The sequence below is a fragment of the Aegilops tauschii genome, chromosome 2 (genome assembly GCF_002575655.3).
Source record: "Aegilops tauschii subsp. strangulata cultivar AL8/78 chromosome 2, Aet v6.0, whole genome shotgun sequence".
Lineage (NCBI taxonomy): Eukaryota > Viridiplantae > Streptophyta > Magnoliopsida > Poales > Poaceae > Aegilops > Aegilops tauschii.
The window spans coordinates 603,999,823-604,071,911 of record NC_053036.3 but is presented as its reverse complement, the minus strand read 5'-3'; the positions used below and the strand labels follow the sequence as shown (position 1 = coordinate 604,071,911).

Below are 72,089 nucleotides of genomic sequence, written 5' to 3'. Positions count from 1 at the left end.
GTAAGCATAACATGATCAAACCCTAGAACTCATTGAGTGTTAATCACATGGTGATGTGAACTAGATTATTGACTGTTGTAAACTCTTGGGTATTAGTCACATGGCGATGTGAACTTTGAGTGTTAATCACATGGTGATGTGAACTAGATTATTGACTCTAGTGCAAGTGGGAGACTGTTGGAAATATGCCCTAGAGGCAATAATAAAATGGTTAGTATTGTATTTCCTTGTTCATGATAATTGTCTATTGTTCATGCTATAATTGTATTAACTGGAAACAGTTATACATGTGTGAATACATAGACCACAACATGTCCCTAGTAAGCCTCTAGTTGACTAGCTCGTCGATCAATAGATGGTTATGGTTTCCTGACCATGGACATTGGATGTCATTGATAACGGGATCACATCATTAGGAGAATGATGTGATGGACAAGACCCAATCCTAAGCATAGCACAAGATTGTGTAGTTCGTTTGCTAGAGCTTTTCTAATGTCAAGTATCATTTCCTTAGACCATGAGATTGTGCAACTCCCGGATACCGTAGGAATGCTTTGGGTGTACCAAACGTCACAACGTAACTGTGTGGCTATAAAGGTGCACTACAGGTATCTCCGAAAGTGTCTGTTGGGTTGGCACGAATCGAGACTAGGATTTGTCACTCCGTATGACGGAGAGGTATCTCTGGGGCCACTCGGTAATGCATCATCATAATGAGCTCAATGTGACTAAGGAGTTAGCCATGGGATCATGCGTTACGGTACGAGTAAAGTGACTTGCCGGTAACGAGATTGAACAAGGTATTGGGATACCGACGATCGAATCTCGGGCAAGTAACGTACCGATTGACAAAGGGAATTGTATACGGGATTGATTGAATCCTCGACATCATGGTTCATCCGATGAGATCATTGTGGAACATGTGGGAGCCAACATGGGTATCCAGATCCCGCTGTTGGTTATTGACCGGAGAGTCGTCTCGGTCATGTCTGCATGTCTCCCGAACCCGTAGGGTCTGCACACTTAAGGTTTGGTGATGCTAGGGTTGTAGAGATATTAGTATGCGGAAATCCGAAAGTCATTCGGAGTCCCGGATGAGATCCCGGACGTCACGAGGAGTTCTGGAATGGTCCGGAGGTAAAGATTTATATATGGGAAGTCCTATTTTGGCCACCGGAAAATGTTCGGGATTTTTCGGTATTGTACCGAGAAGGTTCTAGAAGGTTCCGAAGTGGGGCCCACCTGCATGGGGGGACCCACATGAACGTGGGTAGTGGGGGAAAGGCCCCACACCCTTGGTCAAGGCGCACCAAGATCCCACCTTAGAAGGAATAAGATCATATCCCGAAGGGATAAGATCAAGATCCCTAAAAAAGGGGGATAACAATCGGTGGGGAAGGGAAATGATGGGATTTCTTTCCCCCACCTTTGCCAACGCCCCAATGGACTTGGAGGGCAAGAAACCAGCCCCCTCCACCCCTATATATAGTGGGGAGGCACATGGGAGCAGCACCCCAAGCCCTGGCGCCTCCCTCCCTCCCGTGACACCTCTTCCTCCCCGCTTGCGCTTGGCGAAGCCCTGCCGGAATCCCGCTACTTCCACCACCACGCCGTCGTGCTGCTGGATCTCCATCAACTTCTCCTCCCCCCTTGCTGTATCAAGAAGGAGGAGACGTCCCCGCTCCGTACGTGTGTTGAACGCGGAGGTGCCGTCCGTTCGGCGCTAGGATCATCGGTGATTTGGATCACGACGAGTACGACTCCATCAACCCCGTTCTCTTGAACGCTTCCGCGCGCGATCTACAAGGGTATGTAGCTACACTCGCCTCTCTCTCGTTGCTAGATGACTCCATAGATTGATCTTGGTGATACGTAGAAAATTTTAAATTTCTGCTACGTTCCCCAACAGTGGCATCATGAGCCAGGTCTATGCGTAGATGCTATGCACGAGTAGAACACAAAGTAGTTGTGGGCGATGATTTTTTCAATTTGCTTGCCGTTACTAGTCTTATCTTGATTCGGCGGCATTGTGGGATGAAGCGGCCCGGACCGACCTTACACGTACTCTTACGTGAGACAGGTTCCACCGACTGACATGCACTTGATGCATAAGGTGGCTAGCGGGTGTCTGTCTCTCCCACTTTAGTTGGATCAGATTCGATGAAAAGGGTCCTTATGAAGGGTAAATAGCAATTGGCATATCACCGTTGTGGCTTTTGCGTAGGTAAGAAACGTTCTTGCTAGAAACCCATAGCAGCCACGTAAAACATGCAACAACAATTAGAAGACGTCTAACTTGTTTTTGCAGGGTATGCTATGTGATGTGATATGGCCAAATGGATGCGATGAATTATATATGTGATGTATGAGATTGATCATGTTCTTGTAATAGGAATCAGGACTTGCATGTCGATGAGTATGACAACCGGCAGGAGCCATAGGAGTTGTCTTAATTTATTGTATGACCTGCGTGTCAATGAAAATGCCATGTAATTACTTTACTTTATTGCTAACCGTTAGCCATAGTAGTAGAAGTAAAGTTGGCGAGACAACTTCATGAAGACACGATGATGGAGATCATGGTGTCATGCCGGTGACGAAGGTGATCATGCCGCGCCTCAAAGATGGAGGTCAAAGGCGCAAGATGATATTGGCCATATCATGTCACTTTATGATTTGCATGTGATGTTTGTCATGTTTACATCTTATTTGCTTAGAACGACGGTAGCATAAATAAGATGATCCCTCACTAAAATTTCAAGAGATGTGTTCCCCCTAACTGTGCACCGTTGCGAAGGTTCGTTGTTTCGAAGCACCACGTGATGATCGGGTGTGATAGATTCTAACATTCGCATACAACGGGTGTTGACGAGCCTAGCATGTACAGACATGGCCTCGGAACACAAGCAAAACACTTAGGTTGACTTGACGAGCCTAGCATGTACAGACATGGCCTCGGAACACAAGAGACCGAAAGGTCGAACATGAGTCGTATAGTAGATACGATCAACATGGAGATGTTCACCGATGATGACTAGTCCATCTCACGTGATGATCGGACACGGCCTAGTCGATTCGGATCATGTATCACTTAGATGACTAGAGGGATGTCTATCTAAGTGGGAGTTCATTAAATAATCAGATGAACTTAATTATCATGAACATAGTCAAAAGGTCTTTGCAAATAATGTCGTAGCTTACGCTTTAGTTCTATTAAGATATGTTCCTAGAGAAAATTTAGTTGAAAGTTGATAGTAGCAATTATGCGGACCGGGTCCGTAAACTGAGGATTGTCCTCATTGCTGCACAGAAGGCTTATGTCCTTAATGCACCGCTCGGTGTGCTGAACCTCGAGCGTCGTTTGTGGATGTTGCGAACATCTGACATACACGTTTTGATGACTACGTGATAGTTCAGTGCGTAATGTTGAACGGTTTAAAATTGTGGCACCAAAGACGGTTTTGAAACGTCGCAGAACATATGAGATGTTCCAAAGACTGAAATTGGGATTTCAGACTAGTGCCCACGTCAAGAGGTATGAGACCTCTGACAAGTTTCTTAAGCCTGCAAACTAAGGGAGAAAAGCTCAATCGTTGAGCATGTGCTCAGATTGTCTGAGTACTACAATCACTTGAATCGAGTGGGAGTTAATCTTCCAGATGAGATAGTGATGGTTCTCCATAGTCACTGCCACCAAGCTACTAGAGCTTCGTGATGAACTATAACATATCAGGGATAGACATGATGATCCTTGAGCAACTCGCGATGTTTGACACCGCGAAAGTAGAACTCAAGTAGGAGCATCAATTGTTGATGGTTAGTAAAACCACTAGTTTCTAGAAGGGCAAGGGCAAGAAGGGATACTTCATGAAACGGCAAATCAGTTGCTGCTCTAGTGAAGAAACCCAAGGTTGAACCCAAACCCGAGACTAAGTGCTTCTGAAATGAGGGGAACGGTCACTGAAGCAGAACTACCCTAGATACTTCGTAGATGAGAAGGCTGGCAAGGTCGACAGAAGTATATTGGATATACATTATATTAATGTGTACTTTACTAGTACTCCTAGTAGCACCAGGGTATTAGATACCGGTTCGGTTGCTAAGTTTTAGTAACTCGAAATAAAAGCTGCGGAATAAACGGAGACTAGCTAAAGGTGAGATGACGATATGTGTTTCCAAGGTTGATGTGATCAAGCATCGCATGCTCCCTCTACCATCGAGATTGGGGTTAAACCTGAATAATTGTTATTTGGTGTTTGCGTTAAGCATAGACATGATTGGATTATGTTTATCGCAATATGATTATTCATTAAAGGAGAATAATGGTTACTCTGTCTATTTGAATAATACCTTCAATGGTCTTGCACCTAAAATGAATGGTTTATTGAATCTCGATCGTACTGATACACATGTTCATGCCAAAAGATATAAGATAGTAATGATAGTACCACATACTTGTGGCACTGCCACTTGAGTCATATTGGTATAAAACGCATGAAGAAGCTCCATGTTGATGGATCTTTGGACTCACTCGTTTTTGAAAAGATTGAGACATGCGAACCATGTCTTTTAGTATATATGCATGAAGAAAGTCCATACAGATGGATCATTTGGACTCACTTGATTTTGAATCACTTGAGACATGCAAATCATACCACATGGGCAAGATGACTGAAAGGCCTCGTTTTCAGTGAGATGGAACAAGAGAGCAACTTGTTGGAAGTAATACATTTGATGTGTGCAGTCCAATGAGTGCTGAGGCACGCAGTGGATATCTTTATGTTCTTACTTCATAGATGATTTGAGTAGATGCTGAGAATATTTACTTGATGAAACACAAGTCTGAATTATTGAAAGGTTCAAGTAATTTCAGAGTGAAGTTGAAGATCGTCGTGACAAGAGGATAAAATGTCTGCGATATGATCATAGAGATGAATATCTGAGTTACGAGTTTGGCACACAATTAAGAAATTGTGGAAATTGTTTCACGACTAATACCGCCTGGAACACCATATTGTGATGGTGTGTCCGAACATCATAACTGCACCCTATTGGATATGGTGCATACCATGATGTCTCTTATCGAATTACAACTATCGTTTATGGGTTAGGCATTAAAGACAACCGCAGTCACTTTAAATAGGGCACCACGCAATTCCGTTGAGACGACACCGTATGAACTATGGTTTAGAGAAACCTAAGCTGTCGTCTCTTAAAAGTTTGGGGCTGCGACGCTTATGTGAAAAAGTTTCAGGCTGATAAGCTCGAACCCAAAGCGGATAAATGCATCTTCATAGAATACCCAAAACAGTTGGGTATACCTCCTATTTCAGATCTGGAAGCAAAAGTGATTGTTTCTAGAAACGGGTCCTTTCTCGAGGAAAAGTTTCTCTCGAAATAATTGAGTGGGAGGATGGTGGAGACTTGATGAGGTCATTGAACCGTCACTTCAACTAATGTGTAGCAGGGCACAGGAAGTTGTTCCTGTGGCACCTAGACCAATTGAAGTGGAAGCTTATGATAGTGATCATGAAACTTCAGATCAAGTCACTACCAAACCTCATAGGACGACAAGGATGCGCACTACTTCAGAGTGGTACGTAATCCTGTCTTGGAAGTCATGTTGCTAGACAACAATGAACCTACGAGCTATGGAGAAGCGATGGTGGGCCCGGATTCCGACGAATGGCTTGAGGCCATAAAATCCGAGAGGAGCCATGTATGAAAACAAAGTATAGACTTTGAAAGAACTATTTGATGGTCGTAAGGCTGTTGGGTACAGATGGATTTTAAAGGGAAGACAGACAATGATGGTAAGTGTCACCATTAAGAAAGCTCGACTTGTCGTTAAGATGTTTTCCGGCAAGTTCAAGGAGTTGACTGCGATGAGACTTTCTCACTCGTAGCGATGCTAAGAGTCTGTTAGAATTATATTAGCAGTTACTGCATTATTTATGAAATCTTGCAGATAGGATGTCAAAACATTGTTTCCTTGATGATTTTCTTGAGGAAAGGTTGTATGTGATATAACCAGAAGGTTTTGTCAATCCTGAAAGATGCTAACAAGTATGCAAAGCTCCAGCAATCCTTCTAAGGATTGGCGTAAGCATCTCGGAGTTGGAATGAACACTTTGATGAGATGATCAAAGATTTTGGGTTTATACAAGGTTCATGAGAAACTTGTATTTCCAAAGAAGTGAGTGGGAGCACTATAGAATTTTTGATGAGTATATGTTGTTAACATATTGTTGATCAGAAATGATGTAGAATTTCTGGAAAGCATCCAGGGTTATTTGAAAAGTGTTTTTTAATGGAAAACCTGGATTAAGCTACTTGAACATTGAGCATCAAGATCTATAAGGATAGATCAAAAACGCTTAATAGTACTTTCAAATGAATACATACCTTGACAAGATTTTGAAGGAGTTCAAAATAGATCAGCAAAGAAGGAGTTCTGGCTGTGTTACAAGGTGTGAGTATTGAGTAAGACTCAAGACCTGACCACGGCAGAAGAGAGAGAAAGGACGAAGGTCGTCCCCTATGCTTTAGACGTAGGCTCTACAGTATGCTATGCTATGTACCGCACCTGAAGTGTGCCTTGCCATGAGTTAGTCAAGGGGTACAATAGTGATCCGGGAATGGATCACATGACAGCGGTCGAACTTATCCTTAGTATCTAGTAAACTAAGGAATTTTCTCAATTATGGAGGTGGTAAAACAGTTTGTCGTAAAGGGTTACGTCGATGCAAACTTTGGCACTAATGCGGATGACTCTGAGTAGTAAGCCGGATTCGTATAGTAGAGCAGTTATTTGGAATAGCTCCAAGTAGCGCGTGGTAGCTACATCTACAAGATGACATAGAGATTTGTAAAGCACACACGGATCTGAATGTTGCAGACCCGTTGACTAAAACCTCTCTCGTAAGCATAACATGATCAAACCCTAGAACTCATTGAGTGTTAATCACATGGTGATGTGAACTAGATTATTGACTCTAGTAAACTCTTGGGTATTAGTCACATGGCGATGTGAACTTTGAGTGTTAATCACATGGTGATGTGAACTAGATTATTGACTCTAGTGCAAGTGGGAGACTGTTGGAAATATGCCCTAGAGGCAATAATAAAATGGTTATTATTGTATTTCCTTGTTCATGATAATTGTCTATTGTTCATGCTATAATTGTATTAACTGGAAACCGTAATACATGTGTGAATACATAGACCACAACATGTCCCTAGTAAGCCTCTAGTTAACTAGCTCGTTGATCAATAGATGGTTATGGTTTCCTGACCATGGACATTGGATGTCATTGATAACGGGATCACATCATTAGGAGAATGATGTGATGGACAAGACCCAATCCTAAGCATAGCACAAGATTGTGTAGTTCGTTTGCTAGAGCTTTTCTAATGTCAAGTATCATTTCCTTAGACCATGAGATTGTGCAACTCCCGGAAACCGTAGGAATGCTTTGGGTGTACCAAACGTCACAACATAACTGGGTGGCTATAAAGGTGCACTACAGGTATCTCCGAAAGTGTCTGTTGGGTTGGCACGAATCGAGACTGGGATTTGTCACTCCGTATGACGGAGAGGTATCTCTGGGCCCACTCGGTAATGCATCATCATAATGAGCTCAATGTGACTAAGGAGTTAGCCACGGGATCATGCGTTACGGTACGAGTAAAGTGACTTGCCGGTAACGAGATTGAACAAGGTATTGGGATACCGACGATCGAATCTCGGGCAAGTAACGTACCGATTGACAAAGGGAGTTGTATACGGGATTGATTGAATCCTCGACATCATGGTTCATCCGATGAGATCATTGTGGAACATGTGGTAGCCAACATGGGTATCCAGATCCCGCTGTTGGTTATTGACCGGAGAGTCTTCTCGGTCATGTCTGCATGTCTCCCGAACCCGTAGGGTCTACACACTTAAGGTTCGGTGACGCTAGGGTTGTAGAGATATTAGTATGCAGAAATCCGAAAGTCATTCGGAGTCCTGGATGAGATCCCGGACATCACGAGGAGTTCTGGAATGGTCCGGAGGTAAAGATTTATATATGGGAAGTCCTATTTTGGCCACCGGAAAATGTTCGGGATTTTTCGGTAATGTACCGGGAAGGTTCTAGAAGGTTCCGAAGTGGGGCCCACCTGCATGGGGGGACCCACATGAACGTGGGTTGTGGGGGCAAGGCCCCACACCCTTGGTCAAGGCGCACCAAGATCCCACCTTAGAAGGAATAAGATCATATCCCGAAGGGATAAGATCAAGATCCCTAAAAAAGGGGATAACAATCGGTGGGGAAGGGAAATGATGGGATTTCTTTCCCCCGCCTTTGCCAACGCCCCAATGGACTTGGAGGGCAAGAAACCAGCCCCCTCCACCCCTATATATAGTGGGGAGGCACATGGGAGCAGCACCCCAAGCCCTGGTGCCTCCCTCCCTCTCGTGACACCTCTTCCTCCCCGCTTGCGCTTGGCGAAGCCCTGCCGGAATCCCGCTACTTCCACCACCACGCCGTCGTGCTGCTGGATCTCCATCAACTTCTCCTCCCCCCTTGCTGGATCAAGAAGGAGGAGACGTCCCCGCTCCGTACGTGTGTTGAACACGGAGGTGCCGTTCGTTCGGCGCTACGATCATCGGTGATTTGGATCACGACGAGTACGACTCCATCAACCCCGTTCTCTTGAACGCTTCCGCGCGCGATCTACAAGGGTATGTAGATGCACTCCCCTCTCTCTCATTGCTAGATGACTCCATAGATTGATCTTGGTGATACGTAGAAAATTTTAAATTTCTGCTACGTTCCCCAACAATCCTGTTTAGTTAGCCATCATATATGTGAAATCGTGTCATGCTATCCTGTTTGGTTAGACAACATAAATGTGAATAATTTCTTGCCCTCTTTTATTCCCCACTATCCATTACACCTATCTTATCATACAATGTATGTACATTCAATTACTTTTCTTGTTTATCAGCATTTGAATTGGAGAGGGTGATGGTAGTATCTAAGGGAGTAAGAACACGGTCTTCAGAAAAGATAGTGCTACCAGTTGATGCAGATAGAACCATGGTTGTACTTGCCCAAGAACCAGCCCCACCACACATAACCCAGACTCTCGCAGATTGTACCCCTACCCAGTTGGACAGAGAACCAGCTACACCCCTTCTAACCCCAACCCAAGCAGATAGTAACCCAGTTCCAGTTGACACAACACCGTCTCCACCACAGAGCACCCAAACACGATCAGTTAGTAAGGGAACTACAGTGCCCAAAGCACGAGGACCACCACTCCGAATCCCAACTCAACGCTTAAAGGAGAAGAAGAATTGTTCTCAGGTCAGGTTCTGTAGCTATGGTTCATACTCCTTTGCTCTTGCATCATTGTACTTACTCATACCAACTATTTTCTAATTTGAAGGATGGAATTGAAACTCCAATGGCGCAACAGGTATGTTTTAAACCTGTTTCTTTAACTGGTTTGCTGTTGTAACTTGCTCTATGTTGATTTCAGTTTCAATAGAATAAACAGTTATGTTCTCATGTGGCATGCACATTACAAGTGTTGTTATTGCTCTATAGTTTCCCACACTTATATTCTGTCTATTTTGCTTTGTCTTGAACAAATATTATTTGAACTGTGTCTCTATCTTGATTTGGCAACAAAAACTAGAATGATATAGACCATAAAGTGACCATGGTACATAGATATATGTTTGTTTCATGCTGTTATCCTATCCACTTTACTACTGAACTGATTTACCAAAATGAGTTTCATATACAACATGGTAAACATGTGATGTGTGTGCTCGTTTCTCTTTTAGAATGCGGACAGAATATTGGAGAACAGTACCCCGTTATGCAATGGTAAAGGAAGTAATGCAGATAAGGTTCAAGATAGTGAGACATCCCTGTTGGTCTCCAAGAAAGCTAATAAAAACTATCTTGACGACAGTGAGAGAACCCAAAAGTCATGTCTTGATGTAGTGTTCGAGTTACTGGCCACTACTGCTGGCACAAGTTCTTTGAACTCGCTGCCTGAATCAGTTCGTCTTCTTGAGTCTCAACTTCAAGTTGAAAGACATCGATCAGATGTGCTGCGACAGGAAGCTGAAGGACTGAGGAAGTCCCTGCAGAATTCCGATGCATACTTTCTGGTGCAACAGCAAGCGCTGGAGGATTTAAGCGCCAAACAAGACAAAGTTAATAAGTTTGCTAAGTATCTTGCCAGCATTATGGGTACCCAGGATATTGTTTCTTGAGATCTTGTGAAGTGGTTTCAGTTCTGGACTTGTTTTGCTGCGGCGTTTATTTGCACTGGTCGCCAACTTTGACAACCAGTGTATATGATATGCTGCTGTGTTCCCTATATTTGCGCTGGTCGCGAACTTTCATGCCCAGTGGATGTAATATGTGTAATAGCCGTGATAGCCTAGCGTAAGTTGCTTGCTTATTTATTTCCTTGTTGTCTTGTTTATTTGTTTGCTTGTAGTCAGTGCAGTTCTTTTTCCGCGGTTTGGCCGCAATAACCTATTTTTTAAAACTAGGCCACAATAACCATGGGCTACATATTTACTGTAGTTACCATGGGCCTCCTACGGGCCGTAGAAACAATGGGCCTTGTAAGGGCCGTAGAAACAATGGGCCTTGTAAGGGTCGTAGAAAGAATGGGCCTTCTATGGGCTGTAGCATCAATGGGCCTTCTACGGGCCGTATGATCGATCGGCCAAACATGGGCCAATAACAGACCGCATTATGGGCCATAAACGGGCTAGATTTGGAATCGTCCGTTCATGGGCCGACAATAACGGTCCGTCGTTAATTGCCCGTATTTGATGACGCTATGAAAACGGCCCAATGGATTATCGGGCCGCAAACGGGCCGATTGTTACCACGGGCTGAATTTGGCCCACAAGCAGAAAAGGCCAGTAACGGGCCATAAGTAACCGAATGATAGAAATAAGCCCAAGAATAAATCGGCCCCGAGAAGGCCGAAAGATAACGCGGGTTGGAAACGGCCCAATGAAATAATGGGCCGTTAGTGGGTATGAAGCGATACACTGTTCATAGCGGGCCAGATTCACTATGGGCCGTTAATGGGCCAAGAGTTACAAATGGCCTCGTATGGGCCAAAATTTACAATGGGCTGGAATCATATTGGACAGCCCAGATGAAGCTACTAGGCTTAATTCTGATAGGCCGTAACGGGCCGTGAGTTAGCAGGCCGTAAATGGGCTATATAGGAACATGCTTTCCGTGGGCCGACCCGTTACCTTTTAACCAAGTCAAACAGGCCGGCCTTTTTAGCGGAATGGGCCTCTGTTGGGCCGTGCCACGTGACGACCTATCATAGGCGCCTCCTGTCCAATGAATGGACGACATCTGTCCCAACGGTGAGCCAACACGTGTTTCCTCCGGCCAATGACAATTTTACACGTGGAAAATCCTCATTGGTCCGGGCTGTTAACGGGTTATTGGATCCAAAACCGGACTCGATAGCTTAACGGCGACCCGTTATGGTGGATGCCACGTGTCGGTCACCCTTGACGAAAGCACTTCCATGACGCGTGATTTATCGTCATGGAAGTGGACACTTTCGTGATGATAATTTTGGTAATGTCATGGAACACATCTACGACAGCACAGGTATGACTATCTTGATTCTGTCATAAAATTGTCATGGATGTACATGCATGACAGAAAACGTGACCTACAGTGACAAACACGTATCATCGCGGAAGTGTCTTTTTTGTAGTGTACATAGTTCTCGAACCCGAAGGGTCCGCACGCTTAACGTTCGATGACGATTTGTATTATGAGTTTTTGTGATTTGATGACCTAAGGTTGTTCGGAGTCCCGGATGAGATCACGGACGTGACGAGGAGTCTCGAAATGGTCGAGACATAAAGATTGATATATTGGACCATGTTATTCGGACACTGAAGTGTTCGGGTTGGTTTCGGATAAAACTGGAGTGCCGGAGGGGTTACCGGAACCCCCCGGGGAAATAATGGGCCTTAGTGGGCCTTAGGGGAGAGAGAGGGCAGCAGCCAGGAGGTGGCGCCCCCCCCAACGGGAGTCCAAATAGGACTAGGGGAGGGGGTGCGGCCCCTCTTTCCCTCTCCCTCTCCCTCTCCTTCCTTCTTCTCCTACTTGGACTAGGAAAGGGGGAAACCTACTCCTACCAGGAGTAGGAATCCCCCCTTGGGCGCGCCCCTTGTGGCCGGCCTCCTCCTCCTCTCCTTTATATACGGGGGAGGGGGCACCCCATAGACACACAAGTTGATCTTTAGCCGAGTGCGGTGCCCCCTCCACGGTTTTCCACCTCGGTCATATTCTCGTAGTGCTTAGGCGAAGCCCTGCGCAGGTAACTTCATCATCACCGTCACCATGCTGCCGTGCTGACGGAACTCTCCCTCAGCCTCAGCTGGATCAAGAGTTCGAGGGATGTCACGAAGCTGAAGTGTGCAGATCGAAGAGGTGCCATGCGTTCGGTACTTGATCGGTTGGATCACGAAGACGTTCAACTACATCAACCGCGTTACAAAACGCTTCCACTTTTGGTCTACGAGGGTACGTGGACACACTCTCGCCGCTCATTGCTATGCTTCTCCTAGATAGATCTTGCATGATCGTAGGAATGTTTTTGAAATACTACGTTCCCCAACAGTGGCATCCGAGCCAGGTCTATGCGTAGATGTTATATGCACAAGTAGAACACAAAGAATTGTGGGCGATAATAGTCATGCTGCTTACCAGCATGTCATACTTCAATTCGGCGGTATTGTTGGATGAAGCGGCCCAGACCGACATTACATGACCGCGTTCATGAGAATGGTTCTACCACCGTGCTTCGCACACAGGTGGCTAGTGGGTATCTGTTTGTCCAACTTTAGTTGAATCGAGTGTGACTACGCCCGGTCCTTGTTGAAGGTTAAAACAGCACACTTGACGAAAAGTCATTGTGGTTTTGATGCGTAGGTAAGAACGGTTCTTGCTAGAAGCCCGTAGCAGCCACGTAAAACTTGCAACAACAAAGTAGAGGACGTCTAACTTGTTTTTGCAGGGATTGCTGTGATGTGATATGGTCAAGACATGATGATATATAAATTGTTGTATGAGATGATCATGTTTTGTAACAGTTATCGGCAACTGGCAGGAGCCATATGGTTGTCTCTTTATTGTATGAAATGCAATCGCCATGTAATTGCTTTACTTTATCACTAAGCCGTAGCGATAGTCGTAGAAGCAATATTTGGCGAGATGACAACGATGCTTCGATGGAGATCAAGGTGTCAAGCCGGTGACGATGGTGATCAGGACGGTGCTTTGGAGATGGAGATCAAAGGCACAAGATGATGATGGCCATATCATATCACTTATTTGATTGCATGTGATGTTTATCTTTTATGCATCTTATTTTTCTTAGTACGGCGGTAGCATTATAAGATGATCTCTCACTAAATTTCAAGGTACAAGTGTTCTCCCTGAGCATGCACCGTTGCGATAGTTCGTCGTGCCGAGACACCACGTGATGATCGGTGTGATAAGCTCTACGTTCACAAACAATGGGTGCAAGCCAGTTTTGCACACGCAGAATACTCGGGTTAAACTTGACGAGCCTAGCATATGCAGATATGGCCTCGGAACACTGAGACCGAAAGGTCGAGCGAGAATCATACAGTAGATATTATCAACATAGTGATGTTCACCATTGAAGACTACTCCATCTCACGTGATGATCGGACATGGTTTAGTTGATATGGATCACGTGATCACTTAGATGATTAGAGGGATGTCTATCTAAGTGGGAGTTCTTAAGTAATATGATTAATTGAACTTTAATTTATCATGAATTAGTACCTGATAGTATTTTGCATGTCTATGTTGTTGTAGATAAATGGCCCGTGCTACTGTTCCGTTGAATTTTAATGCGTTCCTAGAGAAAGCTAAGTTGAAAGATGATGATAGCAACTACATGGACTGGGCCTGTAACTTGAGGATTATCCTCATTGCTGCAAAGAAAAATTACGTCCTGGAAGCACCGCTAGGTGCAAGACCCGCTGCAGGAGCAACGTCGGACGTTGTAAACGCCTCGCAGAGCAAAGCGGGTGACTACTCGATAGTTCAGTGTGCCATGCTTTACGTCTTAGAACCGGGACTTCAACGGTGTTTTGAACGTCATGGAGCATATGAGATGTTCCAGGAGTTGAAGTTAATATTTCAAGCAAATGCCCGGATTGAGAGATATGAAGTCTCCAATAAGTTCTACAACTGTAAAATGGAGGAGAATAGTTCTGTCAGTGAACATATACTCATAATGTCTGGGTACCACAATCACTTGACTCAGCTGGGAGTTAATCTTCCGGTTGCTAGTGTCATTGGCAGAGTTCTTCAATCACTGCCACCAAGCTACAAAAGCTTCGTTTTGAACTATAATATGCAAGGGATGGATAAGACAATTCCCGAGCTCTTCGCGATGCTAAAAGCTGCGGAGGTAGAAATCAAAAAGGAGCATCAAGTGTTGATGGTTAACAAGACCACTAGTTTCAAGAAAAAGGGCAAAGGGAAGAAGGGGAACTTCAAGAAGAACGGCAAGCAAGTTGCTGCTCAAGTGAAGAAGCCCAAGTATGGACCTAAGCCTGAACCTGAGTGCTTATACTACAAAGGGACTGGTCACTGGAAGCGGAACTGCCCCAAGTATTTGGCGGATAAGAAGGATGGCAAAGTGAAAGGTATATTTGATATACATGTTATTGATGTGTACCTTACTAATGCTCGTAGTAGCGCCTAGGTACTTATATTGGTTCTGTTGCTCATATTTGCAACTCGAAACGGGGGCTACGGATTAAGCGAAGATTGACTAAGGACGAGGTGACGATGCGCGTGGGAAATGGTTCCAAAGTCGATGTGATCGCCGTCGGCACGATACCTCTACATCTACCATCGGGATTAGTTTTAGACCTGAATAATTGTTATTTGGTGCCAGCGTTAAGCATGAACATTATATCTGGATCTTGTTTGAAGTGAGACGGTTATTCATTTAAATCAGAGAATAATGGTTGTTCTATTTATATGAGTAATATCTTTTATGGTCACGCACCCTTGATGAGTGGTCTATTTTTGTTGAATCTCGATAGTAGTGATACACATATTCATAGTATTGAAGCCAAAAGATATAAGTTTAATAATGATAGTGCAACTTATTTGTGGCACTGCTGTTTAGGTCATATTGGTGTAAAGCGCATGAAGAAATTCCATGCTGGTGGACTTTTGGAATCACTTGATGCTTGCGAACCATGCCTCATGGGCAAGATGACTAAGACTCTGTTCTCTGGAACAATCGAGCGAGCAACAAACTTGCTTGGAATAATACATACTGCTGTATGCGGTCCGATGAGTGTTGATGCTCGCGGCGGGTATCGTTATTTTCTGACCTTCGCAGATGATTTGAGCAGATATGGGTATATCTACTTGATGAAACATAAGTCTGAAACATTTGAAAAGTTCAAAGAATTTCAGAGTGGAGTGGAAAATCATCGTAACAAGAAAATAAAGTTTCTACGATCTGATCGTGGAGGAGAATATTTGAGTTACGAGTTATCATTTGAAACACTGCAGAATAGTTTCGCAGCTCATGCCACCCGGAACACCACAGCGTAATGGTGTGTCCGAACGTCGTAATCGTACTTTATTAGATATGGTGCGATCTATGATGTCTCTTACTGACTTACCGCTATCATTTTGGGGCTATGCTTTAGAGACGGCTGCATTCATGTTAAATAGGGCACCATCTAAAACCGTTGAGACGACACCATATGAACTGTGGTTTGGCAAGAAACCTAAGTTGTCGTTTCTTAAAGTTTGGGGCTGCGATGCTTATGTGAAAAATCTTCAACCTGATAAGCTTGAACCCAAATCCGAGAAATGTGTCTTCATAGGATACCCAAGAGAAACTGTTGGGTACTGAGGGAGTCCCGGATAAAGGGGTACTCGGGCATCCGGCCTGTTATCCATGGGCCGGACTGATGGGCTTTGAAGACATGAAGACCGAAGACCATACTCGTGTCCGGATTGGACTCTCCTTGGCGTGGAAGGCAAGCTTGGCGACCAATTATGAAGATTCCTTCATATGTAACCGACTTCATGTAAACCCTAGATCTCCCAGGTGTCTATATAAACCGGAGGGGTTAGTCCGGAAAGGACACATATACTCATTACCATATTCACATAGACTAGACTTCTAGGGTTTAGCCATTACGATCTCGTGGTAGATCCACTCTTGTAATACTCATATTCATCAAGATCAATCAAGCAGGAAGTAGGGTATTACCTCCATAGAGAGGGCCCGAACCTGGGTAAACATCGTGTCCCCCGTCTCCTGTTACCATCGATCCTAGACGCACAGTTCGGGACCCCCTACCCGAGATCCGCTGGTTTTGACACCGACATTGGTGCTTTCATTGAGAGTTCCACTGTGCTGCGGCAAAGGGCTCGATGGCCCCTTCGATCATCAGTAATGACGTTGTCCAGGGAGAAACCTTCCTCCCCGGGCAGATCTTCGTATTTGGCGGCTTCGTACTACGGGCCAACTCGTTTGGCCATCTGGAGCAGATCGACAGCTACACCCCTGGCCATCAGGTCAGATTCGGAAGCTTGAATTACGTTGCGGACATCAGTGGAGACTTGATCTTCGACGGATTAGAGACCGCGGCAACCGCTCCCCGTCGCCCCGATGAACATGGCTTAAACCTGTCATCGGGCCGCATCCAGGAGATAGCTCCTGTAGCAGCTCTGGCCTTAAATCCGGAGCAGATCAAGTCGTCCGAAGATGGGAAGCTCGACCCCATCACAGGGGCTACCGATTCCACGGCGCTGGAGCCGCACGCAGATTCCACCTCATACGGTATTTGCATCAACGGAACCTCGGACTCGCCTCCGATGTCGAACTCCGAACCCTGCGAGCCCGTGTATACCAAACTCGATCGGTTATCGATCTTCAAGTTCAGCGCCGCAGATGTCTTCCAACACTCGCCCATGGGCGACATACTAAACTCGCTAAAAAACCTATCCCTGGCAGACGGCCCGTTGCCGAACTATGTTCAGTTCAAACTTACGGCGGATGATGGAGAATTTTGCTTCCCACCCACCACCCACTTCATAGCCACTGTTGAAGACCTATCCAACACGCCCGACCCCTGCTCCGAAGCCATCGACGGTGTGGACGACGATGAGGGGCAAGGCCAGAGCTTACTACCCGCTAGACACGGGACGACCACTTCCTGGTATGACGTGTGTATGATAGACACACCTTACGACGCTCTCGACGACGACAAGGAGGATCCGGTCGAGGACAAACCTCCTGGTACACAGCCCAAACACCGGCACACACGGCGCCGCTCTAGGTCACATCGCTCAGGAAAAAACACTGCTAGCACCAGAGAAGATAATACTCCGAACAATGAAGACCCTGCTGAGGAAGCATCCGAGCAGGAGGAATAGGAAAGCGGGCAAGACAGCCCCGATGAACAGGCCACATATGGAGACTCGGAGGACATCAATTATCTCCCACTCTCCGAGGAAGAGGAGATCCTTGGCAACGAGGATTTTATCGTGCCTAAGGAACCTCTCGAGCAGGAGCGCTTTAAACGCCGGCTTATAGCCACTGCAAGGAGCCTAAGGAAGAAGCAGCTGCAGCTTCAAGAATGCCAAGATTTGCTCAATGGTAGATGGACCGAGGTCTTGGCCGCCGAAGAATACGGCCTTAGCAGCCCAGACAAAAGCCACCCCAAGAGTAGGTGGCCCCCTCAATACGATGCCAGGGCGATGGAGCCCATACCACCATCGAACAATGCGGTGGGCGGACCACAGTTCGGTCCAGACGAAGCAGCAGCCCAAGCAGAGCACCATACCAACCCATCCGGCCGTCAAAACAAAAACAAAACAGCTCGGGGGAACACTCGCGACATCAACAAAGACCCGGAGGGTAAAGCAGGATGCACAAGATCGATGTACAGATCACGGAGATATACCCTGACCGACGATGATGGTCACCTATTCGGACATTACAGAACCGACCATGCCCGGCCCGAGCACCGTAAACGGAGCCCGCTGGAAGTGCTTCATAGTGTGGCCCAACAGAGAGGAGCCACACACCCTCTCTGCTTTACTAACAAAGTAATGGAGCATGAATTTCCAGACGGGTTTAAACCCATTAACATCGAATCATACGATGGAACAACAGATCCCGTGGTGTGGATCGAGGATTACCTCCTCCATATTCACATGGCCCGCGGAGACGACCTCCACACCATTAAATACCTAGCTCTCAAGCTTAAAGGGCCAACTCAGTACTGGCTAAACAGTTTGCCAGAAAATTCTATTGGCAACTGGGAAGATTTGGAAGACGCCTTTCGAGACAACTTCCATGGAACATATGTCCGGCCACTATACGCCGATGATTTAAGTCACATTGTCCAGGAGCCCAGCGAGTCAGCCAGGGAGCTCTGGACCAGGTTCTTAGTCAAAAAGAACCAAATTGTCGACTGTCCAGATGCAGAAGCCCTCGCGGCCTTCAAACATAGCATCCAGGATGAATGGCTAGTGCGTCACCTCGGCCAGGAAGGACCCAAATCCATGACAGCCCTTACCGCTCTAATGACCCGCTTTTGCACGGGAGAAGACAACTGGCTTGCTCGTAAAAGCAACGACGCCAGCGGCCCGGGCACTTCCAAAACCCGAGATGGCAACGGCAAGCCACGACGAACCGAACACAACAGTCGCAGTAATATACGTGACACAGTGGTGAATGCCGGATTTCACAATCCGAAGCCCGGTCAACGGAAGAAGCCACTAAAGGCAAACCAGGATGGACCATCCACCCTTGACAGGATATTGGACTGACCTTCTCAGATTCACGGTCACCCTGATAGGCCAGCTAATCATACCAACCGAAACTATTGGGTCTTCAAGCAGGCAGGGAAGCTTAACACTGATCACAAGGGGAGGAGGCCACCAGGCGATAAAGACGACGGATCGGCTCGCCAGCCGAACACCAGGGGCCAGAAACAGTTTCCCTCCGAAGTTCGACCACTCCCGGAACGCAAATAGTAGTTCAGCTTCCGCCACCCACCTACTGTACTGGAAAAATTTGCACCACGCGCACATCACTACGCACTCAAGATACCATGGGCATCGGCGGAAGCACAATACGGACAACCCTACAAGCATTCCAGTAACGTTTTTTACATGTTTTCCTTATTTTTCTGTATCATCTCTAAAGAACATGTGACCAACTGGACAGCATCTACAACGGACTCTATCGGAGTTCGGATCCGTACACTCACCTAAGGGGCTACTTCTGTTAAGGATTCCCCTCCCCAAGGACGGGCGACGTAGACGTGCGACAGGAGGTCCAAAATAACTTTTTGTAGACCACACTCTTTATTCCGAGCATGTACTATGCCCTTTTTTCCTCTGATCCCGACACCGAGCATGTCAAATAGCCGGGTCCGTGGTTTCCTTATATATATATATACATAAATTTATCATTGGCACATCGCTCCGCTTTCAGCAAGCCTCATCCGAACGGATCTTTCATACTCTTTCAACAATAAGTATGGCCTCAACGGCTGCTTTGCAGAAGCACCTCGGCATATCCTGCCAGGGGCTCGGCACGGGAACGAATGAGTTGCCAGTAAAAGTCCGAACAACTCTATAGCGTACTTCGGCGTCGCAAGTTTGGCCTTATATGCATCAGCTCCGAATCATTGTCTTGGGTCAATAGTTGGGTTGCCCGGCTCCTGTGCTTGCTACCCTACGTTCCGCTCTATCGGCTAGGGTAGTAAAGGGAGAACTACTGCGATTGTGCCCTGGCCTAAACCGGATGAGCACCTCAGTAGAGAAAGCCGAAAACTGACTGTCATGATGCGGCGAGAGCTGGTCAACCACTTGACGACTTATTGGAATCTTTAGCGATTCTCCGTGTAACACGAGGGATATTTTTCAGATCAGATATGTAAGGCACCACACGCCGCATACATACCAGGGGCTATGTCGTAGCCCCACCATAAAACTCCTATGGTTAAGTGAAAGTGTTAACGCCTTATAGTCCGATTGCCTGGTTCGCCGCATTATCACCTCCTTCATGGACCAAGACGTTGGATAAAGAGTGATTAAATGCTTTTCCGGACACCCCCGTACTTCCTACGAGGGGGCTCAAGCCGACGACTGGAAAACTTTCAGATTATATTAAAATGGCCGCACAGGAGGAATTCAAGCTTTCAAGCAAAACATAAATAGATTAACTATAAAATTGTCTTTTACAATCATCATACACCTCACTCGAACATTATGTTTTTCGAGCATTGACCCTCTATCAAGCGGGCGGCCTCCAGGACGTCTTCAAAATAGCGCTCCGGTTCCAGACGGTCCTTGCCTTCGGGCAGACCCTTAGTCGCGACGTCGATGGCCTTCATCTTTCCCCAGAATGTCTTGACTCGGGCAAAGGCCATCCGTGCACCTTCAATGCACGCCGATCGCTTCGCAGCATCGATTCGCGGCACCACATCGACAAGCTTCTGCACCAAACCAAAATAGCTATTCGGCACAGGCTCGGTTGGCCACAGCTGGATTATGACATCCTTCATGGCAGCGCCAGATACCCTATGAAGTTCAACCCATTGGGACATCTGTTCATTGAGCAGCAGAGGGCGCTTTGACGCGCCAAACTGTGACCAAAAAAGCTTCTCCGTTGCATATCCAGCTCGCGCTTGGTAATACCGCGCTGCATCGGAAGAACTCTTTGGCAAGTCCAAATACTCGTCCGGAGAACTCCACACTTGGTTCAGCTGATTATAGTCCGGGTCGCCGAACTTAGTCTGCAGCAGAAAAGGCTTTCCAGCCACTATCTCCTTCGCCTGCCGAACCTCCTCACGGAGTGCTCTAGATTCTGATCGCGCTTCTCTCGCCTCCTGTCGGGCCTTGTCCAGTTCAGCCGTTAAGGCTTTATTCTCCTTCTCAAGAAATTCGCAACAGCCAGTAGCACTCTCCAACGCGAGTGTCATCGTGGATATCTTCTCCTTGCCCTGGCATCGCGCAGCTTGTTCGGCCTTCAATTCAGCCGATGCCCTTTTAGCAGCAGCCTCACTAAACTGGGCCCGCTCCTTGGCCCGGACTAGCTCCGCCCGAACAGCCTCCACGGCGGCAGCACCATCTGCATTTCATGCACATTTCATATAAAGCTCTTTTCCGCGTCAAACACACTGGTGTAAGGAATGCTCGAAATATATACCTTGCGAGTCGTCAAGACGCCTGTTGATCAATGCAATGTCATCCTCCGCAATATCCAGCTTTCGCTGTAGTTCGGCTACTTCCGTATTTCTGGCAGCCACAGGAGGGGAGGCAGCCTGTATTTCAAATTAAATCAAGGTTAATACCTGAGCATATCTCTTTGATCCTCCGATCGCTTCCTTCGGAAGACAATCCGAGCCTCAGGGGCTACTGCATATACAACAGGTGCATTCTGTCAATAAAATTCAATTGACAAAACTACATCACAAACCTCAAAACCTCTTAGAAGGCTCGTGAAGGCCTCGTTCAATCCACTATTCGCGGATAGAACCCATTTGACCACCGTAACCATCAAGGCACGGTGCTCTTCTGAAATGGACGCTCGTCGTAGCATGTCCGTCAGCATTTCCGGCGCTCCTGGGTCTTCGGAAACCGCTGCCGGAGTACGGCATTCCTGTGAAGGAACCCGCTTACTTGCCTCCAGAATCGTCTCCGGCTGTAAACCGGACGGTTCGGGGACGCCATTCTTGATCCCGGAACCCCGAGTGACAGAGGCACCACCTTCGGGTAACGCCTTCTTCGTTTCTTATACTACTTGGCATTCGGGAGGAGTCCTTCGGGACGATACCTCGGTATCATCCCCCCTGTTGGGTGATGAGGCCGGAGAAGGCGTGTCACTCTCCATCATCTCTAGGAGAAGATCTCTCGAGGAGGAGGACGATTGAGAAACACCAGGTGTTAACCTGCGTGGATGAACATATGTCGAATGATTACTTCACTAGGAGGAAAGGAATGAGGTACGTTAAAATGCCCCAGCCTCACTTATGGTTTGCCCCGAGGTTCGTCCTCGTCATCAAGCCCTACGGCAGCATCGCTCGCCCGGCCCAGGCCGCCCGGCGATGGCATTTTTTCCCTCTTGGAAGGCTTCCCCTCCTGATCTTCGGAAGCGGCCCTCTTCTTGCCATGGAGGGCTCGCTCGGCACCCTTACCCTTGGGCAAAAGGGTTTCGGTTTCCCCGAACGTAGCGTTTAATTCATCCTCAGGGTGGGTATCACCTCTGGGCTCCCTGCTCTCGCCCCCTCTGCAGACGCCTGGTACGGTGTCGGAATCAGCATTCTCGTCAGCAGGGCGGTCGCAGGGTCTTCGGGAAGGGGCGCCGGACACCAGATTAGCACCGCTTTCTTTATCCAGTCCTGTATAGGGACGGATTGTTCAGTATCTTGTTAAGAGATGCTTGAATGGAAGGTGCTCGGACATCGAGTACTTACCGAAGTGTCCAGATGATTGCAGTCAAGGCCAACGTCTTCGGTGGTGTCCGGCCATTGCTCTCGTTCCCCGAAATATAATTTCCACATTCCTTCGTGCGTAGTGCCGAAGAAGTGCTGTAGGGTCCGCCGCCCTTTTGGGTTAAACTCCCACATACGGAGAGGCCGCCGCTGACATGGCAGGATCCGGCGGACTAGCATTACTTGAACGACGTTCACAAGATCGATGCCCTTCTTGGTAAGGCTTCGGATGCGACTTTGCAGAGTCTGCACTTCATTGACGGATCCCCAGTCCAATCCCTTATTGATCCATGAAGCGAGCTGAATTGGAGGGCCGGGTCGGAACGCAGGTGTAGCCGCCCACCTGGAGCCCCGTGGCTCGTTGATATAAAACCATCCCTGCCGCCATAGGTCAGACGATTTGGCGAAATATCCTTCGGGCCAAACCGCGCTGGCCAGCTTGCCTATTATGACGCTGCCGCACTCTGCCTGCTCCTCCTCTGTCACCTGCGGCCTCACATCAAAGGTTTTGAGCCACAAACCAAAGTGCGGAGGAGTCCGGAGGAAGGCCTCACACGTGACGATAAATGCCGAGATGAGGAGAATAGAGTCCGAGGCTAGATCGTGAAAATCTAGCCCATAGTAGAACATGAGCCCCCAGACGAAGGGGTTAAGCGCGAAACCTAGCCCGTGAAGGAGGTGGGATACAAATACTACTCTCTCGCCAGATCTGGGGGTCGGTATAACTTGCCCTTGTGCCGGAAGCTGATGAAGGATTCCCGGGGTCAGATACCTCGCTACGCGGAGTGTCACGACCGGATTTTTGGGATATAAATTCCCAGAAAAACGGCCTGTGTGCTCACCAGCCCCAGGATTACTGTTAGCTGATGAGGTACCAACTTGATACAAGAATTCCAAGCAAGGAACAAAAATGTGTAGTACAAGACCATTTAGGCCAGGGAGTACAACACTTGGTTTCTAATGGTTGAGGGCGGAAGCGGTTGGAAACATCTGCGTCTATGGGACTCCATTTCCCACAAGAACAGCTGACCAGGATAACTCCTATCTTCGCGAGGCTGCACACGTCAACAGCGTAGGTTCCGAGGGTGTCACCGCGATGCATACCTCCACGCAAGGCATTCTGGCCAAGACAATAGCCAGGGACAAGCCAGTGAGTACGTTTGAATGTACTCGCAAACATTAAGAACACGGGTATAATAAATGTCAAACATGCTCCAGAATATCATGTGATCACATGTCTGTCACGAAAAGATGCCAAAAACCATAACGCACACGTGTGGTTAAAATGATTCAAAGTAAAATACTGGGTGCCAAGCGAGGGTCTGAATGACGCCTCGAGCGGAAACTGCAGAATAGTAATACTGGTACCAAACGAGTGTCTGAAAGACTCCTCGAGCGGAAAATGCGGAATAGTAATACAGGTGCCAAACGAGTGTCTGAAAGACTCCTCGAGCGGAAAATGCGGAATAGTAATACGGGTGCCAAACGAGTGTCTGAAAGACTCCTCGAGCGGAAAATGCAGAATATAATAATGCCGCAGTCGGGCGTCGGGGCGACACCACATAAAGGGCTTACAAAAGATAGAAGAACAACAGGCATGCCGCAGTCGGGCGTCTGAGCGACACCACAGAAAGGGCTTATAAGAGAATAATCACAGTGAATATCCAGGAGGTAGAACCGTCCCAGGGATACTCAATAAAAATGCATGATATAAATGGTTAGTCCAAAACAATAAAGATCACAATACATATGTGCCATAATCATAAACAATATTTAGTACAGTCATTTCTCCATCCGAAAACCGATGATTCAGTCAAGTCGTATCTCCATCCGAATACCGTTACTGTGCTCTAGTTAAATCGTTCTCCATCCGAATACCGTTACAGAGTTCTAGTTAAATCGTTCTCCATCCGAATACCGTTACAGAGTTCTGGTTAAATCGTTCTCCATCCGAATACCGTTATCAAGATTTTACCCAGACTGTGGTCCTATACTCAAGAACATGACTATCCAACAGGATATATCCTCTGCAGAGGGAGTACCATTTTTCCACGAGTAACGGGATTACTCAGTCCCTCAGGACTAATTCCGTCTACGGTCTTTTGATTGAAAACACGCCTGACCTGCACACACCAGCTTAACTCACCAGTGCCTGGAATCACCCACGACACCTGCCAAGCAAAACTCTAAGTGGGGAGGCTACAACCTCGAGTAGCATGGGATCACAATATTTATACCGCGCGCAAACTGGGGAAGCTATCCCCTTCGGCTACAACCGAAAACACCCATGCCCCCGGACCGAATGACAGGCTTTAATCCGTGGCCACGGGACCTTCATCACGGCCTCTCTGTACGGTGTGTGCTTTGGAAAGGGGTTGACAACCTACTGAACCATACCCTGTCCCCTGCAGGGACAAGTGGTGGTACCGACAAAGGAAGCTACTGAACAAGACTCGGTCTACAACCGACTCAGGTGATCCAAGTATCCACCAACAATATTACCACTAGTGAAATAAATCACCACTCCTCGAGCCTCACCATGCTATGCCGGGCATACTCGTCACAACGAGGGATTAGGGACAAGCTCGTGTCTACCCAAGACCACGACTTTCCCGCTTCCTACCGGTGTGCAAGAGAAGCTCACGAGGGTGATCCAAATCCTTAGGGTATCCATTGCTGGCCACAAACAACTCCAAAGTGCACTCATGCACGAGACTACATTGATACATAAACTGTCACATATACTCCAAGTCAAAAGGTGCTGTGATCGCATCAAAACACCACAACAAATATTATGCTAGAGTTCAGAAATGCTTGCCTTCAAGAGTATGCAAAGGATGCACTTATTGGAAGCTTTCTTCTTCCTCCAAAATCCTATTTTGTAAAATACAACACAAATACAAATATTTCAAACACAGTACCAAAACCTGTCAAAATAAACTAGATGAAATTTGAGAGAGGTAGGAAAAAGAATCAACTCATTTGGAGTTTTATTTTAAAAGTTATAGCCAGTCAAAGTTTGGTCAACTCTGTTTTTAAATAAAACCAGAAAAAGGAAAACGCTTCAGCAGAAATACGCTTTCGCAGCAGAGAGACGTACGCGGGGGTTTGCGCCTCCACTTAAACAGAGAGAGGGCGCTGCGCTGGTCGCTGACAGTGGGTCCAGAGGGCCCACTAGTCAGGTTTGACTGGTCTCCCTCTCCCTCCCTTTTCTGTGCCCGAACGGTGGCGAGGCTCCGGCGATCGCCGGCGACAGACGGCGGCCCCTCGAGGGCACCCAAGTGCGGGAATGGGATGGCAAGACCGAGGCGGTCCTTTGGGTGGTTGAAGGGTCGGAGGAGGTGGCAGGAATCGCCGGCGGCGAGCTTCGTGGCGGAGGGAGGCTACGGTGGTGAAGTGACTTAGGTGCTCCGGTGGTCTCCGACCGAAGCTGGGTAGCTGGGCAGCTCCGCAAGACTACGGGGAAGCTCTTGGTGGCGCTGGATGGGCGAGAGGGTGGCCGGTTGCGACGAATCGCACCGGGGCTTGGCGGCGGCCGAGCTGGCCGGAGTTGAGGGAGACGGCCACCACAGGTCGATTCACTACGCGGGAAGCTCTACGAGGAGTGCCTGAAGTCGCGTGAGTGCTCGGAGGGGCTCGGGGACCCTTTATATAGCGCGACGAGGCGGGCTCCGTGGCGGCAGAAGATAAGCTCGTCGGCGATAGCTTTCCTGTAGTTGCAGGGCATCGTGGCGGCGACGAACGCGTTCCGACGAGCGGGAGGATAAGCACGGCCTGTGCTCCGGGGCAGCTGGCGCGCTGGCGCGGTCTGGGCGGTGCCGAACATGGCAGAGGCCGCTGCCGACGCCGGCGTGCCGCCAAGGGCGCGGCCAGCGGCGCAGCCGGGCACCAGAGGAATCGTGGAGCAGGGGGCGGCTAGTGCGTGGCTCAGCGGTGCAGAAGGAGCCAGGGTCGGGTTGCGTCGCGTGCGGCAGTGCGGCGTGTCGGCGTAGTGCGCGCGCGTGCAAAACGTGCGCTCTGGGCGCGCCCAGAGCACGCACGGCACCTGTTCGACGCAATGCCAGCGCGCTCTAGAGCTCGAGGGTGGAGCTGGCAAAGCACAGATCGAGGGTAGGGGTGGCTAGGCACTCTGTGGACAAGGTTGACAGGCCAGGGGTTCAAGTCTACAATGCAAACCAGAGAGCTTGCCAAAACTGACTGTGCACACCAGGTGTTCGACAGAATGCCAAGTGCACTTAGGCAACTCTTGGAGTGGCCAAAATCTCCAGATCAGTGTCTCTTTAGATGCAGGAGATGATGGTGAGATTAGTTTGGCAAAAACAGAAAGTTGATAGTGCAAGTTTTGGAAAACTCCAGTTTTGGGCAGAAAGAAAAGTGGTTTAGAACATGCACTTCAAAACCTCCAATGAGCCCAATCTCCTGGACTTAAGAGTTTGGTAGGGAGGGCTACAAGTAGGAAAAAGCTCAGGGTCATTAGAGCAAGGAAAAATATGGTTGCAGTACAAATCACCAAATTGGACCAGAATGCAAAAGAGGTTGATCCACTCAAATTTTCCAAAGAACATCATTGGGTTTTTGCTTGAAGATGAATTGTATGCATCCACTGTCATCTCCAAATACTTGGAAGAATTTTTGAAGAAATATTTAAATGGGTTGCAGTGCAAAAGTGCCTACTGGACCAGATTGGAAAAATTGGTGGAGAGCTCAAAATCTCCAATGGCCAGAAGGTATCTTTGCATAAAAGTGATGTAGAAACATCACATGACATCCCCCAAATTTTGGTGGAATTTTTAAAAGCATTTATCAAATAGTTGTAGTGCAAATAGGCCCCAAATGCAGAAGGAAATCATTTTAAAGAAAGAAAGCTTTTTGAATAAATAAATCTTGCAACATTTAAATCCACTGATAAATAATGGTTTTATTATAGAGGGAAATCAAGTCCAACAATACCTTTGAAGGTTTTCCCGCTTTGAAGTAAAAATTCAACATAACAAAAGGTTAAATCTTGACAAATGGAAAAGTTTTATTTCCTGGCAATATTTTAATAAACAAAACAAGGCCAAAAATTTTGGGTGTCACACGGAGCGTCGCAATATCCTCCTCTATGACAGAAGAAGCCACCCACCGGCCCTGACGGTTGGATCCGGACATGATTAAGGCTGGTGGCGATTGGAACCCGAGGGTTGGAACTTGGGGTGGCTGGGGTTGAGGAAGGAGCAAATGCAAGGGAAGAAGACGAGACTGGGTCTCTATATAAAGGCCCCGAATACTGGGCGTCTCCCCCTGGGTCTCTAAACTTACCTATCACCAAGGAGTTGTACCCAGGGGTCGGTTGGGTTACCCACGCCTGCATTAATGAAAATCCCGTAAATAAAGGGACACGATCTCTGCCTTGACGAGACGTGCCAATAAAACCGCGCCCCGAGACGTGGGGCGGCTCGCTAGCCGACGGTTGGAAATAGTAACCAGGCAGGCATGATACGATGTCATGAACAGTTTTCAACAAGTTGGGCTCGTGGGATATTGTATTCTCTGCAATTATATACACAGGTCCGGATATACTTACTTCATCCGAAGACTATTCTGGAGTTCGGAAGGAGGGAACCCGCCTTGCAATGCCGAAGACAAATCTGCGCGCCGGACTCCTCGTCATTGAAGCCAGGTTCAGGGGCTACTGAGGGAGTCCTGGATTAAGGGGTACTCAGGCGTCCGGCCTGTTATCCATGGGCCGGACTGATGGGCTGTGAAGACATGAAGACCGAAGACCATACTCGTGTCCGGATTGGACTCTCCTTGGCGTGGAAGACAAGCTTGGCGACCAATTATGAAGATTCCTTCTTATGTAACCGACTCCATGTAAACCTTAGATCCCCCCTGTGTCTATATAAACCGGAGGGGTTAGTCCGGAAAGGACATATATACTCATTACCATATTCACATAGACTAGACTTCTAGGGTTTAGCCATTACGATCTCATGGTAGATCCACTCTTGTAATACTCATATTCATCAAGATCAATCAAGCAGGAAGTAGGTTATTACCTCCATAGAGAGGGCCCGAACCTGGGTAAACATCGTGTCCCCCGTCTCCTGTTACCATCGATCGTAGACGCACAGTTCGGGACCCCCTACCCGAGATCCGCCGGTTTTGACACCGACAGGTACACCTTCTATCACAGATCCGAAGGCAAGATATTCGTTGCTAAGAATGGATCCTTTCTAGAGAAGGAGTTTCTCTCGAAAGACGTGAGTGGGAGGAAAGTAGAACTTGATGAGGTAATTGTACCTTCTCTCGAATTGAAAATTAGTTCATCACAGAAATCAGTTCCATTGATTCCTACACCAATTAGTGAGGAAGCTAATGATGATGATCATGTAACTTCTGATCAAGTTACTACCAAACCTCGTAGGTCAACCAGAGTAAGATTCGCACCAGAGTGGTACGGTAATCCTGTTTTGGAGGTCATGTTACTTGACCATGACGAACCTACGAACTATGAGGAAGCGATGATGAGCCCAGATTCCACAAAATTGCTTGAGGCCATGAAATCTGAGATGGGATCCATGTATGAGAACAAAGTGTGGACTTTGGTTGACTTGCCCGATGATCGGCAGGCCATAGAGAATAAATGGATCTTCAAGAAGAAGACTGACGCTGACGGTAATGTTACTGTCTACAAAGCTCGACTTGTTGCAAAAGGTTTTTGACAAGTTCAAGGAGTTGACTACGATGAGACCTTCTCACCCGTAGCGATGCTTAAGTCCGTCCGAATCATGTTAGCAATTGCCACATTTTATGATTATGAAATTTGGCAAATGGATGTCAAAACTGCATTCCTTAATGGATATCTTAAAGAAAAGTTGTATATGATGCAACCAGAAGGTTTTGTCGATCCAAAAGGTGCTAACAAAGTGTGCAAGCTCCAGCGATCTATTTATGGACTGGTGCAAGCATCTCAGAGTTGGAATATACGCTTTGATAGTGTGATCAAAGCATATGGTTTTATACAGACTTTTGGAGAAGCCTGTATTTACAAGAAAGTGAGTGGGAGCTCTATAGCATTTCTGATATTATATGTGGATGACATATTATTGATCGGAAATGATACTTGAATAAGAATTTTTCAATGAAAGACATCGGTGAAGCTGCTTATATATTGGGCATCAAGATCTATAGAGATAGATCAAGACGCTTAATTGGACTTTCACAAAGCACATACCTTGATAAAGTTTTGAAGAAGTTCAAAATGGATCAAGCAAAGAAAGGGTTCTTGCCTGTGTTACAAGGTGTGAAGTTGATTTAGACTCAATGCCCGACCACTACAGAAGATAGAGAAAAAATGAAATTCATTCCCTATGCTTCAGCCATATGTTATATCATGTATGCAATGCTGTGTACCAGACCTGATGTGTGCCTTGCTATTAGTTTAGCAGGGAGGTACCAAAGTAATCCAGGAGTGGATCACTGGACAGCGGTCAAGAACATCCTGAAATACCTGAAAAGGACTAAGGATATGTTTCTCGTTTATGCAGGTGAAAAAGAGCTCGTCGTAAATGGTTACGTCGATGCAAGCTTTGACACTGATCCGGATGACTCTAAGTCACAAACCAAATACGTATTCATATTGAATGGAGGAATTGTAAGTTGGTGCAGTTCCAAGCAGAGCGTCGTGGCGGGATCTACGTGTGAAGCGGAGTACATAGCTGCTTCGGAAGCAGCAAATGAAGGAGTTCATATCCGATCTAGGTGTCATACCTAGTACATCGGGTCCAATGAAAATCTTTTGTGACAATACTGGTGCAATTGCCTTGGCAAAGGAATCCAGATTTCACAAGAGAACCAAGCACATCAAGAGACGTTTCAATTCCATCCATGATCAAGTCAAGGAGGGAGACATAGAGATTTGCAAGATACATATGGATCCGAATGTTACAGACCCGTTGACTAAGCCTCTCTCACGAGCAAAACATTATCAGCACCAAGACTCCATGGGTGTTAGAATCATTACTATGTAATCTAGATTATTGACTCTATTGCAAGTGGGAGACTGAAGGAAATATGCCCTAGAGGCAATAATAAAGTTGTTATTTATATTTCCTTATATCATGATAAATGTTTATTATTCATGCTAGAATTGTATTAACTTTAAACTTAGTACATGTGTGAATACATAGACAAACACAGTGTCCCTAGTATGCCTCTACTAGACTAGCTCGTTAATCAAAGATGATTAAGTTTCCTAGCCATAGACATGTGTGGTCATTTGATGAACGGGATCACATCATTAGAGAATGATGTGATGGAAAAGACCCATCCGTTAGCTTAGCACTATGATCGTTTAGTTTATTGCTATTGCTTTCTTCATGACTTATACATGTTCCTATGACTATGAGATTATGCAACTCCTGAATACCGGAGGAACACTTTGTGCTATCAAATGTCACAACGTAACTGGGTGATTATAAAGATGCACTACAGGTGTCTCCGATGGTGTTTGTTGAGTTGGCATAGATCGAGATTAGGATTTGTCACTCCGATTGTCGGAGAGGTATCTCTGGGCCCTCTCGGTAATGCACATCACTATAAGCCTTGCAAGCAATGTGACTAATTAGTTAGCTGTGGGATGACGCATTACGGAACGAGTAAAGAGACTTGCCGGTAACGAGATTGAACTAGGTATGATGATACCGACAATCGAATCTCGGGCAAGTAACATACCGATGACAAAGGGAACAAGGTATGTTGTTATGCGGTTTGACCGATAAAGATCTTCGTAGAATATGTAGGAACCAATATGAGCATCTAGGTTCCACTATTGGTTATTGACCGGAGATGTGTCTCGGTCATGTCTACATAGTTTTTGAACCCGTAGGGTCCGCACGCTTAACGTTCGATGACGATTTGTATTATGAGTTTTTGTGATTTGATGACCGAAGTTTGTTCGGAGTCCCGGATGATATCACGGACGTGATGAGGAGTCTCGAAATGGTTGAGACATAAAGATTGATATATTGGACCATGTTATTCGGACACCGGAAGTGTTCGGGTTGGTTTCGGATAAAATCGGAGTGCCGGAGGGGTTACCGGAACCTCCCGAGGAAGTAATGGGCCTTAGTGGGCCTTAGGGGAGAGAGAGGGCAGCGGCCAGGAGGTGGCGCCCCCCCAAGGGGAGTCCGAATAGGACTAGGGGAGGGGGCGCGGCCCCTCTTTCCCTCTCCCTCTACTTCCTTCTTCTCCTACTTGGACTAGGAAAGGGGGAAACCTACTCCTACTAGGAGTAGGAATCCCCCCTTGGGCGCGCCACTTGTGGCCGGCCCTCCTACTCCTCCCCTCCTTTATATACGGGGGAGGGGGCACCCTGTAGACACACAAGTTGATCTTTAGCCGTGTGCGGTGCCCCCCTCCATAGTTTTCCACCTCGGCCATATTGTCATAGTGCTTAGGCGAAGCCCTGCGCCGGTAACTTCATCATCACCGTCACCACGCCGTCGTGCTGACGGAACTCTCCCTCGGCCTCAGCTGGATCAAGAGTTCGAGGGACGTCACCGAGCTGAACGTGTGCAGATCGCGAAGGTGCCGTGCGTTCGGTACTTGATCGGTTGGATCAAGAAGACGTTCGACTACATCAACCGCGTTACTAAACGCTTCCGCTTTTGGTCTACGAGGGTACGTGGACACACTCTCCCCGCTCGTTGCTACGCTTCTCCTAGATAGATCTTGCGTGATCGTAGGAATTTTTTTGAAATACTACGTTCCCCAACAACTAACACTTACTGGAGCCGGCATTGAAGCGGCGCGCCGACTGAGAGCGCCATCCGCTGCGTGCTCGCTACGCACGCCTTCTCTCTGCATTGAAATGACATCCCACCTACCTCTATTAAACTAGGGCGTGTGCCAAGGAGCCTACTCCAGCAGGCACCGGGCAAAAACCACACCACACCTCCGCTCTCCATATCCTCCTTGCACTACACCCGACATGACCTCCGGCTCCAAAGCCTTATGGGACGGCCTCTCCAGCGAGCAGAAGAAGGAGCTTCCGGCATTGCAGCCGACTGGGTGTCCCGATGAGCCAGCCAGATACAGGTTGGCTTGCCGACAAGCTCTTCGGAGCCGGCCCCACCGCCATTACCCGACTGTCCTCGCCCGTCCAGGCTGGCCAACGTCGCTTCTCGGCCATTGCCCGACTGTCCTCGCCCGTCCAGGCTGGCCAACGTCGCTTCTCAGCAAATCCTCCGTGGGAGATGGCGGCAACCCATCCAACAGGCGGAGAAAGAAGCCATGTTTGCAGAGGTTAAAGTGGTGGCGAAGGAATTTGACTGGGGCACCGACGACGACGTCGCCAACTTCGCGTCGACCACACCCGTTGCCAACGCCGCCAATAGCGAGGAATAGTAGACCATGGGAGGTCGCTGCTGCTTGAGTCCCATCACCACCATCGTCTTGCCAGCCTACATAGCCGGTTGCTTTCCCGCTTCGCGGGGGCGTAGGCCACGGGCCCATGGTGACCTTCTTCCCCTGCCCCAAAAACCAACATTTATCGATGCTTCACGAAAGCGGAGGCTACTCTTCCCCTTCCGCTGAAGCATATCCCTTCATGGCTCACGACCGTCCGATGAGCTTGTTGTCTGACATGGGGAAGACATGTCGTGGGAATAGGGCTCCTCCGCGGCTGGCGATAGACTATGTTAGAATAGCCTAGCCTAGTTCATTATAGCTTAGCTAATATGTTCGAAATGTAAATGTTCATCTGGTTTATATGAAAATCATCTAGTTTGCATGTGATTCGCCCGGTTTGTTGAGACGTGGTTTGAATTGTATGCGGCTATGGTTGGATGTCCAGATCCCTCGTTGTTCGCGGACGGATGCGGTGTCCGATTTGGGGGTTAGCGTTGAAGATGCCCTAACTTGCTAACAATTGCGGCTATAGTGCTACTGTACAACAATAGGATTTTAACCATTTCATTAATTTGCATCACAAAAAATTTAGAACATGCAGGAGAATTGCATGTGAATATATTAGAAGTAGAAGAAAGGGGGGAACTGTTCCTGCCAAGCGTGCAGTCAAACAAAACCACAAGAAAAAGGGTGAGCAAAGGGCATTGCTAGCCAGCCGCCGCCTACCCAAAAAGCTAGGGTTCCTCTGCCTCCCGCCGGCGCCGGCATCGGTTCGCCTCGTCTCCCGTGGCCTTAGGGCCATGAGGGCGGAGTGGATCTCGGCCCTTACCGGTGCAGGGCTCCGTTTTTAGATCTTTCTTCGAGATTTGTTAGGGTTTGTGTCCTACTCAGGAAGGCGAGACGGCGGCCGCTCTCTGAAAATGAAATAAAGGTCTGCCCGTCTAACCCTTGTTCCGGTGACGTGTCTAGCATCGTCGGTGGGTCTGTGGAGGTGTGTCTCCGATGGATTTGCTCGGATATGTTCGTCGTTCGACTTTGTTCGTGTGTCTTCAGGTTGGATCCTTCTTATCTACACTCTTCATCCGCGGCGGTTGCTGTTCTGGTGCGTTGGTTCTATGGGGCCTTAGCACGATGACTTGCCGACTATCTACTACAACAATGTTTACCCGGCTCCGGCGAGGGAGGGGCGATGACAGCGGCGCGCCTTCGGCTCGTTTCAGTGCTTGTAGTCGTCGCTACGTGGTCTATGAATCTGGATGTAATTTTCATTATTTCTAGTGTTCATTGTACTAACAAAATTGAAGATGAATAAATCAGAAGTTTAGCCAGAAAAAAGAGGGAAACTCAGTACAGAATTCGAAAGAGCAACAACCAACGACCAGACATAAAGTATAAAAAACTGCTGCATCAGCACAAGGAGAGAAAGATCAAGGAATAAAAATAAAAAACATCTTTTTTAGGGACTAGCCTATCTATTTCGGTCTCTGTCTATAAAAAAATACGAAAATACTAACGCCCACACGTGTGGGCGTTTGCATCTCGCCCACATGCATGGATCAACGTCTGTTTATTTTGGCATGAATCTTGGCATGTTTTGCCAGATTTTTTATGCCACGTAGGATTGGGCTGGTGTGCGGGCATTCATCCGGTCGCCCACACGTCCGTTTCACCACGTGGAGGGGCTGGTGTGTGGGCGTTTAGCAGTTCGCCCACACGCGAGTTTTCACGCACGCAGAGGGGCTGGTGTGTGGGCGTTTATCAGTTCGCCCACACGTCCGTCTCCTCTCCCACACCTAAAGCTATCAGTTGTCATGTGTTTTTGCAGGGTACATGGCAACTGCCCTAGCGTGGTTGTAAGGAGATGGCAACTCTCTCTTTACCCGCGTTGTCATGTGTTTTGCAGGGTACATGGCAACTGCCCTAGCGTGTTTGTAAGCAGATGGCAACTCTCTCTTTACTCGAACATGTTTCTTTGCCATGCCTTTTTTGTAGTGCTACATGGCAACTATCTAGTGTTACTAGGTGGCAACTCCTAAAGTTTTCAAATCATGGCAACCGTAGTAGACCAGACCACAGATGACAACAGCTGCAGTTGTCCAAAAGTGGCATCTGGCACTTGACGTGAGATGACAACTGCAGTTGAGCAACCATGGCAATTGTAGTTCACCAACATGGAAATTGCAGTTAAACGAACATGGAAGAGGGTCCGGACCATGGCAAATGCGGGACGCGTGGTGACTGTCACGCAGAGCGTGCGGGACCGTGAGTACATGCGTGTGGGCGTTATCTATTTTGCCCACACGTAGGCATGTGGGAGGGACCGCGAGGCAAAAGACCAGACGTGTGGGCATTACTTGTTTTGCTCACACACAAACGTGTGGACTGGTTCTTTAGATACCACACAAGACGTGTGGCCAGATCCCTTAACGGCCACACGTGTGGGCGTTATCGGGACCCAAAAAATAAATAATCTATTTCGGTCCGGTCCGTCCGGTCCAGGAGGCACGAGTCTGCCCGCTCGATTCGTCGGACGCAGCTTCAGTGACTTTGTGGAGTGAAGTCACGCAGCGCCTTAGCCCTCAACATCGACCACTCATTCTACATCCAACGCTCAGGATTCACGCAAGGCAAAAAAAACTTGATAGTTTTCAGCTTGCAAGGATGCACTAGACACTCCGACCTGAATATTTTCACACGAGAAAATTTTGATCACCGGACATAATATGAAACTAAAAAACTAATCCCATTAGACCAGGGAAAAAACGAACGACATAAAACTGAAATTCGCAAGCATTTAACATTCAGTGCACAGTCCGTAGAGCAGCGCTGAAATTTTTTAAAGCATAAAACACTAAAAGTCTCAAGGGAAGGAAAAGAAAATGAACAACGTAAGATTGAAATTTACAAACATTCAACATTCAGTGCACAATTTTTTTTCTGCAGCGTACCATTGAAATTTTGGAAGCATCAAACGAGCTAGGGGATGCTCCCAATAAATTCTGAGCGTTGGATGTGGAATGAGTGGTGGATGTTGGGGGCTAAGGCGCAGCGTGACTTCACTTCACAAGGTCACTGAAGCTGCGTCCCGATTGGTCCTGCCTTGCACCTGCAATTCTGCATCGCGTTCCACTGGAATTCGAATTGGGAAGCCGTCTCCGACTGCGACTGGAGGGCGCGCACGCGCCGCCCGGCCGGCCTACATATAGCGCACCGCACGCCGATTGACCAACACCTGACCCGCAATCATCTGCACGTTCAGATCCTAGGTTGGCAGCAATGGCGATGCCGAAGCACCCCGCGGACGGCGCAGTAGTCGACCGCCGGCTCGACGCGACCACGATATGCTTCTCCGAGGAGCCCGCGCCGGTAGCCTCCGACGGCGGCAGCCATCAGTTCGCCCTGCGCGTGACGTGCAGCGTGACGCGGTCCCTGGAGTTCCGCAGGAGCGGCCGGCACCCGAAGGTGGTGCTGCAGAAGTACACCAAGGCCGGCTGCGATTCCGCCATAACGTTCCCCGTCGGCGACCTGTCCATGCTACAGAGTGACAGCGCCTGCCAGGGGGCCCTCCGCGGGATGCTGGCGGAGCTGCGTCAGCTCCGGGAGCTCCACCTCGACGACGACGAGTGGGACGCCGTCGTGCCCGCGGACATCGTGCCGCAGATCGTGCGCGTGGCGCGCGGCGACGACGCCAAGGACGGCTTCACTTTCTGCTTCACGATGAATGTGCACCGGCGGATCATACACGGCGAGGAGGCCCTGCTGATGGCGTGCAAAGAGAGGGAGCTGGGCCTGGACGGCGCCGGGACGACGGACGACTGCGCGATCTGCCTGGATGGCCTGGAGGGAGAGCCCGCCGTGGAGCTGCCGGCTTGCGTGCACGCGTTCCACCGCCGGTGCATTTCCACGTGGTTCTCCAAGAAGACGACGTGCCCCATATGCCGGGATGACGTTAGGCTCTGTGCCCTGCGCAAGTTTCTGAACCTGTAGACTGTAGTGTAATGTAGAAACGTAATGTCTCGAGGGCTGCCCAGCAGCATGGATAAAGTTTCGTGTACATAACTAGTAGTACTACTACTTGATCTGAAAAACATCAAAATTAATCAGTGAACTGAATCTTTCTTCTCTAACACTGTCTACATATTCCTCTGTCAGTTTGGATATAAGCTTCATGTAACTCCTGTTCTTCCCTGTGGTTGCTGCTTGTACCGGACTTCGCTGTCTACCTTTTCTTGAGGGGTATTTAAAAAGAAAAAAATTGATAAAGGATTAATTCATTTTTTATAGCCAGTTCCTTAATAAGTGAATGGGACTCCCTGGACAGGTTAGTTTTCTTTGTTCAATGGGTTGTTTATCTTATTTCAACTTTTTATATTCGTTTTCCTTTAACTTCTGGTTCTTTCCTATTTTTGTTTTATATTTCTTTTATTTTCACTAGCAAACATGTTCGTGCGTTGCAACGATAGAGAAAAATTAAATGCTCCAAGCGCAATCGATTCCACCCTTTTACAAGTCCACGTTATATATTTAAACATATTGCCTCACTTGTGTTGTCCTTACCCTCCGTACGTCCTGTCCTCACCCACGATGGCCGCGATGTCCACCTAAGCGCAATACGTCAGAACGTGGTCAATCTCAAGGATGATATCGATCATCGCAGTGCCATCAAGCGAATGTTTAATACTTTTAAAATTAATATCCCTGAGTTGGACGTGACGATTGTCCTTCATGAGATACAACCTACACCCAGTCCACACATCCATCCTCATATGCCCAGTCACTTTTAAATCGTGTATTTGTTTTATGCATCAACAATGTTTTTTAAAACACATAAAACTTTTTTAAATCACATGCACTTCTATAAAGAGCATGAATATTTTTAAAATTATGATCATATGTTTTAGCACAGGAACACTCTTTAAAATTACATGAACATATAAAAAGGGTGAACATTTTTTAATTATACGAACATTGTTTTAATACGTCAACATTTTTACTAATATTACAAAAATATTTTAAAATACATGAACTATTTTTAAAACATAACATTTTTCAAAAGTCAGATACGCATTTTAAACGGCACAAAAACAATTAAAACATGTTAACACCTTTTGTGAGTAACTAACTACTCGTATTGACTGGGTTTGGATTGTAGCATGAGTGGTCAGGGTACACGTACACGCGCCCTAGTTTTCTTGATATAGTGAACGGGAGGAGAGCTATTCATATGGTGCCTGTCTAGTTGGTTGCTGCACTGAATATCACGCCTCATCGACATGAGAAGGTCCATGTCAAGGTCGAAACAGACTTGAGACAATCTCGCGAAGCCTTTATTTAATCCGTCACAATGTTTACAGGGATGAAGGGAATGTCGACCGGCTGGCCTAACCAAACATGGCGGCCCAGCCCTAACTTTAAAGCATGCTTCGCTAGATTGTGAGCCTCCACATTAGAGCTCCTAAATTCATGAATTATGTTACAAGAAATAGAAGAGGATAATGTCATCTTGATCTCCTGAATAATTGCACCATAAGCGGAACCACTTCCCGAGTGAACCTCCTCTACCACTCCTTGCAGTCTGAAGCCAGTCGAAACAGACCATATGAGCTTACCTGCGTGTCACTTGGCCGATAACTCCGATCGGAGGTCCATCCCACACACAGAAGAAGTAAGGAGCCCACTCGTGCATCATGCATTCGGCCCATGACTCGGTCGGACAGGTAGTGAGAGGGAAGAAGCGTTGATATTTATCATATTCTTAAAAAATGTTTCTCATTTTTTAAAGATTGTTCATCATGGTATCGAAAAGCAATTCAACATGTATTATTATTTTTTCATCATGCAAGTTTTAAAAATGTTCTTGCTGAGTTTTGAAAAATGTTCATCAGGCATTTAAAATGTTCATCATATTTTTTAAAGTATTCATTATGTATTCAAAAATTCATCATGTATTTTAAACTGTTCAATCATGTATTAAGCAATTTAATATTCATATAATTTTAAGAAAGTTTTAATGCTATTTTGGTAATCATTTATACACTTGATGAAAAAAATTTAAACATGATGAAAATTTCAGCTATTTTACGCAATAGAGTAGAGATTTCGACAATAGAGTAGAGAAAAAGTAAAATAAAAACATAAGGAACAAAAATTGTGCGTTGCATTCCTGCGCCGCTATCAGGGACACACGGGCGTATTGTTCTAGTGCTAGGCCTGGCCCATGTGCAGGAACGTTGTAGGCAAGTGTGACATCCACACCGCAAGATGGGACACATAATGACACCCCCGTGGTTCTCCGGATGCTCCTACGCAGCGCTATCGACATAATAAGTTAAATGGGACAAGTGGGCTATATGGGTGTACTCATTAATCCCACGTGTCTATAGTTTCACACGGCTTGAAGAAATTCTGGTAATGTAGGTTTGATACATCTCCAATGTATTTATAATTTAGACGACACCCCCCCCCCCCCCCCCCCCGCCCCCGGTAGACGCCGCCACTGGTCTCCTCTATGCTGCCCTTCCGGTGGCCTCATAGGTGACAAGAGTAGTGGGGGCCTATTCGTTTTGTTTTTGTTTTCCTTAAGTTTTGTGTTCCCTGATGGTATTGGCAAGGTGGTGGTGGTGATGGCGTTTTGGAATACAATCTTTTCAGTCCTTCCTACCTTGATGACATCCGATCTGATGCTAGCCAAGGGTTTGTGAGAGTTTGTTCGCCAGATCTGTTGCCTCCCTTCAGATATTGGCAGTTGGCATGTCTATCAAGGAGAGAAATTGGCTGGCTATTGGTGCGGCGACTTCGACATCTTCTTATGTGGTTGTTCTACGACATAGTATTGTTTCTCCAACTCTACGGACCAGTAGTTATGAATCACAAGCATGTACTATCTCAGGTAATGCTCCAACTGATGTTCTCCAGCGATTTCTAGATCCCATTCCAAGCGGCGAGTGGTTATTGCGGTCTTTAAAGCCTGGTAAGGCGAGGACATTTGTAGGTGTCCCTTTCTTTTACTGTTGGTTCAGTGCAATTTTCAATCTCTGGCAGGTGGCATACAGTTGGAGAAAAAAGAAGGCTAGTATGGTTTGACTGTAGTTTTTACTGGCCGTTTTGCCAGTTATCTTTCCACTGTACCGGCCTTGATAAATATCATATGTAAGATGTCTTTGGGTGTCTTTTCGTGAGAAACATGTCCATAAATATTAATGTTTCATGCCTACTATCCTTCATTTTTGCAAAATTTTGAAGTTTTTTGGGACTAACCTATTAATTTAGTGTCGAGAGTTATTTTCTCTTGTATGCTATCTTTGACTTTTCTAGGAAATAAAATACCTATGCAGCTCAGAAAATTTGAAAAAAAAATAGAGTTCAATAATATTCACAGGTGGTACTGTGCCGGAGTCAGGCCACCTAGGGTGCCCCGGGTGCGAGTGCCAGCTCTAGGCGCCTATAATTCTAGGCTGCCTTGGCCCACTAGGACCGTCATATTCCCTAATTTTGTTGGATGCCTATATATACCCCCGAAATCCATCATATTTATCGAGCATTTTTTCGCCACCACCACTTTGCGTTTCAAGGAGATCTTTGTTTTTCATAACTAATGTCATACTCTGTTGAAAGGAGAATTCATCACCATCTTTATCAACTCGATCCTCTCTGCTCCAACATTAGTTGTCTGTAGTCCACCCCGTGAACTAAGGGTTCATGGCGGTAGCCAAGATGTAATATATCTCCTGTGAACTAAGGGTTCATGGCTGCTTATCATGATTGTCGCCCATCTGATATAAAACCCAGTGGTAATGTGTATCATGTGATGAATTATTTCTATATGTTCAGATTGTGTTGATGCTCTATGTTTAGTTATAGATGCATATTCTCTCTGATTATTTGTCTTCTCTTGGCCAACTTAGATGGATAATCAGTATAGGGAGCGATGTGCATTAGTTCGGTTTAATCCAGGTAATCTACCATGGTGACAGTAAATGGAAAAGGCTTGCATTTTATGATTTCCACTAAGGGTAAATGGTTGCATAATGCCTCTAATGAAATTATGCAATCAACAGTATGTCATCCTGCTTAAGGCGATTATCCATTTTATACTTAATACTTGGATGATGCAGAGAGAATCTTGGTCAAACAGTGGACTATTAGCTGTAGATGAAGAGAGGGTCTCGGTCTATAAATGTACGGACGTATTGCCTATATAACATCTGCACATTACATATATTAGATAATAGATAATGTGGTACTAGGTACTTACTTTATTTTCATAATAGATAATAACTGAAAATAAAAGTGCAATTAATGATATTTATTTGGAGGCTTCTTATGAAGGAAATTGGATCGGGGTTCATAGATTCACTAGTAGCACCTCTCTTGAAAGCGATGACACATAAATATAAGCATAGGCATATGTAATTGTTCTATAAAAAATAATCATAAAATAGGATATAGGTTGGGATTATTTTATGTAAGCAGAATGTCCACAATCCACTAGATCGACACACGCCAAATCTGACGGCTAATACTACACAAAAGGGGGTTGAAATCCTCATATACACCTCCAATATTAAGTAACCGGAGCATTGCATATAGCATGATGGCATATCGCTAAAAGCCATATCCAACAATAGTACTACCCTCAGGGCAATGAGACTAAAAAAATAGCAACTTCACATAGGTCAATGAAATTTTAATGATGTAGGCTTCCTAACCGTTACCACTTTCAGATGAAAGTACACTCAAGTCTAAGTTAGTAGCAAATGCCTCCACCCAAAAAGAAATTCATGATCCTTCTTTAGCTATCAATCACCTAGATGGGTAAGACCTAGAGGTTAGAGATCAACAAAAATGTCTTTGACTCATGAAAAAATGCTCCTTTCAGCATGACGACATATCTGGTGTTTCTGGCACGTCTGGTCTCAAAGTCCTTCACCAAAAACACTTCATACAATCACTTGGCATCCATTTGTAGCAGGATGGAGAAAGCATCAGCCACCCTGAAATTCTTTACTTGAAGCTGGTGCATTTGCTTTCTTCACATGCTTCATGCTAATTCTTTGCCTTTTCTCTGATCCCCATTCACATCTTCTTTCTTCCACTCCCTATTCTCAGTAGGTTATCGCCTCTTCTTTGAAACTTCAAATTTTTTTGAGTCAGGAAACTATGGCATGTGCCCTCGGCCATGGCATGTTCAATAGTACTAGGTTTTCACCTATTGGGGTGGGTTGCTCATGTTGCTTTTCAAAATCATTGACATTATCAATTTTGTGCAAATTTGGATTTCTGCAGTACACTCACCAGCATCATGGTAGAAGCTCGAGAGGCAAAAGTTGAAGTTTAAGATAAATGCTTCAACTGACATTTATGTAACTCTTAGTTTTATCATGAATCTTAGTTGTTCATTTCTGTGCTATTTTATTACATACATGCACTTTGCTTGCTTAATCCATGGAGTCAGATCGTTTTGCTCAGAAAATAATTTATTTTGTGGAATATGTCATTTTTACATTGGTTAATGAATTCACTAATCTTACTAGGTTGAGTTAGTTTTGGTAGGATTAGTCCATCTAAGTTGATGCAAAAAATATAGCACAACAGTATGTTCTATAGCACAACTGCAGCATCTTTAATTATATGTAAGAGTGTGTACTACAAACTGTATTATTCTGATGCAAAGTTATAGAGTGCGTACCCCCCCCCCCCCCCCCAACCACATAGACAACACACAGACCAAGAAAAAGAAGAACATGGGATTAAAAAACAGACTACTAGTTGACATGTCATGCAATCTAGAAGTATCTATTTATTCACACCAAAGCTTGATAATTTTGTTAGCAATATGCATAAATTTTAAACATTCTACCATGTTTTGAGGTATCTAACGACCAGGACATACACACACATCTTGTGCTATGGTTTTGTTCTGATTGAGAATGAAATTTGTTGTAACAACAAGGGTTTCTTAAAATTCCAAAATCAACGAGAAATACTTTTTGTGATAATATATTGCTAAAGATAAATATTGGAACGGTATAAGAAATATGTGCCAAATATACATGAGCATGTTCACGTTGTTTTTTTTGCTTATTATACCTAAAAATAGCATTGAAGGTTATCAAATGATGTATATCAATAGAACGCTTGGACCTTATGAGTTATGATGAAGTATAAAAGTTTGATATAAATAGGTGCGAGCCGCTAGGGATCAGACTAGTCCGAAGCCGTAGGATTAGAATCATCATAACCGTCTGATTAGTTTCCTTATTAATTGCTTGTTCCCTGTTAATTGCTCCCGTAAATCTAGCTACCTCCTAATCGTAACCTCACAGCCACAATTTGCTTCCTAAAACAGCTTCATCATATCCTTGATTTGCTTCCTAAAACTGCTTCGAATAATTTGCTTCCTAAAACTGCTTCAAATCCTAAAATTGCTTCCTGGAATGTCGTCAAATTCCTTTTTTGCGTACGATTAAATTTAGCAATTAATTAAGTTCTTTTTAAATATGTGTTTCTTCACTTATGGCAACATGATTTTTGTCTTTCGGAAGCAGTCTTCTTGATGCACAAAACTGTTCACATGGCCGAAAACTTTCTGTTCATTTTTTTTCACTTATGGCAACATGATTTTGTACCACGGAAGCATTCTTCTTGATACACAGAAGCATCATTTTCTAGTGTGATGAGAACAAACTGTTTGCATGGCAGGAAACTTTCTGTTCGATGAATACATTCGTTAGTGCTTTAGAAGCATCACTTTGTAGTGAGATGGAACATCTTAATAGCAAAAAAGCAGGTGTGGAAGCCCAACAAGAAATAAGAAGAATTGGAACAAATCCAGTCAAGTATGAATAAAAAACTACAAATCTCTTGTTTAATAAAAAAAGAAACATGACTACAGAGACACTATTTTCACTTTCACCCAGCCGACATTACAATGCCTGTTGAATGGTAAGCATTCCACACAATGCAAGATCCATGTTGCCAACATAGCATACATCGGCGGATGGCGATTTCCTCTTATTCACATCACACTCTACGTCAACGTAGCCTTGTTGGCATATTGCAGAAACAAAGCATGGTTGCAGTCACCTGTAGCACAATGTCTGCATGTTGAAAACTATTAAGAAACAAGGAGACACACAATTGCAATGGAAAATTTATCATGATAAGAAGAATATTAGTACATTGAAAGTTTACCAGAGGATGGTATGCTCGCAGTGGTTGAAGCGCACATGGTTCATGGAAAATGTATGGACAGTAAGGAACACACAATAACAATGGTGATGCAAAATTTCACAACCATTGGTGTACATGTGAAATAAAAGTGAAGCATAATTACATTGGTAGTGCTAGCAACACAAATTAATTAACCGTATATAGAAAGATAAATAACCTAAAACATGTCAGGTAAAGGAAGAATGTATATCACAATATGCAGCAAAATGGCTTTACAATAAAAGCTTATGTATGAAGCAATAGAAGTACGACCCGTTGGAAATAAAAATGTGAGGAAGAATGAAGCATTCTTGGTAATGGTTGAAGTTATGCTTGGTAATTGATGAGAAAAGTTAACAAACAATACAAACTCAACATAACTAATCTTCTTAGGAAGCATAGACCATTCAAAATATGCCTGTCAACAAACAAATTGAGCTGATTTTTGGTTGATGAGTAGAAGCAATTTTCTAGTCGAATGGAATTGATGCTTTCACAGCGTATATATATGAGTCGTCGTAGAAGCATTGAAAGTTGAAATCCAAAATTCGTTCTTGCCAACAAGATTTAGGTGCATCAATGCTTTCGACAACTAAAAATGCCATGCTAATAAAAGTAGAAGCATGAGTCTGTTGAAGCAAAAATGTGTAGACTGAAGAAACAAATATATGATGATTAGGAATAATCGATGTTATTTTTATTATGAGAATAGAAGCATGGATATTAGAAGCATCGATTTATTGCTATCACAACATAACTAATACCATGTGGAAGCATATGTTTCTCAGATTAGTGAACATAAATTATTGCCACCAACATTTGGATGCATAATCATGTGATGTGCAAAGAAATTGCATTATAATGCATCTAGTTTTCTCACACTAAACCGAGACATGACATATAATATAGATATAAATCAATTAGAACAAAATACAATCAATCAGTAGCACAACTGAATTAGGAAATTACTAGATCATATAATTTCATTACAAGGGTTTCAATTTTGAAACAGATCGGAATATAGATGCATGGTCACCTAGCCAGTTGAGGATGTGATACGTGGATCGTGCAGGGCTAAGAACATGGACGGACTTTCCATCGACCCCACCGTGGGAACCGTAGCAAGAGAGTGCTGCTTCCTTGGAGATGGATGTCGCATCATAGAGTAGAGAAGCCATGCAGTGCTTTGGATCAGGAGTGGGGGCAAGGGGGTGGGGGTGGGGGTGGGAGCAGAGGGGCACACTGGATCTGGGAGGTTCCGCGATTGGGGCGGAACGGAGCGCATGGGAGATAGGCAGCAGCTGCAATGACGGGGAGCAGAACGAAAGCGAGGGCCGGCCGGCGGGGTGTAGGAGAGTACGGCGAGTGGGCGCATCCATGGGGAGCAGAATGAGAGCTCGTTGCAAGAACTGCTTTTTTTTAATGGAACACCTGATTCCATTGGGCTAGCGAGATTAGGGGAGTTTTTTTGTGGAGAGAGAGAGAGAGAGAATTAGCTAGATTAGGGGAGTTGTGGCATTATGGTGCGTGAAAAACGATTTTTGGAAGGAGATTTTGAGGGATCTCTGGCCATGCGATCAAATAGTCATCAACGGCAATGGATCGGTCTGACAAATTGTGAGGATCAGAGGCGTGATATAAAGTATTTCCCATTTTTAACTCTCCACAGGGCCACGTTCAACCCTGATAGTCGTTCTGTCTTGTATGCCTTCTAATTAGGAAACCCGCCAAAGTTAAGTGATTGTTTGGATTGAGATTTGTTAGCGATGCTTGTATATGAAGTGTTGTTAGTGGTGTTAGTGCCGACCTATTCTTACGGCTAGTCCTTCTGTGAGTTAGTTGAGCATTGTATCTACATATACGTGTAACTCGTTGTATCAATGTAATTAGTGTTGCACAAACCCTCTCTCTCCTACCTTGCTCAGGTTCTGACAAGAGTATTAGCATCGGGTTTTAGGAAAAACAAGTTTTAAGCTGATTTTTTTGCTAAATCGGTATTACTACTTTTTCTCCACACAATCAGTTTAAGGAAAACTTTGTTTGGCTTAGGAAAGCGTGAAACCGGTTTATCTACTTCCTTGTTTGGAGACCGGTTGACCAAGGAAAAATGGTTTTCTTTCCTCTCCCGTGGGCTCGTGGCCTTCCAAAGCTGGTGGCCATTTTCCCCAAAATTTGGTCGGACGGCAGCTATCTCTGATTCGTTGCAACCGTTTGCCTGCTGCCACCACGAGCACTTCCTGGCGGCTCGTCGTCCCTCTGTGGAGTTATTCCTCCTCCATCCCCATTTGGTGTTAGCAGCCAGCTGTCGATGAACTACAAAAGATTGGTTTCCAGATTTGCTTCCTGCTGTTGTTTTACCAGAATCAGGTATATATAAGAGCGATGAAAAAAATGGCCGAAGGAGGTGGGTGCGGGAAGGCGAAGTTGGCACTACTGAGTTTGTTAAGGAAGGAGCAGAGAGCGAAAACCAGTTTTCTGTAATCGTGTTTTCAAAACGAGTAATAGTGGTTTTTTTAAACCTAGGAATAGTCGTTTTTGATAAAACATAGTTTGTTGGCTTTGTGGAAACAGATTTCTTCTTATCCACGTTTTTGTTGGAGGGCCCGAACATGGTTTTAGTTTGTTAGACTCTTAGACGGGTTTACGGAAAACCAGTTCGGCTAAACCAGTGTATCCAAACAAGGCCTAAATGTACTCGGTAATTTGGCTTTAATAGAAACTAATGCTACAATCATTTCTGTAAAAGTTGGAAATGTGTATATGCTCCACATACATGTATTAGGGAAAGAGTAGAGGCGGGGCGGAAGGCAAAATTTGTTCAAAGAAGCTGATGCAGACGTAGGTAATTTTTTTTTTTTTTGCATACTTAAAATGTACACGTATCAATGACTCGATTGTCGATTGTAATCAAACTTCAGATCAGAGAAAGAAACAGCAGGAAGTTGACAAATGGCGCGCACGTACCATACCCTTGCGAGTAGGCGCCACATACAAGGGTCCGAGCACACTTGTCCAAGGACGGCCAACATCATCCACAGCCCACAAGCGTCTGCATCCTCCTGTTTTGACCCGCCACACGGCATCCTCGCTCCCATCCAATCAACCCGTCCCAATTTCAAACCGAAGAGAAAATAATGGCCGCGCGTCACTGTCTCGTGCAGAGAGAGATCAACCGATCCTCGCAGATTTTCCTGGATACCAAAGAAGCCATCGAGCTGCCGTTCATCGGCTGATCTCTCGCAAGTCTGAACGCTGCATACGCCTCGCACCGGCCGGCACAGTGCGTGGTTGCGACGGTACGACGTGGTTATAGCGCTTTGTAGGGCTGGTGAAGCAGCTAGCTGCACCATCCATATTCCCTACGCAATCCAGGATATTATTCCTGGCGCCGATTTCATTTCCCATTGATCAGTGGTCATTATTCATCTCGTCAACTCAACGGCCGGTGTGTGTTTGTGTCTGTCTGTCCGTCTTTTCCCTCCAATCAAGAGCTAGAGCCATTTCAGGTCGTTTTCTATGACTACGTCGCCCCGCCGGCTTTTCCGTTGCATGGTTCTATATATGTAACCACCACTGGTGCCCACCCGTATTCTCCTCTCCAGTTCTATATCCCTTTGCGCCAGCTACTTTGATCTGCCTCTTCCTGCTCAGATAGGTACCATGTTGTTTCTGTTTAGAATTCAGCTAGTTCAGCTACTGGCAACTTGCTTATTTTTTGCCTTTCTTGCAGGGAATTTAACCTGTGCGAAGGAACATCGATCGATGGTGATGATGGGGCAGCTGGGGAGGCTGGTGGACGGGCTGAGGTCCAAGATGCGGGCCGGCAGCGGCGGGAAGAAGGGGACGGGGAAGAAGGCGGCGGCGGCGGCGGCCTACGAGCAGATGGGCAAGACGGAGAGCATGAGGGTGGAAATCAAGAGCCGGCAGGCGCAGAAGCTCATCGCCAAGAACCTCGTCGCCGCCGATTCCATAGGCCGCAGGAGCAGGAACAAGCGCTTCTTCCTCGCCTTCTAGCTGTCGGCGTTCTTCAAAAGGAAGAGCTATGTCCTGTTCTAACATGTGAGCTTTAGATAGTACGTACCGTTGCGTAGTGAATGTAAAGAAACCTCAAGAAAGCAACCGCATACAGCGGGAAGCTCTCTGTTACCACCTGTAACCACACATGCAGTACTATGATCTGTCTTACCCGTGAACTTGCCACTTAGCAATCTTGACATTAGAAGTGACGCCTTTCGTGATTAAATCATGAATTACAAACAGCTGAAAAATCTGTATTGCTATCTTTAGAGGTAATTCATATTGATGTGATGAAAGTGAAGGACCCACAACAATGACAGCACCCCGAGTAATCGACCTGTTTCCCAAGCAGAGTCTCGCGAAACCTTTCCTCTTTACCTTCCTTTTGGTTCGCACAACCAAAAAATTGATAAAAAAAGGGATTATTTCAACAATTATATACAAAAGTCCCAAAAATACTTATCGAAAAAAGAATGTATCTAGACTTATTTTAGTTCTAGATACATATATTTTTATCAAGTACAGGCTATATATAATTATAAGTTGTTTCGGTCGTACGAAATGACTTTATGGACTCTCTCAAAACTGGATTTCACCCTACTTTATATAAAGGAACAACCGAAAAATTACACGGCTTGCCGATACGAGATGATGAGGTAGCCCTCATACAACGCCGATCCCAGAATAACCGGAGCACACAGAGCACAAGCGACCACGGTACCGAAAGAGTACAAATGAAGACGGAGTACAACGACACGCTACGCCCTATAACACCTAAGCTCCATGACAACACCCTCAGGACGGAGAACGGTGTTAAGCATCACCGCTGCCGAGTCTAGGACAGACAAGGGTCTTCACCCGGAGCCCTGACACGAAAAGGAGCACCACGACAACGTCATTGGGAAGAGAGTGTCGTCACGAGTGGCATTGTCGTCAAGGACAAAGCTCGGAGCTTTTGCTCGGCAGCTCCCCCGTGCGACCACGAGGTTTCCAGGACGAGCGTGACGAGACCAGATCCCCAGGTGTGGATCGGGGCATCCCCACTGCCAAAGAAAAAGGCGATCCTGAGCCATCCATCGCTACACCACTCACCACCCACACAACCAAGAGGGGCAGCCACCACCACCACAATGGTGCCTGCTTGAGAATCAACCATGCGGACGCCATCAGGAGCTGCCGCCCTCCGTCCACATCACCATGCATCACAACAAAAGGAAGAGTAAAAGGTGTCTCCTTCACTCCTATTCCGGCATCCATCACGAAATCTAGGTTGACACCTCCATGGTAGGAGGCATCCACGCATGCGTCCTCAGCCAGTCCCGGTGGACCGAGCGAAATACAACCCCCGACCGCCATCGGCCGCTGGTACACACGCTGCCAGGACCGAGCACTGTCTGCATCCACAAACAACCAAGGCCGCAGCCGTCGGCTCGCGCTACCTGCGTCGATCGACCAAACACCAAATCCGGATCTCCACCGAGCCGCCATGAGGGCACACCCAACTGAGCCAGACCACACGACCCTCGTCCCCGCTCCGTGCCTGCCCGACCGCCACACCACTGCATGCCAGTCACCGCCGCCATGCCCTACGCCATGCACGGCGTCCTTGCTAGGCGTCTGCGCCCCGTCCCGCGATCCGCCATGAGAGGAGAAAGAGAGACCTCTGCCACCGCCGACGCCGACCAGGCTTTTCCCGATGGTGCCTCCTAGCGACAACGAGGTGGAGGGGCCGAGGGAGGGGGGCTAGGTGGGTGTCGACTAGGGTTCGCCCAACCTCTTGCAGGAGAGGCGCGGGACGAAGAAAGGGTTTCTCACTACTCCTTTTCCAATGACAAACTTAAAAGACAGATGAGATGAGCCTAGGAGGCACTACAACCAAATAACACATGAATAATTGTCTATTGACTTTTTTCATAAAGTTTTTAATAGTCGGCTATAGTTTGGTTATAGCTGTTTGAGCAGGGTGCTGTTAAATATCATTTATGTACAATTATACAATAAAGTTATGCTGGTTTGAAGGGTGCTATTTGACATAATCCGCTATTTAAAACTATGCTCTTTATGCACTGAGTGAACCAAATTGACTGCCACTTGCAGTCAGTGAACCAAATTGACTGGCAGCTGCAGTTCACTGTGGCCACAAAACTGAAGCGGATTAGTGCGGCTGATCGCCCGTCCTCATATTTGACTTTGCTCATATATCAGTCGTGTCTGATTTTTCTCTCATGTGGCTTATCTGTCGTCAGTCGCCACCGCCTCTCTTTGAAACAAGAAGCTTACGCAAGCCACCATTATATGCTCTATATAGTCTATTTACCCACCTAATCCACTAATTCTGTGGGCTTTTTTTTCAAGGGTACGCCAATGGCGTACCTTAGCATTATAGAAAAGAAAATAATATGTACAAGAGATTACAATTTCGCTAGTTAGGTGTCACTAATTCTGTGGGCTTACAGCCAAGATAATGAGCCATTATACAGTCATGAAAACATACGAGAGGATTTGACCGTTATTTTCATACACCGACCACAGCGACGCCACCGCAGTGTGACGCAACGTACGGTGCCGTACAGCCAGTAAACAATTCAAACTACGGATATGCTTTCCTCATCCTACGTCAGGTAAACATTATCAGTGCATGACGTGCGTGATCTTATTAAGCCAAGATTGTATATCATATCTTGCAGTATTTTTCAAAAGAATTTTCTTTTAAAAGGAAGGGTGAAAACCTCGCCTGTGCGTTGACGGATGCGCGAAACCTTATTAAAATATTTGGCTACATGTCTTCCTCTCCCCATCGAGCGGCGATGAGGAACACATGCGCCATGGCGTTCTTGATTAATTATGGATGCTAAATCAGACATTGCTTCCCTCAGAAGCAGACCCCGCTACCCTTAGGTAAGACGGGGCATCACAACAGATCCGCCATGTGCAAACTTGACTATGTTCCACATTGATTAATTAATAGCCTTCTTTTGTCAAACTGTAGTTAATTACATAATTCATAGCCTCGAATCTGGTTTCATTAACTGATCTACTCGTGTTTAACGAGGGCATCAAGTACTCCTAGGATTTATAGTTTGGTTGCAATTCCCCGTCAGTTTGCTTGAACTGTTGGCGGCATTTCTTTTCTCCATACACCTCCCAATTCCCAAATGAGAGTTCGGCTCTGTTAGGGCAACTTCAACCTGACGACGCAATCGGATGCAGCTTTTGTGCGCTTTTGCCCGTTTAGATTGGTTGAGTGGACGCGTGAGTCCGGTTTTGATTTGGTCCATTAGTACGCACAACTCGACCGACACATTAGTCCGTATGGTCTTCAAAAAACTACAAAATATTTAAATTTTGAACATGCAAATTAATAAAATGTTTAAATTGGCAGCCAAAATCCACTTCAAACATAATTAAACATTAATAAAAGAACTGCCTAGCGGCCCTAGCCCGCAGCCCTAGGCGTCGTCTTAGAGTCGGAGCGGGTGAGATCGAAGAACACCGGCGGCTTAGCCCATGGGAATGCCCGTTCGCAGGCCGCCGCAGCCTTCAGAGTCTGCTGCTTGATAACCCCAAAATATAGGTGATCAATTGTAGCCTTTTGATAAATATAAGAGTGTCGAACCCAGTGAGGACCTAAAGGTAGAATTAATATTCTTCGAGGTTCTTTCGACCATCGATACAACTCTGCACACACCAACGCTCGCTTTACCTAGAACAAGAAATAAAACTACTTTACTTCAATAAAAAGATAGCTTTGCAAGATAAAAGTTAGTTGTTTTAGTAGAGTTTTTGGAGAACAATGAGAAAAAGGTTTGTCCCTAGGTAATTAACAACTGACTGATAATCATTATTACAGTTTTATATAAGGGAGAGGCCTAAGCTAACATATTTTCGGTTCTTGGATCACATGTACTTATGGTTGAAACTCTAGCAAGTATACACAATTATTAAAGATCATCAAGTAAAACCCAACCATAGTATTAAGTGTGAAGTCCCCTTTAATCTCATAGGAACAACTCACTTACTCGGGCTTAGGTTTCTATCACTCCCGCAACCAATTATAAGTGACCCTGCAATAAAACCATTATAAGCGAATTATAAACATATTGCAACACACTACAACGGTAACCCCGCACGTTTGTGCGAAACAAAGGACAACATAGGACAGCACCAAAAAAATGCAACTCAAACCAATCATGATCACCAATCAACCCATGGAACGTAATAAACTGTGACTATATCAGTTCTCGTGATTTATTTTCATTTACAATATAGAGTTGTTGGAGGAAAATTTAAAGGAAGTTTTTTTTTAGAAAAAGTGTGTTTGCCATTAGTTTCAATAACTTATGAATATCAAATGTAATTCAGAAATCGACCATTGTGACATGGGTTAATTTCACCAATTAGTCAAAATCAAATGTAATTCAGGACTTGCTTATAACTCTTGGAGGGTGTGCGCCCCCTAGATAATTATGAATCACTTGAGAGCCTTCTTCATCTCCGTATTGAAGGATTCAAAGTTTTTGATGGCTCAAAGATTGTTTACTTTTGTCAAGATCCAACCCTTAATGAGGCTTCTTGGTGCAGGCCATGGTGAAATATATTGATTGCGCTTGGCCGACCACCTGATGGGTGAAGCAATAGGAGTCCTTGTGATCTTTGAACCATTTGATTTGAAGCATGCATCACCATGAAGTAGAATAACACCAACTATATGAGCCCGGGAAAAACATCGTGAAGCTCATTGTGTTGTATCCATTAAACTAAACTCCTTACTTTCATGCAAGTTTACATATTCCTCTACCATATTGTTTGTAATTTTCTTGTTAACTTTTTCTATGGAATTAAACGGTTCCAAATCTACGTGTCTTCTCAACAAAGGCGTCGAACATAGCCATCCCAAACCTCTGTAACTGTATTATTTTGTTGATTGCAACTACAAACAACTCCCAAAATTGCACCCCGAGGGATCAATCCCCAATAGAGATGTCATGTCAAAAGTTAACACTACAATCATTTCCAAATTTCCATTTGAAATAACACTTAGAGGCAGACAAAGCCCATGTTAAGCCCTTCCAAAACAGATAATATACACCAGGTTTAGACCCAAAAATGTCGGGTTTAGGGGTCCCATATTTAAAATCTATAAGTTTTTGCCAACTCTTATCCCCCAACAACATATCTATTCCCCCATGAAGGCAACAAATCCAAGCTAAAATCTCACAAATTAGGAACACCCGAACCACAAACTTTTTTCTCACCGCAAGGCCCCAATGGGCTACATGACATTTGTAAACATCTCCAAGGTTGCCAGTGAGCCATTTGACAAAAAATAGCATTCGCGACCCATTTAGGAAACTTGATAAGGGACATTAGAGAAGCAGGGATGCTATCCACACAAGTGCAAAGTAAAATCAACTTCCCTTTAAAATAAAGGTATTTTTCCGTCCAGCTAGATTTTTTTGATAATTTTCTCAATAATAGGCTCAATTCTCTCTCTCTCTCTCTACTTAGTTTATTATACTGCAATGGGGGTGAGATAAGCTGGAAAGCTACTTGCTCTCAAATTGTCTCTTTTTTTAGGGTACTCTCAAATTCTCTTTACTAGTTCCCACCACACACCAAACTTGGAATTGGGAGTAAAATCAACTTCCCATGCCTAATCCCCTACCAAACTCCCACATGTTAACTCCAATTCCATTTCCCCATTGTAGCCAAACACGTTATGAAAAAGGTGGTGGGGTGAGATGTGTTTTCAAGCTAAGAGAGAGATAATGCAGAGATGAAACATGTTTTGCTTGAAATATGGGAGGTTTCTGCTCTCTTGGATAAACGTAGAAAGACACTATCTCATTTTGTTAATATTCTTATAGAGGTTTGAGTTGGAAGCGGTATGTTCGATCTTTTGAGATATTTTTTGTATGATGCCACAAGCATTAAACAACGTGCAATATTACCTGCAAAAAAACACGCAAGAAAATCCTCTATAGCTATACACCAACATTTAACTCCTCTAGGAATGTGGATTTTAGCTAGTTTTGTTAAAAAAAGGTTGTTTACCACATTTCATGAACAATGAGAAGAATAAGAATCTCTTTTATAGGATATTCTAAACATTGAGCACTTACGATATAATGAAATCTTACTACTTATGCAAAATTCTGCTAATGAACCTTGAACACAACCACAATTTTATCTAGGAATTAATCCACCAACCTCCAAATGTTGATAGCCTGCTAGTGATTTTTTTATGTTACCAACCTCCAATTTAGTGGATCACCAAATGCTACCAGTAAACAACAATATCACATGGCGCAAGAATAGTCCGATCATGCAGACTTCCTAAACCCTTACGACATTCAGTTGAAAGTACACTCAAGTTTAAGTCAGTTAGCAAACCCTTCCATATGAACAAAATTGCATGATCCTTGGTTAGCTATCAACCGCCTAGATGGGCAAGACCTAGAGGTTAGAGATCACCAAAAATGATTGCTGAGTCATGAAAAAACCGTTCCTCTCGACATCCAGTGCTTCCAGCGTGTCTGATCTCAATATCCTTCACCGACAACACCTCATCCAATCGATTGGCATCCTTTTGTAACAAGACGGGTTCAGCATCAGCCCACCCCTGAAGCTCTTCACTCGACAACCGGTGCCTTTGCTTTCTTCACATGCTTCTTGCTAGTTCTTTGCATTTTTCGCTTATCCCCATTGGCATCTTCTTTCTTTTGCTCCGTGTTCTGAGTACGATGTGGCCTCTTCTTCAAAACTTCAGAATTGCTGAGTCGGGAACCATATACCATCTTCCGGACAAAGAAGCCCGCGACATCTCCATTGTCACGCTTCAGGAGTACTGATTTTTGGAGTCGCACACTGGAGTCCTGAATGTTTTAGCAAAAGTATATAGTACAAACGTTAATCGTATGCCGCTGCATGTGTCAGCAATTCAGACTGGTGCTATCCAGAAATTCAGTTGAATAAGCAAACTATGGTAAGGAACCAAACTATGATGTCACGCGTACCTTAGTCTCTTGGCCATCTAATTCATCAAAGGCTTTATATGTCTCATCTATGTCATTAAAAGAAATACACATAGAGTAAAACTCGCCTTGAATCCTTGAATCAATCTGTTGAAAAGGAAAGGGAATAAATGACTAATTTATGCATATAAGTTTATCAAACAAGCAACAAAAGCTCTGAGAAAACCTTCTCATCGATGCTGGGATTCCCAGAGAAAAATTTAAGCAGCACTTGACAAGGAAGGTAGACTGGAATTCTATGAGCAAGCAACTTCATCTGGTTAGGTTCAGGTACCTAAGAAATAAAAACAAATAAGTCATGTTGCAACTTGAATAACAACGGGAAGGACTAAGAACGTCCTTTCAACTCTTACACTATTCTCCGCAATTTCGATGGGATCATTAAATCCATGCTTGAGCTTTGCAGTAACTAGATTCATCGCAGCTTCTGCATCCTTCAAGCAGTTATGTGGTTCTCCGTCTTCCCGAACGGAATACCCACAAACAGACTACAGGCACAAAACATAAGTAAACAATTTAGCATTCATAGATACATACCATGGGTTTTCTATCTGAAAATCTAAGAGGACCGGCTTGCAGCACCAATAGGGAAAAAATAAACCAAAAAAAGAATGGAAGTATCTTGTAATTCTGAAATCAAACATTATTCTAGACAGTTTAGGGGGGCATGAGATCCCAAAGGAGTACTTTTATGTCATTATATTTGTCTTGCGTGCACAATGTTTCTCATTTAGCAGAAGCGAAAACACTGCTATATGGTGCCCCTGTGACCATACCTTGCAAAGGCTGTTCAAAGAAGCTGATGAAGTAGTAGGTAAATTCGCATACTTAAAGATGTATGCCGTATCAATGACTCGACTGTAATCAAACTTCAGAGCTGAAATCAGAGAGAGGAACAATAGGACCTTGAGTTAAATGTTATCTAAGAAAAAAACATGCCTAACAAACACAATAGAAGCACTGAATATAACTACTTCAAGAAGATCAGACATGATCCAGTCACACCTTACCATATAGATCTCTATATAAGCTATGGCCAACCAAAATCTTTCCTTTGGCCAATATTTTCTTCAATGATTTCTACAAAAGAAAGGGACACAAATATAACTCACAAGAAGGGGAAAAAATATGCAAGATGTTTGTACAGACAACATACCTGAATATCAACTCCCTCGCAAAAAAAACCTGAATATCAAGTAATGAGCATGTGACTCCTAAATCCTTCTTAGATACACCAGTGATGTATGTCCTGTAATCTGCAACAGGTTTGAGGGGATTTACAAGTGTATCCAACTTCACATGGGAAAAAATGAATGTTAGCGGGACTGGATAAACAAATCTAAATACACTTTATTTAGCAAAATAATATTTTACCTCCAGTTTTTTTTTTGAGTTTGTTGTCTACAACACATACTCGGACAACAGCTTCTGTACCATCGTGGCAAAGGACCATCTCACAGTCAATTGCCAACATGGCTCCAGCGTTCATAGTACTAGAAACTTTTCCTATCCGCATTACTTTCCACCCCTGCAAATAAGTAATGCCAATAATTTTTGGTAGTGGAGAAGTTGAAATATTCCTTAATTATCAGACATCATTTGGCTTGGTGCACGAGTTCGTCACCCCCCCCCCCCCCCCAATTGGCTTGGTGCCATGCCGGTGTAGGAGGCCATGTACCTCGAACATTGGCGGCAGCTCCGGCTGGCGGACGAGTGCGCAGATGCCGAGCAGCGCATGCAGAGGGAGCGGGAGGAAGAGGAGAAGCGCGCCCGCGTCGCTGCATTGTCTCCGCCGAAGGAGGCAGCCTTGACGGCCTATCAAGCTGCCTTCGGTTGGGCCAGGACAGTGTGTGGTTGCGACGGTACGCTTTCTAGGTCTGGGGAAGCAGCTGCACCATCCATATTCCCCACGGAATCCAAGATATTATTCCTCGCGCCTATTTCGTTTCCCATTCATCAGTGGTTATTATTCATCTCGTCAACTCAAAACCCAGCGTGTGTCTGTTTTGTTAGAATTAATTAATTATGTTTAATTAATAGGGAATCTACTTTTGCCTAAACACCGTGCGGTTGCATAGCAAGGGACGTGTCTCTCTTTCAAACCGTTGCATCCCTGTGATTAGCAACCGACCTAGGATATGACTGTTCGAACCATCGAGTCTGTTCGACGCATCTCTTCCAGCCATTTATAAATTGTACTCTTTCTACCAATCAAAACAAATTGATCTTTTCACTCAAAACACATTATCACGCACGCTCTGCCGAGAGCACCGAAAGGCCTCGCCGACGGTGAGATGCCTAACCTTGCTTTTTCTTCCTCAGCCTCATCCGCCAGGATGGCCGCCGTCGCCATTTCGCCGCCCGTCTCCATCATGGAGCAGGCGGGGCCGTCGACTTCACCGGGCCGTACACCGCCTCCGCCGTTTTGGACGCCGTGGCACTGGACAAGGCCACCATGCCGCTGGACGTGGCCTCCGCGCCCCTGGACACGGCTATCGCGCCGCTGCTCGCGGCAACCTTACCCCAATGGTGGACAGCCCCGCTCGCGCAAGAGACGGCATTCCCGAGCCCGCGCTCACGGCTCCCCTTCGGATTCCGCCTCCGCCTCCGGCGCCGGCTGATGGGCCATGGACGTCAAGATCAGTCTTGCTTCCCGTGGGATAGCGCGTGCAATCCAGGACCCAGAGACTCCTCTACCGGCCGGAACCACGCCGCTGACCGAACAGCAAAACTATGCAGCTTTATACATCATAAGGCATCATATTCACCCAGATCTAAAGTCTGAGTACTTAGAGAAGGAATCTCCCAGTACTCTGTTTCTAGCCCTCAAAACAAGATATGAACAGCAGAAGGCAGTTGTCTTGCCAGAAGCACTCCATGATTGGACTGACCTTCGTCTTCAGGATTTCAAGTCCATCGATGAGTACAACTACAAGGTTCATAAGATAAGTTCTAAATTGCCTTTTGCGGGAAGGAACCTACTAATGCGGAGAAGATAGAGAAAACTATAACTACTATGCTCCCTTCGGACGGGATCCTCCAGCAGCAATACCGTGCTCGCAACTATACTGTCTATTCTGAGCTTATTCATATGTTACTTCAGGCTGAAAAGCATGATGAGCTACTCGCTAAGAATGGCTCTCAACGCCCAGTTGGGGAACAACCTTTACCTGAAGTTCACATGAATGTCGCGAATAGACAGAAGTTTGATGGTGCCTTTAGGGGCAATCAATCAAATTTCCAGAACAAGCGAAAGCGCATTAGGAACAGGAGGTCTGGGAACTCAGACAAGGGAAAAGGCACTGCAAAGCCCAAGCATGATAAAGCTCATCTTTGCAACAAGTGTGGATGCTACAAGCACCCCACTGACAAGTGCAAGATCCCAAAGCATCTGGTTATGTTGTACCAGCAATCTCAGGGACGCAAAGCACCTCAAGGGAAGAGGTTCAAAGACAACTTCAACCTTCATTCAGATAGCGCCAATGGAGCCGGTAGTTCGCACGATGTTCCTTCTAGACCGAGCAACACCATTGTGTTCCATCAGCCAGAGGACCTTGCTGACACGGAGAACATGATGATTGAGTATACCTCAAATGACGTGTTTGGAGACTTCTACTAGTCCCACAATCTCCTTAGTGATCTATTTAGCTATGTCCATTTGTGATGTTGTAATAAGAACATAAGTATTGTTGTTATCTTTATATTGTATCAGCACATTTGATATAATAAGATTTTTATTGTACCAACATATTTGATATAAATAAGATTGTATTCTATGTATTTACATGAGATTTTCTTATTGAAAGTTCTTTGTCTTATATATAGTTCTCTACGGTGACAATCCGATGGAAGAGGAATTATGCCTTGTGGATAGTGCAACCACAAACTCCATACTGAGGGAGATGAAATATTTTCAAACTCTGAAAAAGATGAATGGAGATATTCTAACTATCGCTGGACGTGATACGGTAATCGTTGGCACTGGACGTGCCATATTTACCCTCCCAGGCGGTACACAAGTGACAAGTGAGGATGCTTTGTTGTATCCCGACTCATCACGTACGCTGATCAGTTATCGAGATATCCGTAAAAATGGCTTTCACATTGAAACCCATGAAGACAACAAAGAGGAGTATCTACTCTTCACCAAAGATCACGGATATGGCAAGCAGGTACATGAAAAAATTCCTTCTCTATCGTCTGGTTTGCACTATACGTACATCAAACCCGTAGAACATGTTGCATACAAAGTAATTTTTCAAAATGTTGACACATTTGAAACCTGGCATGATCGCCTAGGCCATCGCGGGATCAGGATGCTGAGAAAAATTACTAGCAATTCCATTGGTCATAATAAGCTTGAGTCAAAATTTTCTCAATCTTCAGACTTTGTGTGCACATCTTGTGCCACGGGAAAGCTAATTTTGAGGCCCTCCCACCTCAAAATACAAGTTGAACCACTTCAGTTTCCTAAACGTATTCAAGGAGACATTTGTGGTCCCATCCAACCATTATCTAGACCTTTCCGGTATTTCATGGTCTTAATTAATTGATGCATCTACACGATGGTCACACGTGTATCTTCTATCCACGCGAAACCATGCATTTGCCAAGATAATGAGGCAAGTAATTAAGTTACAAACCCATTATCCAGAAATTCAAATTAAGACAATTCGCATGGACAATGCTGCAAAATCATCTGCGCGTGCTTTCAGTGATTATTGCCTGGCCCTGGGGATTGAAGTTCAACACTCTGTTCCATACGTTCACACACAAATTTGGCTGAATCATTGATTAAGAGGATCAAACTCATTGCAAGACCTTTGTTAATGAATTGCAACTTGCCAACCTCTTATTGGGGTCATGCGGTCCTACACGCTGCTGACTTGATACATTGAGGCCTACTGCATATCATAGTACTTCCCCTCTGCAATTGGTACGTGGAAATCCTCCTAGCATTTCCCATCTGCGTAAGTTCGGATGTGCTACATACATCCCGATCTCACCACCACAGCGGACATCCATGGGCCCACATAGGAAACTGGGGATCTATGTGGGGTACAAATCGCCGTCGATTATTAAGTACCTGGAACCCCTTACTGGGGACTTGTTCACAGCCGTCACGCTGATTGTATTTTTAATGAGGAACACTTTCCGGCATTAGGGGAGACTTCAAGTACCAGAAAGAATGCCCGGAAATTGATTGGAATGCTCAAGCCATTTCGTCCTCTGATCCACATACACAAGAGACTGAACTCCAAGTTCGGAAAATCATTAATTTGCAACATCTTGCAAATAACCTGCCAGATTCATTTACTGATCTAAAAGGTGTTACAAAGTCCTTAAATCCGGCCAGAAATGTGCCCGAAAGGGTGGAGATGCCAATAAGAACCACTCAACTCCCTGTTCCTAAAAAGAGGGGGAGTAATACGGCTTCTGACCTGGAACAAGCTTCCAACAAGCAACAAAGGAAATCGAGGAGGAAAACCTCGGAGTCAGTAAATGCAAGTCAGCTCAATGTTGACAAACACCTTATGGGTAGTATACACCTAGTGGAAGGGCAACCACCACAACCTAGCTTCAGTTTGCACACGCTGGCTAGGCCATCGGAACACCTAGACTTACGCGTATTGGTAAATCATGAAGAGTCACTAGGGGTGCAGGAAATTTCCATCAACTATATCGATTCTGGAGAATCTTTTGATCGTAAGTCTACGACTGTCGACATTTATTTTGCTGAAAAAATTGCAGATATCCTTCTCATTGATCATGATCCAAAGACTATCGTTGACTGCCAAAAGCGCTCCGACTGGCCTAAATGGAAGGACGCAATACAAGCAGAAATTGCCTCGCTTAGCAAAAGAAAGGTATTCACTGAAGCAATACCAACACCTCCCAATGTTTTCCCTGTCGAATACAAATGGGTTTTTCTCCGGAAACGGAATGAGAACAATGAGGTGGTGAGATACAAATCAAGGCTCGTAGCACAAGGGTTCACGCAGAGATCCAACATTGAGTTCAACGAGACATATTCTCCTGTAATGAGTGGAACCACTTTCCGATACCTTATATCTTTGGCAGTGCAAAACCGTCTATCTATGTAGTTGATGGACGTCGTGATCGCATACCTTTACGGGTCACTAGATTCAGACATGTATATGAAGGTTCCTGACGGAATCTCTATGCCGAATACAAGCGCAAAACGCAACATGTATTGTGTAAAACCGAATAAGTCATTATATGGCTTAAGACAGTCGGGACGGATGTGGTACAACTGACTTAGTGAGTTCCTTCTTCATAAAGGTTACTCCAATAGTAGTGATTGCCCATGTGTCTTTATCAAAAAGTCCTCTACAGGATTTTGTATCATTTCAGTGTACGTCGATGACCTCAACATCATTGGCAACATACAAGAAATTGATGAAGCACGCAATCACCTAAAGATGGAATTTGAGATGAAGGATTTGGGTAAAACCAAATTTTGCTTAGGTATTCAACTTGAGCACCTTCCCTCAGGAATCATGGTACACCAAGCTGCCTGTATCCAGAAAATATTGGAGAAATTCAATATGGACAAATCCTACCCATCTAAAACTCCCATGGTGGTTCGCTCTCTAGACGTAGAGAAAGAGCCGTTCAGGCCAAGGGACGATGGAGAAGAAATATTGAGACCTGAGGTTCCATATCTCAGTGCCGTTGGAGCGCTCGCGTATCTTGCAAATTGCACGAGACCTGACCTTGCATTTGCAGTGAATCTACTTGCTAGACATAGCGCAGCTCCCACTAAACGTCACTGGTCTGGAGCCAAGAATATCTTTTGATATCTCCAAGACACAAAGGATCTTGGCCTATTTTTTCAGTTCCAGAGAAATCAGGACTCTAATATGATTGGATACGCAGATGCTGGCTATTTATCTGATCCCCATAATGGCAGATCACAGTCCGGCTTTGTGTTCCTACATGGTGGAACTGCCATATCATGGAAGTCTTCTAAACAGACTCTGGTGGCAACATTTACCAATCATTCTGAAATAATTTCATTATTTGAGGCATCACATGAATGTGTGTGGCTTCGCAGAATGATAAACCACATACAACAGTCATGTGAAATTGGTTCTATAGAATCACCTACCATTATCTACGAAGATAATGCGGCTTGTGTTGCACAGATGCAAACAGGATACATCAAGAGTAATATCACTAAGCATATTTCTCCTAAGTGGGTTTTCCCCCATGAACTTCAGAAAAGTGGGGAAATAAACATCTTGCAAGTTAAGTCATGTGAAAACCTTGCTGATTTATTTACCAAGTCTCTACCAAATACTACATTCCATAAATATGTTCATAGAATTGGTATGCGACGACTTCGGGACTTGCAAGTATCAGGGGGAGTTTCTCCCTGAACTATTCCTGTTTAAAAACATCATATTGCATTCTTTCTCTTTGTGAGTTTATGTTGCAGGTTCTCATCAAGGATCCTATTGAAGAATTTTTTAAGAAGGATCTTTTCGAGGTGATGATACTACAATGGACAATCTTGGGGATGATGATCATACCTAGACAAGCGTATGAATATTCTACATGGACAAGCGTAGATTAGGGAGAGTATTAGAATTAATTAATTATGTTAAATTAATAGGGAATCTACTTTTGCCTAAACACCGTGCGGTTGCATAGCAAGGGACGTGTCTCTCTTTCAAACCGTTGCATCCTGTAATTAGCAACCGACCTAGGATATGACTGTTCGAACCGTCGAGTCTATTCGACGCATCTCTTCCGGCCATATATAAACTGTACTCTTTCTATCAATCAAGTTGATCTTTTCACTCAAAACATGTTTGTCTGTTTGTCTGTCTTTCCCTCCAATCAAGAGCTAGAGCCATTTCAGGTCGTTTTCTATTGCTACGTCACCAACTCGCCGGCTTTTCCGTTGCATGGTTCTATTTAACCACCACGGGTACCCACCTGTATTCTCCTCCTCACTTCTGTATGCTTCGTGCTTTCATCTGCCTCTTCCTGCTCAGGTATCTAGCTTGCTCGTTTCTGGTATCCATGTCCAACATGAGTTTGTCGCGCCGTCGGCTGCCGGTGGAATTCAGCTAATTTGCTTATTTTTTGTACGTGTGTAGAGTTTTTCGTCCGGGGGAAGGGGGATCCATCCATGGTGATGATGGGGCATGCAGCTGGGGAAGCTGGTGGACGGGCTCAGGTCCAAGATGCGGGCCGGTGGCGGCGGGAAGAAGAAGGCGTCGGCGGTGGCATACCAGCAGATGGGCAAGACGGACAGCATGAGGGTGGAGATCAAGAGCCGGCAGGCCCAGAAGCTCATCGCCAAGAACCTCGTCGCCGCCGACTCCATGGGCCGCCGCAGGAGCAGGAACAAGCGCTTCTTCCTCGCCTTCTGATCACCAGAGCTAGCTGCCCGTCTTCTTCTTCTTCTTCACAAAGAAGAGATGCCCTGCCCTATGTCCTAACCGGTGAAGTTTAGTGCTAGCATATGCGTACGGTTGCATAGTGGATGTAAAGAAAGCAAACAGCAAAGCCCTCCGGCCGCTACCACCCGTAACCCCACATGCGAATGATGTAGCCGCCGCACACAGTTGGTGATATGTATCTATCTATCTCTATCTCACCCGTAAACTTGCTCTTCCATTTAGCTGTGAAAGAACTTCAACCTTTGCAAACTGGGATCAACGTACGTTTGTTCGGTTAAATTGTATTCCTTCTGTAAAGAAATATAAAATCGTTTTGATCACTTTTTATCGGTTTGTGCCATTCGCTCAGCAGTACATGTATTGTGTCCGTACGGACGTACAAGTACCAGATGTATATATACAAGTTGTGTTTAGTCGTGCGGAATGGCTTTACGTACGGTTTCATTGGGTAAGCTGTTCCTTTCCAAGGATAAACTTAATTAAGAAAACTGATGAGATGATCCCAAGAAGTACTGCGATGGAATAACACATGAATAATTGTCCATTGGCTTTTCACTCTTTACGCGTGCAGCCAGTGAACCAAAATGACTGCCACTTGCAGTTTACTGTAACCAATCCTGTTTTCCATCATCCATATTTGACTTTCCTCATGTCTGACTTTTTTCTCATTCGGCCTATCCATCACCCCCTCCCTTTGAAATAGAAGCAGCTTAGACAAGCCACCATTATATGCTCTATACCCCCTAAGGGCATCCCAACACGCATCGTCAAAACGCCCACAACCGACCGGACCAAGCGGTCCGGACGCATTTTGTTGCCATCCAACATGGTACCCAATTCGTCCGCAGGTTTTTTCGTAAATTGGACGCAAATCAGAGGGCTTTGCGGGCATCCGGACCACTGCCACATACGCGTTCGTCCCCAAGACCCAACCATAAAGATACCCCGCGTGAAGCGGCTGCCACGCATTCGGTCGGCGCCACATTCATGCCAGACCAGAGCAGACACGACCTCTCACTGGAGCCGACATTGCAATGGCGCGCCGACCGAGAAACCTGCTCTGACGCCTGAATTGACAACGCCCGCCGCTTGGCCTGGCCGGCACCTGCTATTTAAATGTGCCCTCCCCGCCCGACACAACCAACACCGCACCACATCCACCATGGCCACTAGCTCTAGAGCGATGTGGGAGAGTCTCTCGATGGAGCAAAAGCAGGAGTCGGTCGGCATTGCAATGCGTGATGGACTGAGGCTAGCTTGCTGGTGAGCTCACTGAAACTCATCGACAAGGGCCGGACAATGGAGGAGGCTCCCGGCAACGAGCCGACTCTCGCACAGACGAACTTCGATGCCGTCATGGTGGAAGAGCAGCGTCACCGTCTATGTTGGTGTTCCGGCAGGCGTAGGAGGACCAAAGCTACAATCTTCAGCTCCGCGACGAGCACCTCCTCACGGAGGGCCAAATCTCCGGCGAGCGACGATGACTTCGCGACCTTGGTCGTGGTGGAGTTGGGGTTCCTGGCTGGGTAGCTGGCGATGTACCATCCATGCGCAACGCCTACGAGATCCGCCACCATAGATGGCGGTTGGGCATCCTGCTGGCGGAGAGAGACACCTTGTTCACAAGGTGACGTGGAGGTAGACGTAGAGGAGGCGCAGGCGACCACAGACAGTGCCAGCTCAATGTCGCCTGCACCGCCACCGCGGTTCACGCCCCGCCGCCACAATCACGAGGTCGGCCCGCCCACAGCTGGCGTCGTCGGCACGATGGACTCCGAGAGTAGAACATGGGACGCTGCCATGGCTTGGGTCCCAGGAGGGCCAAGCCCCACATCTTATTCTTCCCCTCCTGCAGCTTCACTTCCTAGGGCTCACGACCGATGAGCTTGTCAGACATGGGAAGGCAGGACGTGGGACACGGACTTCGCCACAACCCGCAATCTTTTAGGTTGGGTTAACAAAAGTCTCGCCCGCTTCTGTTTAGTTGAAATACATCGAAAATGTAATGAATATGATCCGGTGTAAATAAAAATCATCTGGTTTGCATGAAAATCATATGTTCAAATTTGTTTTGAAATGTATGCAGGCAAGATTGGATGGCTGGCTTCCGTATTACTGTTTGCGGACGAATACCGTGTCCATTTTAAGGGTCCGCTGATTATGTGGTCTTAGAGCCAAAGAGTGCCATTATTTTTAGACAATGAGCCATTGGGCAGTTATTTATGTAACGATGCTCCCCGGAAAAAAAAAATGTAACGATGCGTGAAGATCTGGCCGCTATTTTCGTACACCAACCACGGCGACGCCACCGCTGTGTGACGCATCGTACTGGGCCGTACACAGCCAGTAAACAAATATAATTTCAAACCACGCATATGCTTTCCTCATCCTACGTGCACGCTCTGATTAAGCGTATATCATCATGCCGTTTTTTGCAGAAGAACTAGGACAATGCTCGTGCGTTGCAACGGGATATAAATATTATAGTACGTTAATTAGCTCGTGATTTACCTATCCATATAAATGCGAGTGTGTAAATAATTTTTTATCAATTCCTTCTCGTATTTCCCTTTTAATTAGTTTGATAAGAAGTTTGGAGTAAAATTTTGATAAGTAAATAAGGGGGAATTGTTTTAGAAGGTAAGTTAAGGTTATTGATTATCATGCGGGGAAGCTACAGACAAAAGGCGTGATGGGACAAAAAAAAACACAAGGACAAAAAAATTGGTGAAGGGACGTGCTGGGACGGGGGAGAACCGGCTGCCAAAGCATTCTTCTGGCAAGAAATGAACACTACTCTCTTTTTAAGTAGTAGAGATATATAGGTAACTGCCCTCACATTGCAACGCGTGAACCTTATGTATGGGTGGATGCTATATTCACGCTATCCTATCAAGAATGAACACAACCAAATATTCAGTGGGATTAACTTTACTTTTGTTAAGTATCAGGCAATGCATGTATTTTTTTTCAAATATAAAGATATATAGTTGGTATATGGTTGAATGCCTCATGCTATATGTCAGGAGAGCCTATCTCAAATTCCTTTCCGCCAATAAAAACAATATAATATGTTGAATATGTATCACAAAATCACTACAAGTCCACGCATTAGGAGCAACCTCTTGCAATATTTGCCTGGCTATTTTCAAGGCCAGCCTATAATCTGGCATGTCACCTTGTTTTTTAATGGAATTCCAGAAAGTCTTCTCCACTACCTAATAAAACATGACAGAAAATAATAAAACTATGCCACAAAGAATGGTCTCAAATTTAGGAATTCCTTCCTCGAAATTCAATCATTTACCCTGCAAGATGTGAGGAAGGAGGATAGGGGAACTACGATGGAGAGGTGTAGAAGGAGGCCGAGAGGACGCGCCGACGGAGGCCGGCTATGAGGTGAAATAAACTACAATCCATGGGAGCCTGTGTTAGAATTAAACTTGCTTGATGGTCACAAAATACATGTTATATAGGTAATGCCAAGGGGGCTTCTCTTGGATCCCAGAATCTTCACGTAGTGTATTGTGTCACTGTGTGCATATATCTCTCGAAGCACCACAAAATGGAAAAATAGCATCTCCGTCAGCTTAACTTTGTCGCGCACGGCCCGGGCATCCACCACCTCTTCTCGCCGCAGTGGCTCGCCGGACGTCAGGGCGCCAAGTCGTCGGAACTATTCTCATGCCTCTTGTCTTGAAGTACCGGAAGGCGGTGTTCTAAAAGCTTTCTAGCATCTCCTGCACGCACAACATCAAATTAAGCCACGTGAAGGCCGATCCTTTCATAGACTCCATCTCTTAGAAGGCACGCCTATAGCTAATCTCATGCATGCAACGTTTGTTGTTTTTCTGTTTAGAATAATGTGTGCATGGTCGTGATGTGACCCATGCATGCACGTACGTAATCGCATGTTGGAGCTGCTCCCAGCACGCATCTCTCCTTTCCTTTCTTTTCTCCAGGTTGTTGGTATGAGCTGTGAGAAGCAGTCGCCGGGAGGGGTCGTCGAGCTTCTCAATCGAGGTCGGGGAGGTTGACGTAGATGTCGGATCTCGGCCTGGTCGGCTGGTCGCCGTCACCTGACAGAATCAGAATGCACATAATACGTTGTGGTTGCTTTGCCGGTGACATGTACACTGCAAGTTTTCAGACCATGGTACTAATGTTTCGATTTCTCACCTCTCGTGTTGAGAGCCGCCGGGCATGCAGGATGTCCTTGTATTGGAAGAACTCGACAATGTAGTCATAGACCCAGTCACCCAGAGCAGGCAGTCCATCTCGGCTCTCGCCTCCTTCTCCACCGACAGATGTTCCAGCCTGTGGCAGCTCAAGAAAACGATGTGGTTGCCTGCAAGCAGAGGAAGCAGTGGATATTATCAGCGTCCTCTGTTGTCTGTTCTATTGGTAATTAACCTCTTCCACACAAGGACAGACCGGCATGTTTAATTACTTACCTATGGCAGCGGCGCTGGAGACACCCTTGCCGCCACCAGACCAGACATGTCCTTCCCGAGCACAAGCTTCCAGAACCTCGGTGGCGTCCCCCCCTGCGTCATGCTGGAACTGCTCGCTCGGCGAGCCGGCCACCATACCACGCGGCTACAGGGTCCCTTCGCCTGTCGCCTCGCACACCGACGACAGCTGCTCTCCTCTCTGCTCTCGCTCATCTCTCTCTTAGCATCTTCCACGACGGCACAAGAAAAGACGGGGAACGAGCGGGCCGGTATATCGGATAGGGCAGGTTTGGAAGGAACAAAAACAGGAAACCACGTGAGTCACGGGAGCAATTAATTACGAGATTTTTTAGAAAGAAAATTAATTACGGGATTAATTTAGGGAATCAGATGGAACCAACCCGATAGGAAAGAAAATCGATGAAGGGAGGAAAGAAAATTAGCGGAGGGGTGTGAGGTCGTACGAGAGGATGGACGAAGGGTGGGGGACGTAAGAGGGGAGACGGAACCTTACGTTTCTTTTAGGTAGTAGAGATAGAGATTGTAATTCCTTGTATTTGATTTGAGAGAAAGAGGGGGAAAACCCGTTGAATTTGGCCGCATGCATTTTGTCTCTTCATCGAGAGACGACGAGACACGGCAAAATTTCGTGTTTTGACCCTTTTGTGATATAAATTCGGGACCTGACCCCTGTTTAAAAGTTTTTCGAGATCTAACCCTTTTGCTACCGCCAGGCCTTTAGGCGGTAGGGTTACACAGTCTACCGCCGCAGGTTCTGGGGGTAGGTGTGGCTGACGACCGTTAAGCCGTTAACGGCTGCTTACGGACCTACCGCCATAGGCCACGGCGGTAGCCAGCACAAACCTACCGCCGAGAGCCCTGGCGGTAGGTTATCATAGTGGCATGAAGTTAACTGCTTTGATTTTGTCTTCAATTTTTTTGCCATAGACATAAGAAACAATAAGCACAAGTTCATAGACATAAGAAGTTTGATCACATCCAAATAGTTTGATCACATAACATAGTTTGATCACATCCAAATAGTTTTGCCATTACGGACTAAGAAACAAGTACCAAATAACATATTTTGACCACATAACATAGTTTGATCACATCCAAATAGTTTCACGAAGCCAACATAAGAAGTTTAACAAGTTCAACGGTCATCGACCACATAAAAGGTTTCATCCATAGGTAGCAATCAAAGATGACGATCATCAGCAGCCACACACATATATAGTTCTAGATGATATCGATGACGATCATCATTTTCAAGCCTTAACGGTGGGTGTTCCTGATAGTAATTAGGATGGCCTGTCCAACATGAAGATTCTTGTCACCAAGGAAGCTCTTCCACCCAGCCGAGCTTAAGTGTGTGCGACCGTCCGTGTCCACGCCGTACACACAGGTAGTGACGGAGCCCCTTGCGGTAAGGCGTATTCCAGCATAGCCTTCTTCATCAGCCTCGATGCCACAACTCTGAGATAGGCTCATTGGCAATTTCTGAATAAGAAAAACATATCAATTAATAAGTAGCCTCACACATACTCTTGCAAATATATTTGTACTAAGTATAGATTTCTACACTATGAAAAGACACAGTACTACACATTTCTGAAGGAAATATGCCCTAAAGGCAATAATAAAGTTATTATTTATTTCCTTATATCATGATAAATGTTTATTATTCATGCTAGAATTGTATTAACCGGAAACATAATACATGTGTGAATACATAGACAAACAGAGTGTCACTAGTATGCCTCTACTTGACTAGCTCGTTGATCAAAGATGGTTATGTTTCCTAACCATAGACATGAGTTGTCATTTGATTAACGGGATCACATCATTAGGAGAATGATGTGATTGACTTGACCCATTCCGTTAGCTTAGCACTCGATCGTTTAGTATGTTGCTATTGCTTTCTTCATGACTTATACATGTTCCTATGACTATGAGATTATGCAACTCCCGTTTACCGGAGGAACACTTTGTGTGCTACCAAACGTCACAACGTAACTGCGTGATTATAAAGGTGCTCTACAGGTGTCTCCAAAGGTACTTGTTGGGTTGGCGTATTTCGAGATTAGGATTTGTCACTCCGATTGTCGGAGAGGTATCTCTGGGCCCACTCAGTAATACTCATCACTATAAGCCTTGCAAGCATTGTGACTAATGAGTTAGTTGCGGGATGATGTATTACGGAACGAGTAAAGAGACTTGCCGGTAACGAGATTGAACTAGGTATCGAGATACCGACGATCGAATATCGGGCAAGTAACATACCGATGACAAAGGGAACAACGTATGTTGTTATGCGGTCTGACCGATAAAGATCTTCGTAGAATATGTGGGAGCCAGTATGAGCATCCAGGTTCCGCTATTGGTTATTGACCGGAGACGTGTCTCGGTCATTTCTACATAGTTCTCGAACCCGTAGGGTCCGCACGCTTAAAGTTAGATGACGGTTATATTATGAGTTTATGTGTTTTGATGTACCGAAGGAGTTCGGAGTCCCGGATGAGATCAGGAACTTGACGAGGAGTCTCGAAATGGTAGAGACGTAAAGATCGATATATTGGACGACTATATTCGGACATCGGAAAGGTTCCGAGTGATTCGGGTATTTTTCGGAGTACCGGAGTGTTACGGGAATTCGTATTGGGCCTCCCCATGGACTAGTCCGAATTGGACTAGGGAGGGGGGCCGCCCCCTTCCTTCTTTCTCCTTCTGCCTTCCCTTTTCCTACTCCAACAAGGAAAGGAGGAGTCCTACTCCCGGTGGGAGTAGGACTCCCCCCTTGGCGCGCCCTCCTCCTAGGCCGGCCGCCTCCCCCCTTGCTCCTTTATATACGGGGGCAGGGGGCACCCCATAGACACACAATTGATCATTGATCTCTTAGCCGTGTGCGGTGCCCCCCTCCACCATATTACACCTTGATAATATCGTAGCGGTGCTTAGGCGAAGCCCTGCGTCGGTAGAACATCAACATTGTCACCACGCCGTCGTGCTGACGAAACTCTCCCTCAACACTCGGCTGGATCGGAGTTCGAGGGACGTCATCGAGCTGAACGTGTGCTGAACTCGGAGGTGCCGTGCGTTTGGTACTTGATCGGTCGGATCGTGAAGACGTACGACTACATCAACCGCGTTGTGTTAACGCTTCCGCTTTCGGTCTACGAGGGTACGTGGACAACACTCTCCCCTCTCGTTGCTATGCATCACCATGATCTTGCGTGTGCGTAGAATTTTTTTTAAATTACTACGTTCCCCAACAGTGGCATCCGAGCCTGGTTTTATGCGTTGATGTTATGCACGAGTAGAACACAAGTGAGTTGTGGGCAATATAAGTCATACTGCTTACCAGCATGTCATACTTTGGTTCAGCGGTATTGTGAGATGAAGCGGCCCGGACCAACATTACGCGTACGCTTACGCGAGACCGGTTTCACCGTTGCGAGTACTCGTTGCTTAAAGGCGACTGGCGGGTGTCTGTCTCTCTCACTTTAGTTGAATCGAGTGTGGCTACGCCCGGTCCTTGCGAAGGTTAAAACAGCACCAACTTGACAAACTATCGTTGTGGTTTTGATGCGTAGGTAAGAATGGTTCTTGCTAAGCCCGTAGCAGCCACGTAAAACTTGCAACAACAAAGTAGAGGACGTCTAACTTGTTTTTGCAGGGCATGTTGTGATGTGATATGGTCAAAGCATGATGCTAAATTTATTGTATGAGATGATCATGTTTTGTAACCGAGTTATCAGCAACTGCAGGAGCCATATGGTTGTCGCTTTATTGTATGCAATGCAATCGCCCTGTAATGCTTTACTTTATCACTAAGCGGTAGCGATAGTCGTAGAAGCATAAGATTGGCGAGACGACAACGATGCTACGATGGAGATCAAGGTGTCGCGCCGGTGACGATGGTGATCATGACGGTGCTTCGGAGATG

At 45.7% G+C, this 72,089-nt stretch overlaps 4 protein-coding genes across 4 annotated transcripts; 3 read left to right on the top strand and 1 right to left on the bottom strand.

Annotated features, from left to right (window-relative positions):
• The first annotated feature begins 36,265 nt into the window (after nucleotides 1-36,265).
• Nucleotides 36,266-37,046, top strand: LOC141042111 (uncharacterized). The gene has a single exon (XM_073509656.1). It carries the CDS (start codon nucleotides 36,266-36,268, stop codon nucleotides 36,974-36,976), a length of 711 nt encoding a protein of 236 aa, XP_073365757.1. The 3' UTR covers nucleotides 36,977-37,046.
• Nucleotides 37,047-47,477: 10,431 nt separating this feature from the next.
• On the top strand, nucleotides 47,478-48,393 carry LOC109736361 (uncharacterized). Its single transcript, XM_020295588.4, has 2 exons — nucleotides 47,478-47,855; nucleotides 47,931-48,393. Exon 2 carries the CDS (start codon nucleotides 47,963-47,965, stop codon nucleotides 48,212-48,214), a length of 252 nt encoding a protein of 83 aa, XP_020151177.1. The 5' UTR covers nucleotides 47,478-47,855; nucleotides 47,931-47,962; the 3' UTR covers nucleotides 48,215-48,393.
• A 6,134-nt stretch (nucleotides 48,394-54,527) lies between these two features.
• LOC109736362 (small RNA degrading nuclease 1-like) lies at nucleotides 54,528-57,362 on the bottom strand. The gene is made up of 10 exons (XM_073509655.1): nucleotides 57,355-57,362; nucleotides 56,930-57,140; nucleotides 56,626-56,779; nucleotides 56,437-56,507; nucleotides 56,262-56,331; nucleotides 56,028-56,128; nucleotides 55,605-55,739; nucleotides 55,418-55,525; nucleotides 55,234-55,338; nucleotides 54,528-55,092 (listed from the first exon to the last, which is right to left on the bottom strand). Exons 1-10 carry the CDS (start codon nucleotides 57,360-57,362, stop codon nucleotides 54,850-54,852), a joined length of 1,206 nt encoding a protein of 401 aa, XP_073365756.1. The 3' UTR covers nucleotides 54,528-54,849.
• Nucleotides 57,363-63,384: 6,022 nt separating this feature from the next.
• On the top strand, nucleotides 63,385-63,947 carry LOC109736360 (uncharacterized). Its single transcript, XM_073509654.1, is given in 2 exon segments — nucleotides 63,385-63,430; nucleotides 63,432-63,947. Coding segments are annotated over 2 exon segments (243 nt in total). The 5' UTR covers nucleotides 63,385-63,412; the 3' UTR covers nucleotides 63,657-63,947.
• The last annotated feature ends 8,142 nt before the right edge of the window (nucleotides 63,948-72,089 follow it).

Coding starts and splice junctions, on each gene's coding strand:
- LOC141042111 (XM_073509656.1), top strand. CDS start 36,266: ATGGCGATGCCGAAGCACCCCGCGGACGGCGCAGTAGTCGACCGCCGG.
- LOC109736361 (XM_020295588.4), top strand. CDS start 47,963: ATGGTGATGATGGGGCAGCTGGGGAGGCTGGTGGACGGGCTGAGGTCC.
- LOC109736362 (XM_073509655.1), bottom strand. Junction 55,339..55,417: donor ATCCCAGCATCGATGAGAAG/GTTTTCTCAGAG, acceptor CCTTTTCAACAG/ATTGATTCAAGGATTCAAGG. Junction 55,093..55,233: donor TAGATGGCCAAGAGACTAAG/GTACGCGTGACA, acceptor TAAAACATTCAG/GACTCCAGTGTGCGACTCCA.